Source organism: Oryzias latipes, chromosome 3 (genome assembly GCF_002234675.1).
Source record: "Oryzias latipes chromosome 3, ASM223467v1".
NCBI lineage: Eukaryota > Metazoa > Chordata > Actinopteri > Beloniformes > Adrianichthyidae > Oryzias > Oryzias latipes.
In genome coordinates, this window is record NC_019861.2 from 15,296,628 (window position 1) to 15,368,716 (window position 72,089).

A 72,089-nucleotide genomic window follows, 5' to 3' on the forward strand; every position below is an offset into this window, starting at 1 on the left:
GACCTCCTTCAGTTCCAAGTATTCAGAGGGTACTTTGGACCAATCTGGATAAACCTCCTCTACAGCCATGACAGAAGCTTCACGATGCTTCATGGGACCGAGACAGGATTCAGGGCAACCAGCTCCCCAGGTCAAAATACTGCCAGAAGACCAGTCGATATTAGGATTGTGTTTTCTCAACCAGGGGAGACCGAAAATGACAGAGGGAGCAGGAAGTGAAATAACATGGAAACACATGTCCTCGAAGTGATTTTCTATCTGGATAGTCACAGGTTCAGTGATACGGGAACTACGATTAATCAAATGGTTATCAATGGCATGCACACTCAGGGGTTCAGTTAAGGACTGAAAATTGATTTTCAGTGTAGAATCCAGACTGTGATCTATGAAGTTGCAGTCAGAACCAGAATCAATTAAAGCGGTTACTTCGACGGGTCCTGATTAAACATGAAAGACAGCAGCAGTACACTCACCTGACTCTGAGGAGGTTATTTTGTTACGGCTCAAACATATCCTCCCCACTGATGTTGAGCCCTCTCTTTTACCGGACAGTGCGCCACTGGATACTGTGGTGCTCCACAGTAGAAACACAAATTCATCCGGGATCTGCGCTCTCGCTCCTCCGGTGTGATCCTTGTATGGCCCAGCTGCATGGGTTCAGACGACCCCAGATCCTCTCTTCCTCTGACGGCTGAGTTCGTGTCTGTAGTGAAGACAGGCTGAGGAACGTGAGATGCAGGTGGCCGTCTCATACCTCTCTCTCTGCGTCTCTCCCTCATCCAGCGGTCGATGCGGGCAGCCAGCTCCATTAGGGCATTGAGGGACATAGGTAGGTCTCGAGCTGCCAGCTCATCCTTAATGGAGTCATTGAGTCCTTGATAAAACACATCGTACAGCGAACTCTCGTTCCACTCACAATCAGCAGAGAGCGTATGAAAGTCTATAGCATAATCATTGACTGATCTGTTGCCCTGAAGCAGACGAGGCAACTGACGACCAGCCTCATGGGATGGAGTGAGTGGATTAAACACCCGTCTGAGGGCAGCAGCAAATCAAGGGAAGGAGGAACAGACGTCAGACTGTCGTTCCCATTCAGCAGTACCCCATTGTCCAGCTCTCCCAGAGAGCAGCGACACAGCAAAAACCACCTTGGAAAGCTCAGAACTAAACATGGATGGTTGTAAAGCAAAAAAAATCTCACACTGGGCAATAAATGTCCGACAGTGTCCAGGATCACCTGAAAAACGTTGGGGAGGAGGCATGCGGGTTCTGGTGCGCCCTCCTGGGCTAGCCTGTTAGCTCCAGAAGGCCTGACAGCTTCTGATGAGATATCATTAAGACGTTGAAGTATGTCATTCATACCTGCAGATAGCCCCACAAACTGGTTCTCATAACCGGATAAGACCTCCTCTATGCCTGCTCTCCAATCCTGGGTGCCCTTGGGGTCCATTGTGGCCAGTTCAATCTGTTACAAGTTACTGAGGACCCAAGTTAAGGCATGCACAGAGTGTAAATAAAGTTTATTCCAAGAGTTTCATAAAGCCAAAAAAAGGTCCAAAATCCAAAGGAAGGATGCTGCTAGGTCCTGTAGAGCTTGAGAAGCAGCATGACGTCACAGCCGAAGGGGGAAATTCCGTGAGGGGCGAAGACAGCAAGGTCCGTGCAGACAGCAGGCTCCGAGAGAGGAGAGAAGCAGACTGCCTTTGAAGAGCGTCGGGAGTTGGGAGGGGCGGCTCCTTACATGGAAGTTGCGGTAGGCTCAGTGTGAGCGTCGAGGGGACCAGATTCACAGTACGCGGTGCCAAAGGGGAGCGAAACGTAATCCTTGAGCTGTAACCTGAGTTTCAACAGGGAGAAAAATCTTGAACTGGCAAGGAATGAGCAGACACACCCACCTCATATACCCCGCGCCACAGCTGGAGCCATTCAGTAATCAGGGAGCAGGTGAGCTTACTGTGTTCTGGTCAGGGAGGTTCCTACGAGCATTTCTGTTATGTGCTGCCTCTTTCTCCCATATACTTTCACTGTACTGTTCAGTTTCCAACCTTGGTGGGTTTTCTCTGCTGTAGTGACCCTGCCACTGAGTGCACACTTTTGCAGGTTCAGTTTTGAACAGCCTGATTATCCCCCTAGCTTCATTGTCTCTTGTTTATCTCATAAGGTGGCTGTTCAAGGCCAGCCTTTTTTTCAGTTTCAACTGTTTACGGCATTGACGTCTGTCTGTCCGTCTGTCCATCCGTCCATGTGTTCTGTTCAGGGAGGTTCCTATGAGCATTGCTGTCATGTGCTGTCCGTCCATCCGTCCCTCATCTATCTCGCTATCTAAAACACGTGTCAAACTCAGGCCCGCGGACTAAATTTGGCCCGCAGAGTAATTATAATTGGCCCGCGAGATCATATCAAATGTGCATTAGAGCTGGCCCACGGTATTTTCTGTATACTACCATAATACTACAAATCCCATAATGCTTTGCTAGTATGTTGGAGCACAGTTGAAAGCGGCAAACACTCCTTTTTTTCTGTTGACAGTCACTAACAGACATGCTCCAGTGACATCGGACAAATTAATTTCACCCTCCACAAAAATGGCCACACGAAAGATGGACAACAGGAGCTTTTAAGACAGGTGGGAGACAGATTATCTGTTCACGAATATGAAGGAGAGACTACTTTGTCTTATGTGCGGAGCTAACCTTGCTGTAATGAAAGAATATAACATAAGAAGACACTATATTGAGTTTGGCCTGTGACTTTACTTCACTTCTTAATTATAAATCTACTGTGAATCTTTAGGAAATGATTATGTGAGCTTTGTAAAAAAAGATAATGTTCATTTTTTTTCAAATACTGTTATTTAACATCAATTGATATTATTATTTACAAAACAAAATAAAAAGAAATTAGGACAAATTAGTAAACATAGTTTGACCTTTCTGGGTGTGGAGTGCTCCTGCCCTTGGTGGAGGACTTTTAATATCTTGGGGTCTTGCGGTTGCTACACTGGCCTGTTGTGAAGAGAGAGCTGAGTCAGAAAGCAAAGCTCTCAAAGCTCTGAAATGAACTTCCTCCATCGGGTTGCTTGTCCCTTCCTTGGAGATAGGATGAGAAGTTGGGTCACCCGCGGAGAGCTCGGAGTAGAACCGCTTGTCCTCCACATCGAAAGGAGCCAGTTGAGGTGGCTCGGGCATCTAGTCCGGATGCCTCCTAGATGCCTCCCTGGGGAGGTGTTCCGGGCATGTCCCTCTGGCCCTGGGGATGACTCAGGACACGCTGGAGAGACTACGTCTCTTGACTGGCCTGAGAACACCTCTGAGTCCCCCCAGAGGAGCTGGAGGAAGGGGCACAGGAGAGGGAATTCTGGGCATCTCTGCTTAGACTGCTGACCCCGCAACTTGGTCCCAGATGGATGGATGGATGGAATAAGTAAAACAATTTACGTAGAGGACCAAAAGAAGTGTGATATGGCCATGCACAGACAAGAAGATTAAAAAAGAAAGAAATTGTATACAATGATGGTAATCAAACCGAGTGTTCAATATTTAGGATAATTGTATAAAACTGCTTCAAGTGGTTCTTGGAGTCTTCATTGAGTCATACCTGCTCCAAAGTTACCTTTGGTTGCCAATTCTTTTCATTTTTGATAAGTTATATGTTAATGTCTTTCTAATTTTAGGATCTCATTATCTTTGCTGTTCTATCATTTTTTTAAACAAACCTTTCCTCTCTTTAACCAAAGTTTCCAAATGACGACACACCTCTTTGTCTAGTCTCTGTTCTGTTTAGGTCTGCCACATGAGTCTAGGTCTGCCACATGAGACTATAGTCAGTAAAGTGCAGTTTCAAATACAAGTGTGTCTTTTAGAAATGAAAATTTAAAAACAGAATTTTGGGGCTGAACATGCAATGAATAAAAAGAAGCATGAAATTGTCATTGACATACACACTTCTAAATTAATAGCAATATTCCTGATTGTTCTAATATTATTTAGGGTAATCCTGAATGAGCTATGGGCAAATGTTCACCTTTCTTTTGTAATTGTATTTATCTCAGCAAAAATTAAAACAATGAAACAAATGTCTGCAAAAACACAATAATTTAAATCAATAGCCAAGAAAATAATAGTCGTTTCAAAAAAGTATGCAACAAACAACAGTAAAACAATTGTAGGGCAACACTGAACTCTTATCTAGTTCAGTCCTTAACCTGGTATTTGTGGCTTTCTTCTTAAATTAAGTTGCAGATTTATGTCAACCAGTGACGTGTTGCAGCTGTACTCCTTAAGCATGAGCTTTACATCATAGCCAAAAATGGCTTGCCTCTTTCATGTGAAAACAGAGACATTGTGCTTCTTGTAATGGGGAACATGAAATAAAGTACATTAAAGTGTTATAGGAGAATTGTGTTAACGAAAGTATCATCATCAAGACCCACTTGTTTGTAGTCAATGTAGCAACATTAGTCCAATTTGTGGTGTGCAGTGTTCTGTAAAATTACGTAGCATTTGCATTTAAAAAGCATTTCAAGAAAGAAAAAAAAGAGCAACAGCAAGACTTATTTTTATTTATTTATTTTTTTGCAGGCATAACGACACGTACACTAAGCCAGAACTACATTCACTTCTTCACCCTGTTCCCACCTGCTGCGCTGAAATTCAGCAGTGTCTCACTGAATATTCATTAAGCACTTAATCTACTGCTTTATTACACAGTTAGTCTTCAGACACTCATGTTATTTGTCAAATCAAACTAGGTTTACTTATTTATTTTTTAAAGCAGTTCCCTCATGATGCAAGTCAATTGATTTAAAAATGGAAATCCTCAATAATTTGTAATGCTGTGTACCTTTGCTCACATTATGCATCTTTTTTTTTTAAAGAAAATAAAGGTGCTGACAGTACTAACTGTCTGATCTAGTAAAGACAACATAAATATGGGGATGTTGACTGATTGATGATACAAAGGCCCATTAGTAATTTTTTGACCCTGTTTTAAAACACATTTTAAAAGGATGGTATGAGAAAAAGATATATAAACAGTGGGTTTAAATGAAAAAAAAAATTAAAAAGAAAAATAGTTAATTTAACCACTGTTGATTTATTTCTAATTTATTTTTTAAGAAAACTAAAAATGACTGTGAACATAGAGAACACAGTTAAACTTACCTCTTAAAGTGTTTGCAAAAATAAAATGTTTACAATCTCTACTAAATTTGCAAGGGTATATTTTGTTTAAAAAACTGGACTTATTAATTGAGCATTTTTCAAATGAAAGTAAAATCACTGCAAAAAGATGTACTCTGTCATATTACACACACCTAATAAACTGAAAAGAAAGTCTATTCTCAAATAAAGTAAAACATTTGCACAACAGTAGCAGGGACAGGCTTCGGCAATACCGTGACCCTAAAAAGGATATAGCAGATGGACGAAATTAACAGCTTTCTAAAATGATAAATACAACTTTTAATCATACAGATGGTATGTGTGGTTTTGATACAAAACAGAAAAATATAAATATTTAACAGATATCAGATGATGTCAAAGCCATCCAGACTGAGCCTTTTTGACTGGTTTGAAAGAGTAAAATCAAAGTCCCACATCAACACCAGCCGGCCAAAATTTCAGACACACAGTAATGTGTTTATATAGGCATTCATAGACAAAGCCACTAAGTATTCTGTTACTTCAATTTTCCCATATTAATTTAAGTTACAGTACGTGACGAAATTTAATGGGTTTATAACTAGCTGTTCATGTTCTGAAAAAACAAAACATGTTCTTCATTTAAACTCTTAAAAACCCAGCAAAACAGGGACCGGCATTCTTCAAGGGTGAACCCAAATGCTCTGCACTGTAAGAAAAATGTCAGGCTGTCTAGAATGCCAAGTTCTATAGTGTTGGAAGGTTTATGTGCCACAAACTAGTGCGTCACTGGGAATTTACTTAACAGCTAGAGAGATGTCTGCAAGGTTCAATTCAGATTACTACTGTGTGAATTGGAAAATGTTTAATCCTAAATTGTTTGATAATACAAGGACAAAGATGCATTTTTTAATTGACAAAATAGCAACTTAATAACATTATTGATTTTAATTTTTTGATTATTATTACATTTCAATGTAATATTACTTTTTTTTATTTTTTACTTGTACTGTCCAACAGCTAAGCAAACAGATAAGAGCTAAAGGCCTCATGTGTTGGACATAATTTACTTTAAGTACAGGGGTTATGAGTCTTCTGACAAACCAGGTGTCTAATTGAATAAACCCCTTTTGTAATCTATACTAAACTTTATTCATGAAACATTTCATTCAGCCACACATACAGCCACACAGCCACACATGCTATATGTGCAAAGGTGAGATAGCACATATGGTCAAGTGAGTGTTTCTGTTCTTCTGAGGTGGATGATAGAATGTAAAAGGAAGAAGGGAGAGTGCTCAGTCATCCCCACACCAAGACCCCCGCCGTAGCAGCAGCGGCAGCCAGGACCCCCCAAAACGCGCAGATAAAAAAATTACTTTTGTCACTCTGAAGTTTTTTTACACTGATCATTGAATTATCCCTGCTCAATACTTCTTTTGTAAATAAAACAACAGCTAAAACAAACAAACAGAATTAAATCTACAAAAAGCTTCTCGCAAAGCAGTGACAAATATGGGAAGTGGGGAATCTTGGTGTGAAAACCATGAGTGTGAGGGCTGGGAACAGAAGTGAGCTCCACATAGCTGAGAATTAAAACACAAACAGAACATGGTGTACAATACCTGGTTTTTATGGGCAGGGGGACAGACTATGGGTATACTGCCCAGTGAGGAAACAAGGACTCGCTCCCAAGCACATGCGCCACATGCAAGGACCTAGAGAGATCTTGGAACAGATCTCCGAAGTTATGTATTGAGTGTGGCTGCCGGGTCAGGGTCGAAGGGTTGTGCCTCATGAGGATAGGCTGTCTTCTTACCACCCCTTAGCACCTACTGCACAGGCAGACGAGGACAGTTCTGCAACCACTGTGGGTGTGGAGCAGGACGATGGTGGACAATGTGTTGTTGACTCAACAGCAAGACCGACCCAGAAACGGAGGCAGCCAGTTTGGCTTAGGGACTATGTTCCAAGATCTCTCCAGGTCCTTGCCAGTGGCGCATTAGCTTGGGTTAGAGTTCTCGTTTCCTCACTGGGCAGTACATACATACTCTATCCCCTGCCTCATGGACTCAGGTATTATACAACCCCCTCTGCTTGTCTTTGTAGGTTCTCAGCTATGTGAAGGTCACTTCTGTTGCCAGCCCTCTAACTCATGGTTGTTTACACCAAGATTCCCAACTTCCAATGAGTCTTAGGGGCTGAAGGCGAGGCCAACCCCCAGGTTGCCGCAATATGTTCAATTTATGCCATAGTTGTTACTTTGGCATGCAATAAATTATAACATCCTAATAAAAAAATATATGTTCCATAAATGCTTGTATGTACAAAAGTCAAAGGAGATAGTTCTTTTTTTCTCTCTCCTTTATCCATCTTCACTTTATGCTCTTCATGTAAAGTATTCATACCAGCTTGAGTGTCAGCATTCCAACATGTGTCTCTTACTCTAAGGTAGCTAAATTGTATACAGTGAATCATTATTTACGTTTGTTTTTATTACCAACTTTGATATTAAATTTTATAACATAACTATTTCTGCTGATGTATACACATTTTTATGTAGGATTTTTGTTTACTTTGACAAAAGCATTAAACTGATTTTATCTTTTTAGTTTCAGTGAATATTTCAGAACAAGGTTAAAAAATGTGTTTTTGAGAACTCCAGGGAATGACAATGTGAACATCACTAATGAATTTCTCCAAGTTGAAAATCAACCTTTTCCAATCTTTTGGTTGGGAATAACATACCATCTGTCAAAACCTATTTGAATGACTGATGAATGAGAATGTGTAAGGAGAGGAAGAGAAAAGGAATAGCTTAAACGTCTTTCAGCTTTGACAGCAACATTTTCCCCTAGAGAGCGTCTTGTGTGTTAACACCGACATCTCACTGAAGCTTGAAATTCAATTCAAGTTAAAATCCAGCCAGGAAGTAGGTTGAACAAAATGGTTGTTTATCAATCAGCTTTGTCAGGAGCTTCCCTGTCCGTATGCGTGAATGACACATTAAAACCAAATGTTAAACACACAGGAACGTGTTTTTCCAAGTTGTGGGCAGTGTTTGTTTTGCGGCTATTGATTTCAATCCTGCCAGTGATTGTGAACTTGATGAGGGTGGTAAAGAAAATGGATGGAGGGATGGATACCCTGTTGGGACTTTATGGAGATGCAGTGGTTAGAAGAATTGATCCTAGTTCATGTAAAGTTTGAGTTGAGGTTTTTTCTTTTTTTTTTTTTTTGGAAAGTTTGTCTATGTATACATATGGATATATGAATAAACAAAAACACATAAAAAACCCAACACATACACATCCCACCAGTACAATTAAAATAAATCAAATTAATTGTTTAGATTTATAAAATCAAATAAAAACATGTGGACAAGTAAAAACTATGTAAAAGCTCTACTAAAAAGATGTGTTTTAAGTGTTTTATTAAAAACGTCCACAGTGGATGAAGCTCAGACGCCCTCAGGCAGGCTGTTCCACAGGCGAGGCCCACGGTGCTGAAATGAGGCCTCATCGTGGGTTTTATTTCTGACCTTTGGGACCAGCAGACCTGCACCTGTGGACCTGAGGGCTCTGGGAGGATCTCTAAAAGTAAGTCTGATAAAAAATGAGGGTCCAGTTCCATTTAAACTTTTGGAGACTAATAAAATACCCTTAAAATTGATCCTAAACCAGACTGGTGGCCAGTGCAAAGGTTTCAAAATCGGAGTAATGTGCTCCTACTATCTGGTTTGAGTTAAAAGGCATGCAGCCAAGGTTTGAAAAAGCTGTAGCTAATTGTTACTATTTTTTTCTTAATACCTGAAAGAAGAGCATTACAATAATCTATCCTAGATCTTATAAAAGCATGGATTGACATTTCTGCACTGGATTTGGAGAGAAAGGGTCTCACTCGTGCAATATTTCTAAGATGATAAAATGTAGTCTTTGTAACTTGGTTTGTGTATGCTTCAAAGGTAAGATCTGCATCTAAAATCACATTGAGGTTTCTGACTTTACTGCACACATTTGGATTAAAAGTTGATAAGTAGGATTGGGCCCTTTCTCTCTCAGCTTCGGACCAACAATTAAAATCTCTGTTTTGTCTTGATTGAGCTTTAGTAAGTTATCTCCCATCCATGTTTCAATATCTTAAATATGCATCTCAAATCACATTGAGGTTTCTGACTTTACTGCACACGTTTGGATAAAAATCTGAAAAGTAGGATTGGGCCCTTTCTCTCAGCTTCGGACCAACAATTAAAATCTCTGTTTTGTCTTGATTGAGCTTTAGTAAGTTCTCTCCCATCCATGTTTCAATATCTTAAACACAACTTAAAAGGTCATCAATGGGCCCATGTCATCAGGAGACACAGCCACATATAACTGGGTGTCATCAGCATAACTTTGAAAGTTTATCCCATGTTTCCTGATGACATCACCAAGCTGTAGCATGTAAAGGTTAAAACGTGTAATGCCAAGGACTTAACCTTTTGGCTCGCACATGTCAGTCTGTGCCTCCCAATCATTTACACTGACAATAAAATCGAGGTAGGATTCAAACCAGCTGAATAGCGTGCCAGTGATTCCAACCATGTCAAGCAATCTGTTTAAAAGAATGGAGTGGTCAATTGTATCGAAGGCTGCACTCAGTTCCCGCAATACTAAAACAGATGTTTTCTTTTTGTTGGACCTGAGATCATTTATATCCTTGACCAGCGACATCTCTGTGGAGTGATATGGTCTAAAACCAGACTGAAATTTTTTCTAAAACATTATTTTTATTAATAAAATCATTTAGTTAAATAAAAACTAGTTTTTCTATAATCTTACTTAATAATGGCAGGTTTGACACTGGTCGGTAATTGTCTAGATTTAAAGCATCTAAACCACTCTTCTTCAGAGTGGGTCTCACCATAGCAGTTTGGACATGGGAAGATCCCAGTCTGAAGAGAGCTGTTAACAATGTTCAGGAGCTCCTCCTTACAGAATGAACACATTGACTTAAAAAAGTGAGGTGGGGATGGGATCAGAGAACAGGTTTTAGTTTTAAGTTTTGCTTTGTAGCATAAATATAGGGAAAACTCTCTAGTGTGTTCTCAGAAGGCAAACGGAATGCAACAGACTAAACTGTTAGTGGTCATTGCGTGGTATTAAGTCTAATGTTATTTATTTATCTTATCAGTGAAGTGGACTGCAGACTCTTCACATTTTGAACAGCTAAGAATAGAACATGGGCTGGAAGAGATTGGGTTGATTAGTTGGTCAGTGGTGGAAAGAAAGAATCTTTGGTTTAGAATAATTGTCTGCTCTCAATTTTAAATAGTATTCCTGTTTTGCATGTTTAATAGAGTTTTGTATTGTGTTATTTTTTCCTTAAATATTTGTAGAGAAGATTTGTAAGAAATCACACCTTCTATATCTTAACATCTTCCATTGTCCATGTCCTATACACTAAAACACAAACTAAAATATACACTAAAATAGTCGGGTTGATCATCTCCTGCCTTGGGGTTTGCAACCTGGATCATTGGAAATGATTCTGTCATTGCTGATGTCTCTTCAGGTTCAGAGGGGAGAGGAGAAAGTCCCTCTCCCATCGTTTTTGACCACTGTAATTTCTGCCCTGTCTGTGATCTAGTCAACATTCCTTTTTGAGAGGATTCCCCATCATTAGGTGGGGGATCCTTTACTAACTGGGGGTAAAGAGAGTTGTTTACATCTGCTCCGTGTAGAGCAGGTGCTCCTCCTTCCTGCACGTTCTCGTCCTCCTTCCTGCAGGCTCGTGCACGCGCCCCCTCCCTCTGCTCTCTCCTGTTCTCTGAAGCCGCACTGCCCTTTTTTTCCTTTTTTCCGCCTCTCAACCAAAATTCCGTAGACTCAAATCCTGCTTTCTGCATTTTCTTCTGATCTTTTCCTGTCTTTTCTTTAATCGCATCCTGTAATGCAATAATTCTGAGTGTTTAACCTTCCATTAAATCCATAGTTTTTTACCCATTTATCCAAATGCTCGTTTTTTGCAGGATCCAGACTTCCCACATACTTCCAATCCTTACTCTGCAAACTTTCTTTTGGACTTTCATTACTCTGTGCCTTTCTCATTTAAAAAAACAAAAAGAACAAAGCAAAAACAAAACACTTGTTTAGCAGTTCAAAAAACACAATCTGCAAATTCAGCGATTTGCTAAACACAACAACAACAAAACACAGCAACAAGAAACAAACAGCAAATACGGCGATTTGCACGCAATATCACATTAACATTCACAAACTGTTTACTTTACTTATTTATAAATGCCGGCTTTTTAATTACCTTTAATTCCTACATCTGAAAGTTATGGTACTGGGATTTTGTACATCATACTATTCATACATATATGTATTCTTTTCATTATATTATTTAACACGGAATTTCACGGACTCCGCCGTCCAACCAAATGGTACGGGATTTCCAGGACCCCGGCGTCCTTGCCTGATAGTGTCTAGAATTCTCAGGGCTTTACTTCTTTTTAAACACGGAATTTCATGGACTCCGCCGTCCAACCCAATAGTACGTTGTCCGTACTTACGGAATTTCACAGGACTCCGTCGTCCTTTCCGTTGTCTTTCTCCTTCGGTATACCGTCAACCTTTTGGACTCCAGCCAACGGGATGGGCACCAGCTCCAACAAAGGTTTGACTCACCTAGGAGTCAGCTGTGGCCACAGTCTCCTAGGGCCCACCACGCTCGCTGAAATCCTCAGGTATGTTGGTATCCGGCTCGAAGGACCAAATTAATGTTGGGTTAAAACAACCTGCAACATCATAACAATTCAAAAAGGAAAGAAAGACAAAGGTACCTTTACGAGGAGAACAGACAGAGATCTACCCAGTAAACAATCTCTCTCCACACTGGCGCAAATTCTGCTGCCTCCTGTTTTAATAAGTTGATTTGGGTTGTCCCTAAGTTACACATGCGCTGAGCTCTAAGGAGGGGAAACAGATAAAAACACAGCTGCAGCGCTATCAGAAAGCATTTATTACAACATGTCCGTCCTTCCACAGTCTTCTCAAATCATCTCTGGACCTGCAAATCCGTTTCTCACAGATAAACTAACACAGAGCATCCTTCGATTCATTTTAGACACAGCTAACACAGGTTCTCAGGAGAATGCTTAAAATACGCAAAGATAAACATTTTCTCCCAAGGGTGTCACTTCCACCTTCCTGTGAAACAGATTCGGACACACACAGACACTTCTGCAAACATGATTAAATCACCTATAAAAAAAAACCGCCCCTCTCACCCTCCGCGGGTGGTTTCTCCTCCAAGCTCGGGTCCTCTACCAGAGGCCTGGGAGCTTGAGGGTCCTGCGCAGTATCTTACCTGTTCCTACCACTGCGCTTTTCTGGACTGAGAGGTCTGAGGTCTTTCCAGGTATCTGTTGTAGCCACTCCTCCAGCTTGGGGGTTACTGCCCCGAGTGCTCCAATTACCACAGGCACCACTGTCACCTTCACTTTCCAGGCTTTCTCCAGTTCTTCTCTGAGTCCCTGGTATTTCTCCAGTTTCTCATGTTTCTTTTTCCTGATGTTTCCATCGCTTGGCACTGCCACATCCACCACAACGGCTTTCCTCTGTTCTTTATCCACCACTACAATGTCTGGTTGGTTTGCCATTACCATTCTATCAGTCTGGATCTGGAAGTCCCACAGGATCTTTGCCCTCTCATTCTCTACCACCTTCGGAGGTGTTTCCCATTTTGACCTTGGGGTTTCCAGTTCATATTCTGCACACATGTTCCTGTATATTATTCCAGCCACTTGATTGTGGCGCTCCATGTATGCTTTACCTGCCAGCATCTTACATCCTGCAGTTATGTGCTGGATTGTTTCAGGGGCCTCTTTGCACAGCCTACACCTTTGGTCTTGTCTGGTGTGGTAGATCTGAGCCTCTATCGCTCTGGTGCTCAGGGCTTGTTCCTGAGCTGCCAGGATGAGCGCTTCAGTACTGTCCTATAGGCCAGCCCTTTCTAGCCATTGGTAGGACTTCTTGATATCAGCCACTTCAGTTATGGTCCGGTGGTACATCCCATGCAGGGGTTTGTCCTCCCATGAGGATCTGTCCTCCAGCACTGTGTCCTCTGCTCTCCATTGCCTGAGACATTCACTGAGCACACTGTCATTTGGGGCCTTGAGCTTGATGTACTCATGCATCTTGGATGTTTCATCCTGGATAGTGGCTTCTACACTCACTAGTCCTCGGCCTCCTTCCTTGCGGCTAGCATACAGTCTCAGTGTGCTGGATTTGGGATGGAACCCTCCATGCATGGTGAGGAGCTTTCGTGTTTTAACATCCGTGCTCTGTATCTCTTCCTTTGGCCATCTTATTATTCCTGCAGGGTATCTGATAACTGGCAGTGCGTAGCTGTTTATTGCCCGGGTCTTATTTTTGCCATTGAGCTGGCTTCTCAGGACTTGCCTTACTCGTTGGAGGTATTTAGCTGTTGCAGCTTTCCTTGTTGCCTGCTCCAGGTTGCCATTTGCCTGGGGAATTCCAAGGTACTTGTAACTGTCCTCGATGTCTGTTATTGTTCCTTCTGGGAGTGAGACCCCTCCTGTGTGGACTACCTTGCCTCTCTTTGTCACCATCCGGCTGCATTTCTCGAGCCCGAATGACATCCCAATGTCAGTACTGTAGATCCTGGTGGTGTGGATCAGGGAGTCAATGTCACGCTCGCTCTTAGCATATAGCTTGATGTCATCCATGTAGAGGAGGTGACTGATGTTGGCCCCATTTCTGAGTCGGTATCCATAGCCAGTCTTGTTGATTATTTGGCTGAGGGGGTTCAGACCTATGCAGAACAGCAGTGGGGACAGAACATCACCTTGGTATATCCCCGATTTGATGGACACTTGTGCAAGTTGCTTCCCATTGGCTTCAAGGGTGGTTTTCCACAGCTTCATCGAGTTTCCTATGAAGGCTCTTAGAGTCCTGTTGATGTTGTACAGCTCCAAGCATTCAGTGATGCATGTGTGTGGCATTGAGTCATAGGCCTTCTTGTAATCAATCCAGGCTGTGCACAGGTTGGTGTGTCGTGACTTGCAGTCTTGGGCGACTGTTCTGTCGACCAGGAGTTGGTGTTTGGCTCCTCTGGAGTCTCTACCAATGCCCTTCTGTGTGTTACTCATGAATTGATCCATGTGCCTGTTTATCTTGGTTGCAATGATGCCTGACATGAGCTTCCATGTTGTGGACAGACAGGTTATTGGCCGGTAGTTGGATGGGATTGCACCCTTTGAGGGATCCTTCTGGATCAGGATCGTTCGCCCTTCCGTTAGCCATTTGGGGTGAGTCCCATCTCTAAGCAGCTGGTTCATTTGTGCTGCCAGGCGCTCGTGGAGTGCGGTAAGCTTCTTTAGCCAGTAGGCATGTATCATGTCAGGGCCCGGTGCTGTCCAGTTCTTCATACCTGAGAGTCTTTCTTGGATGTGAGCCACTGTGATGGTTACTGGATTCTGTTCAGGGAGGTTGCTATGTTCTTTTCTCAGAGAGACCAGCCACTGGGCATTGCTGTTATGTGCTGTCTCTTTCTCCCATATACTTTTCCAGTACTGTTCAGTTTCCAGCCTTGGTGGGTCTGCTCGGCTGTTTTGACCCTGCCACTGAGCGTACACTTTTGCAGGTTGAGTTGCGAAGAGCCTGTTTATTCGTCTGGCTTCATTGTCTCTTGTGTACCTCTTTAGGCGGCTGCTCAAGGCTAGGAGCCTTTGTTTGGCAGTTTCCAGTGCTTCAGGTATGGACATCTGGCTGTATCTCTTAGGTACTTGCTTTCTCATTGTACCTCTTTAAGCCTCTGTCAGCTTACTCACATCCTTCCGAGTTGCCTTGATTTTGGCCTCTAACCGTTGGCCTCTAACCGTTGCTTCCATGGTGGGTACTGTTTTCTTCCATGGTTGCTCTTATAGCCAAGCATCTCAAGGATCACTGCTGCTGAAGTGTAAACCAGTTCATTGGTTTCTGTGATGGTTGTGGTAGGAATTGCCCTCAATGCTTCATTCACAGTTTCCAGTAGACTTTCAGGCGGTACATCACTTAACCGTTGTAGCTGGTGTCGAGGTTGCCTAGTGTTCATTGTAGACATGATCTTGTCTTTCAGGTCAGTTGCTGCCTCGCTCAGTGTCTTTGTGGTTGTTGGGGCTGTGTACCCAATCTCAGGGTGGGAGTGTGGTATAACCTCCTCTCTGACCTGTTGTTCTGGCTCACCCGTGGCATTGTATTGTATTGCTTCAATCTCAAGTTGTGATAGGAGTTGCCGTTTGTGGATGTTAGAGCACTGGGCTAGTTGTTTGGCAGTTAGCCCTGATTGTGGGTTTCGAAGCATCCATTCATTCCACATTCTCTGCATGTAACCCCTCTGGGTGGGATAACTTGAGTAGTAGCATTCTAACAGAACCTTGTTCTCACATCTAGTCCATTTCCGTCTTGTTCCAGTAGCCCACTTTCCATCAGGGTGCTCTGGTCCCTCAGCACCTGACGCAGACCTTGTTTGGCCGGGCGACGTCTGAGCCGGCATGACATGTGGTTCATTGTCTCTCATGTTGTGAGGTAGGCGGTAGCGTTAAGGGTCTTGCCCAAGGACCCTCACTGGGTGATGATGATTGCCCGTCATTGTTATGTTAATTGCCCCATTTCCATTGTCATGGTAATTGCCATGAGTAATTCCCATTTTTCATTGCCATTAATTGTTCATTCCGCCCTGGGAATCGAACCCGGGTTTCCTGCATGACAGTCCTGCACCTTACCAATCGAGCTACCCAGCCGCTATATATATATATATTTATATATATATATTTATATATATATTTATACATATATATATATAGCTTTATAATTTTTATATATATATATATATATATATATATATATATATATATATATATATATATATATATATATATATATATATATATATATATATATATAGCTAGGTGATGCATAAAATAAGCAAATATGAGATAACTTGTATACATTATTCCAACTAAATGAATTGTTAGTTTTGTTTTGTGCCAATTTTTTTCCGCACCCTGAGAGATTCTTTTAAGTCTCTTGGTTTCCTTTGTTCTCCAAGGAGGAGGTGCTATGGCTTTAACTGTTTTTATTTTTAAAGGAGCGACTGTCCATTATTGATATGAGTTTTTTATTGAAATTTTGGAGAGATAAATCAACAGACAAATTTAGAGTATTTGGTTGGTTGTGTTCCAATTCCCAAGTCTCAAAGTCTTTGGCACATTGTCAGTGAAGATTCCCAGTCATCCGTGTCTTACAACGGGTAATAATGATTAAGACGAGCAGAATTTTGTGATAACATGACTGATAATATTTAAAGCCATAGTATCAAAGACTTTGAGAGGAATATCCTTCAGATAATTTGAAAATCTGGAAAAAAGCATTTAAAAACTGGCAGATTACAGAAATCATCAATAGATTTTAGATACAGAGTTAAGAGTCACCTTGGCCAGTCTTCTAAAATTCCATTCAGTTCAATTCATTGTCATTTATATAGCCCAGTATTAAAACACAGTTGTCTCAACGAGAGCATCATAATGGGCTTTGTAAAATGAAAAAAATTATAAAGCTAAGACCATCATTGAGGTTGCCCAGAATCATCTTCTAAATGAAATGAGACTAATCAATTTTAAAAGTAATTGTGTCAATTAAACACTGAACTTTTTCTGGAATGTTACAAAGCTGCACTTGTTCATGGGAAATGTTGGACTTGGGAAGTGAAAAAAGTGTTTTCTGTTTTTTTTAAGAAATGATGTGAACACCAAACCCAAAACATTCAGAAATTTGTGAAAAAAGCACAACACATCAGTTGAGCTGAACATTTTAGAAGTTCCCACATCAGTGCTGTGGACAGATATGATTACTCAGGAAAATGCCAAAGTTTACCCTACTTGATCTGTTCTGTACATTTCAAGGAAGGAATCTGAATGTTGAGATGCACAGAATACCCACCCACACACAGTGACCACTACGTTGATGCTCTGTGGCCTTGTGGAAGAGTGCATGCTCAATGACTGGAAGATTGTGAGTTCAAACCTAGGTCAAATCATACCAAATTTGCAAAAAAATAAAAAATAAAATTAGACCCAATGCCTCCCTGCTTGATAGTCAGCCTAAAAGGGTTGTATTGAGGGTTAAACCACCAAATGGTTCTCGAGCACGGCTGTGTCTGTACCCCAGCGCATGGTTCAAATGTGGAGAACAAATTTCACACACGTAGGTGCATGACAGCTAATTTGATTTTAGCTTTATGACTGACTCCCTTCACCCACTTGAAGATAATCTAAGATTAATCAGAGTACTAGTGGGCTGCACAATAGTGTTGCAGCTAGCACATTTGCCTCACAGCCAGAAGGCAATGGTTCAAACCTCAGGTGGGACCTTTATGTGTGGAGTTTGCATATTCTCCTTTTGCATATATGTGTTTTCTCTGTTTTCTCAGCCCCGGAATGTACAGGTTACCTGTCCAGGGTATCCCGTATCTTTCGCCAAACAGTAGCTGGGATTGCTTGAGCATCTCCTTGATTCTAAATAGGACCAAGTGGGTTTAGAAAATGCATGAATCGATAATCAGAACATTACAGTACCAGAGAGAAACTATACTTAACAATTCAGAATGACCAAGAAGGAAAGGAGTCACATTAGGATTGTCCTAAAGGACTGTGGACTTTGGTAAAAAACCAAGAAAAAGGAAACTTGCAGGACTGAACCCAAGAAAGAAGGGGATCAACTAGAAATAAAAGTGCTGTCCTTCCTCAAGTGTCATCGTGTAAAATCAGAAGTATCTTAAATAGACAATATTTTATATATATATTATGGAATATATTATGGAATCAATATTTTGTACACTTCAAACAAAGAAAAACAATGCGGAAATCTGGTCCTCCCTAAGGATATGATATGGAGGGAGAAGCAAAACATTGTGGTCTATATGCAGTGCAGTCAGGAGTGTTTGATTTGTGCATGGGGTAACTAAACAACTGCTCCACAAAAGGATGGTAGAAGAGCTATCAGACCAGAACTCAGTATAGTTCACCTCCATCTGAAGGACAGATGAAAAAATAAGCCACACAGGTCAGGTGACAGATGGTTTTAAGAAGAAGTTAAGAACTCAGGTGACGTTCTGAAACATGGACAATCTTGTTTTGACATATTTGCAAACTACATTAGGATCCCATTCACACCTGCCACATAAACAAAACAAGCTAATGATTGCCACCACCTCTGAACCCCACCAAAACCTCAGGACATCAGTCAACCATTTCAATAAGCACTGGGTCTTTGACCATCTAAATATTCAACTTGTTTGCCACACTTCTGAAGTAGGCAGCACATAAACAACCAGAACTGAAAAACGCAGTGAAACATCATCAGACCAACCTTCAAAATTCTGTTTTTCAAAGAACACACCAGTTTGTACAATGTGTCACATAAGACCAAGAAACTTTCACATTAATAAATCCAGAGTTGTCCTGAATCTATTAGGCAGGGTCGTCACCTCACTCAGAGAAATTAATCTTCACAGGTTTATAGTTTACAGTAAACCTTTGCTGCAGAGCAAGGACAACACCTGCTTTGAAAGAAAGAATTTCAGAAACATAAATGACCTCTCTTGTAATGTTAAAAGTCATTTTACATACTGTTGTTAATCTTTCAACATAATGATCAGAGCTTCAGTAACAGTGCTAAATAATGTAGTACAGTGATATTATATCTGGGAATTTAAAACACTGATAATGTAGCCTTTGTCAAATACCAAAAGTCAAATATTCAAAACATTTTCCCACCTTGTGACTGTGATTCCAGCTTAATTTGACTTTCTGGTCATTTTGACCTCAAAAAAATGTTTGTAACTTTTTAGTACAGCTAATATAGAAATATGAATTAACACCACAATGCTGTTTTTCTAATGTTGGGGTCAAGAAAAAGTCATTGAATTTTAACTTGAAAAATATCGTTTAATTTATTTCAAGGTTTTTCAATACAGCGATCTGTCATTTTGACCTGAAGACAACCGGAGGGTTAAGAAGCTGATTTTATGTTTTTAGTGCTCTTAGTGTTATTTTGCTTTCCTATCCCTGTTCTTGTCTAGTTCTAGTCCTGGACTCTGGTCCTTGAGAGAATTGCTGCTACATCTTAAAATGACTGTAGACTGTAAGAATATTGTCAAAATATGAAAGCAAATTTTCAATACTTTGTTTAAATATTTTATATATTTTTTTTATACATGAAAGCAAAATTTAAAGATCAAGATCTTTAAATATCTATATGATTTAGATCAGAGCAAGCTTTGTGGAAATATGAAGGCCCTGCTATGGAGCAACAACAACAAAAACAACAATCTGATTGGGTTGCTGACACCCTGAAACTTTTTAAGGATCATTTTCCCTGACTGCTGTCATAGTGTTTAGAAGTGCTTTTGTTACATTACCAAGTGGGATCTGTAGACAAAGGACCAAGAGGTTAAATGCTTCTCTAAGCTTTTTATATTATCCTATGGGCACAAAAGGTCGAAAGCAAACATTTCAATGTTTGTTTTTTTAATGTTACTAAGCTGCTTTTTTTTCTGCAAGAAATAATGCCAATTTTTTTTTTTTTTTTTTTTTTCTTCTAACTTGTCCTGTCCAACAGCTAGGCAAACAGATGAGAGCTGAGGGCCTCTTGTGTTGGACATATTTTATTTTAACAAGAGGGGTTATTCATCTTCAGACAAACCAAAGGTATGTCTGAATAAACCCCTTTTGTAATTGAGGCCAAAATTTATTAATTTCAATCATGTTTGAGAATCTTTGGTGTTGGACCGGACGGAAAAGGAAAGAGGGGAAGAAGAGAGAGGGACGTTAGAGAGAGGGGGGGGGTAGGAGGGTGATAATAGGAGGGGAAGGGGGATAAGACCATGAAGCAGCATAGAGCAGACAGGTTTACTGGTTGTTTATCGTTACGGTACGGTTCAAATGTAGTACAAAAAGGGCGGGGCCTGTTCACACACACTCAAATATTATCAACACACCTGCTAGCCGCAAAAATGTCCACATGTCAACATGCACACAAAACAGATAGTGTTCACGAACGCATACCTATGCCTTTAAACCAACTAGTGTGAAATCTTTCATTCATTCAATCATGCAAACTATTAGTGCAAAGGTGAGCTAACACCTGTGCTCAGGTGAGTGTTTAATTAATAATGCCAATTTTTAGACTTGTGAAAAGAAAAATCATTTTAGTCTCTAAGAATTATGTCTTACTCCATTTGAGCCAATTAGGTTTTATAATTGTAGTAAATTGACTTAAATGATATTAATACAATAGATAGAGGGATTAGAAAATATGCTGTTAAGATTTACAGAGAGTGCAAAGGTAATAGACTTCAATATATATATATATATATATATATATATATATATATATATATATATATATATATATACACACATATTTATTTATTTATTTATACTTGTCCTGTAAAACAGCGGAGCAAGCAGATCAGAGCTGAAGGCCTCTTGTGTTGGATAGATTTTAATGTTACAGTAGGGGTTTATGTTTTGATTTATTTATCTATTCATTCCACAGACACTGCAGGTATGACTTAAAACAAAGACATGAATTTCATGAAGTGCTTTGGGTAAGAAAATGAAACACATATGGAAGACAAAGTGGAACTTTTGCATCTTCGTTACTGCTGCATTTTCTCTGACTTCAACAAAAATAATCATTTCGTTGTCACACCGTTTTGAGGCCTTTAACAAATACCTTCAAGGTCTACCACAAATAGCATTGTTCAGCATAAAGGTGTGAAATTATTGACTACTTAATCCTTACTTTAGGTGCACAATATGACAAAGGCTGTTTGGTATGTGTGACCTTCTCACACAGTGGAGGATAGTTGAAAATTTATGTCACAGTTGAGAGCTTCTGTTGAAAATCCTGACACACAGATAATCCTGTGGTTTAAACTTGGCAAATATTGATCCTGTGGCCCTCCGAGACAAGCCTCAAGACCTCAAAATGAGGAAAATGGATTTTCTGCAACATCAAAACAGAAGACAAATGAGGAAGAGCAAAAATATGCCATCCTGACCATCAGGCAAACAAATTCTTAACCATTCTTTGAAGTTTCCTAAATGGTCTTCTGACTATTTTAATATTGGAAGGTAAAACAAAGGTGTTTATCGTTCAAATAAAGGTGTTTATCGTTCATTAAATTGACTACCGCCATTGCATTACCACATCAATTACACACAAGAATGCAAAAGTGTTACAATGAAAATCATGGATCAGTGGCATGAACAGGCTTCCATCTTTTCATTTGTGCAATCACATTTCACTTTGTCACCATGAAAAAAAAGTTCTGCTTGGCTTCGTTTAGCAAAACGAACTTGAAAGACAAAGGTTTTATTTATTTTTCAATTGGGAAAAAAATGTCTGATATAAAGGTGACCCACCCCTTCCCCCGAAAAAAGAGAAAAAACACAATTTTTGAAAGTGGACAGGTATGTCTACAAAAGTTAGCTTAATCTTCACAAAACCGCCAGAAGCTCTAATAATACAATTATAAAGTAATGCAATAGTACAGTTTTAGTGGTTCAGTTGGAACAAAATTAAAATCCTCAAACACTTTGCTTTTCCTCACCTCAACAGGAAGCCAGTTCTTCACACAATATGTGTAACCGTGAAGTTTCCAAGAACAAGCTACAATAATAGAAACCCAAGGACGGATTAGAGCAGAGATCACCAACCTTTTCGAGGATGAGGACATTTTTTCCTATTTTCTTTTTTTTCCCAAAAAGCAAAACCACAGTCTAGTATAGTAATGGTAATTACAATAATAAATAGCAGTAGTTAATTTAACACTATGAATTGATTGCTCACACATAAATAGTAATTATATTCCACAATTTTAATCAATGATTTACACAACAGTAATAAGAATAACATGTTTTACTCTCCTATTATCCTTGGGGTCAATTTAACCCCAATTCGGTGTTTTTCATTCACAAAATAATAGTTAACCTTTTTCTTTTTACGTCATGTTTCATGACTTTTCCTAATTTGATGGGGACAACTGATTCAGCATAAAATTATCATGATGATATTTTTTTCAAAGTGCTAAACACAGATTGCATACATTGGTGTTCCTCGGGGGTTTATTTGACCCCAGGCTGTTTTAGCTGTGTAAAATTTGTCTGTCTGTGTGTGTGACCTAACATCACCACACCTGCAGGTGCAGAGTTGATACTTTTGAGTTGATACATAACAGGGGGGTGGGGAAAACAACTATTCCCACGAGAAGTTTGATGTTTCTCATAGTGTGGTGTGAAATCTTGCCAAAATGAGGAAGCCAATGTAAGCTTGTGAGTTGATCACATCCAAGTCTTTCCGACTACACATGCCTCCCCTCTAAAATTATCATCTCAAGTAAAATATTTTCAATTGATGGTAATATATTTTATGCTATATATATATATATATATATATATATATATATATATATATATATATACATAATGTTGAACTGTAACCCTTAAAGGTCACTTTACTTTGCTGAGCTTTGCTCCTGCCGCAGACAATGGAATTTTACCATCGGGGATAAATAAAGTTTCATCTCACCTCTCAAATGAAGAGCTTGGATAATGACTTTGTCTTCAACATTGCTGACTGTGTGTCTGGTGCGACACACTCTTTGCATGAAACATGTCTGCAAGGAGCATGCACTAACTCTGCACGTCTTGTGTACAGTAGTGCAGACTAAAAGCTTGACTCTGGGCATGAAGAACTGTTCCATGTTCTGACTATCTGACTTATGTTCTCATTATGATTTTCTGTTTCACACAAAAACATTAAGAAAAGAAAAGAAAAAAAAACATTCTCTAACGTTGTCACTGCCTGGCCCAAGCCCGGATAACATAAGGGGAGGGGTAAGTGAGACTTCAGAAAAAAGGAGATACAAAAAGGGAAATAAATATGTTCATAAAAGGAAAGGGGGTCACCTTTCCTTTTACCATTGGGGTCAAATTGACCCCAAGGGTCAAATGTGTGAGTAATAATTGAGGATAATATGAAGGTTAAACATGAAACATTGATTTATTAATGTTTATCTGCACAACCATTTGAAAGTTCGGAGGGACACTAGTTGCATTGGTGGTACAGAGTTGAACACTTAATGAATAAAAATGTAACATTTTGTGCAACATTTTCCGCCTATTACTGTTAGTTTTATCAATAGTTTGTGTGATTTTTCTGCTCATTTACTAAGTAGGTGGAAGGCACAATTGAGACCTAGTTGGCTTTCTTGTTCTTTATTAAATAAATGTGCAGCTCTAAACAAAGCTTCGGTTGTTTTCTAGAATTTTTTTCAGAAGCTTTGTGAAAAAAGTCTGCAATGCAATGAGACATTGCATCTTGGAAATTATTTTTTTAACAAAGTAAGAGAATCAGGGGATCTAAGAATCTACTATGTTAAATTATTTCACAGTGTCCCTTGCTGCTGTAAAGCCCATCGCACTGGATACTGGATAAAGAGGAGAAGCAGTTAAATAAGCCTGATCTCTCATTATCAACGTCCTCTGTGATGAGGTTGAGAAAAGCTTTTGACGGAAACTCCTCCTATACGCAGCGGGAGCTTCAGGTAAACACACTTTTGGACAACGTCAAGCAGCAACTTTGATGCATGTTAAAAACAAAGATAGTGCATATAAATTTGACTTACTAACTGCGTTTGGTGTGAAGATACAGTTCATTTAAATGATGCACGGGCGAAGTGTGTGCGAGGCACAGGGAGGACTGGGATCCATGGTAATTGTGTGTGCGGAACCGGATGCATCCCTAATTTGTTCCAAACATGAAGGAAACTTTTTAGAAAATAATATTGAATTCCATTGTGATCTGTGATATTTTTAGAACATGCCTTGCGAGCACTTAAAGTGATCCTCATGGGCGACCATGCGACCGCGGGGACTGTGTTGGTGACCCCTGGAGTAGAGTCATTTCAAAGAATAAGAGATAAATTACTGTATAAAATTGAGTCATGTTTCTACTCTGCTTGATTATGTAAGGGTTAATAGCCAATAAAGTGTGGATTATCAGAAACTATGGTCCAGGTGAATTCTCGATTCTGATCAGCTGCTGCGAATGCATTAAGTAAGGGTTAATGGCCGACGAAGTGGGCATTATCACTTTTTAACGCACACCGTGGATGCCTGAACCGCACATTTTTAACAATTTTTGCTTGCTTTACAAGGGCGTTAAAAAGGGATAATGCATACTTCGAAGGCCATTAACCTGCTAATACCATGGTAACTTACAAAAGAAATAAATATTAACCAGTTTTTAGCCCTTAACTCTTGTTTTTTTTCCAATTTGGATAACTTTTTCACGAAAAGCGGACTATTTGTAACGTGGTGCAGCACAATGTCACGATAACAAGGCGCCGCACCACCACTGCAGTCCAGATTCGGCGATATAAAGTGATATATTTATGCTGATCCTCCCGATGGGTTAAATAAAGCATCAGTTCAAAGAGAAAGTTTCCCTCTTACCGCTTGTTTTTGTCCAGAGGAGGAAGCTAATGGTTGTTTTAAAGAACCCGGAACTGTGATACAAAACATTTAAGCTAGGTGACCGGAACTTCTTTTTGGGGCGTGCGGTTATGACCGTGCGTTATCACTTTTAAGGCACACCCAGCAGCCAATCAGAATTGAGTATTTACCTGGACCATGGTATAAAAAATAATAACACAGAGTGTTGTTACAAATATTGATTAAATTATAATTATAATTAATTTGATCCTATGGGGAAAAAAATTATCCTTTTTTATCTGGTTTCTATCAGAGTAACTCACAAGAAAAACCCAAAACATGTACTTATTCACCTGAGTGACTAGTAGTAACCACATTATTTAGCTCACTTTAATACACATAGCAATGCAAGTTACCCTTAAAAATGGACTGCATTTCCTATAGAGACATTCAGCGAATTACGACTGTTTGTGGCTTTCTGAGATGAGATCTTAGATCTTAGGAGGCACCCCCTGGAAAATAAACCATATATTGAAGAGTTTGCTGAAGAAGCACTTGACTTTTATTGCAAATCACAGCAAGCCCCTCGAGCAGTCCCTGCACGACTTTTTTAGAGACTTTATAGACAGACTAACTTTCTTGTGTTTTGCTGTTGCTTTTATAGGCAGAAGTTTATTTATTTATTTATTTTATTATCATTATTATTGTTGTTATTTTTAATTAACTCAGACAGTAAATCAACATTTAAGGTCAATAATAATGTTTAAAATTTTAAACCTAAAATTGAAAATGAGAATTGAGAAGTGATATATAGAAAAAACACAGCATATACTAATACCGTGAATGGATATGAAGACAAAGTTTCCACAAACACCACAAGTGGAGATGGACACAATACTTTTTTTGTAAAAAAATATAAAATAAACAGAACAAAAGCCATCTTTAGGTGGTTGAAAAAAGTCTTGAAGCTTAATTACCAGGAAAACATCAAACCTTGTGTAAGCTCTTTTTCAGTGACACTTCTGCCTAAAAGTCAACTGCTCTACAAATGGACATTGCCAACTTTTATTTAGCAAATGTTTGATGGTGTGTGTTGTTTGAAAAGCTTGATCATTAATTGTTAATAAAATACATAATGTTAGTTTCAGCAATGAAACTATTCATCTTGTCATTGCAAGTTTTATTCTTTTTTTAAACGCTTTTATGACCCAGTGTTAGGGTCGAGCTGACTTGATTTAAAACTGCAAACTACTGGATTAAGCTTTTTATGGAACAATAAACCTGCAATAATTAGTCTAAAAACTTTAAAATCTGCAAAAAGCTGTGGAGGTTTAGAATTACCTAACTTCTACAAGTACTTTCTTGCAAATAGAATACAATAAATCTTAAAATGGTTAAAAAATAATCCAGAAACCCACTCATGGCTGGACTTAGAACAGGCGTTATGTGGAAAGATCCACCTGTCAGATCTACCATTTATCAGCCAAACATATGCACAGATGAAAGCTTCTGGTCAGAAATTTCGATAAAGAAGGAGGATTAGAATCTATCATTTTCACAACTTTTTTATTGCTGAAAAACAATTTTAATAAACTGGAAAACAAGAAAAATATTAATGTAAGTCAATACAGAAGTCAAACAGCAGATTCCTGTCTAAAAGCTTTAGACCAGGTTGTCGCTGCTCCTTGTCTGTCTGCCGTAGTTGGGGGTGGGGGTCGGGGCCTTCCGGTGCCCGGTGGGAGGCAGTTGGGTATCCGTTAGTCGGGTGTTTGGGTCCGGTGCCTGGGTGGGGCTGGTGTGCTGTGGGGTCCTCAGGTAGGGGGTACTGGGCCCTTGGCAATGGCGGCCGTGTTCCTTGGGTGGTGCCTCCCTGGGCCCGGCAGCCCTCTCTCCACGTAGGGAAAGGGATCCCTGATCGCTCTGGCAAGACCAAGAGCTGGGGATCACATCACATCTGAGCCACGGGCTGTTTGTATCCCTGTGGTGTGGGTTCTGGTCCCTGCCCCTTAGCGCTGGGCCTCGCCAAATTTCCAACTGTGGGCGAGCCTGGTTGGGCCATGTTTAGAACACTTCTTGTGAACCCCCTCTTCCCCTGGGTGTCCTCCTCCTGGGGGGGGGGATGGCTGACCCCTGCTTTCTCCTGGACCAACCGTGGGCCGGGTGGGTGGCTGCCTGGAGGGCGGGGTGGGCCTCCCTTGGGGGGCCCTGGCTCGTACCTGGGGTTGGGGTGGGGGGATGTCCAGAACTCCTGGGTGGTGGTGGAGTGCTCGTCTAGGGCTGTGGGCTCTCTTCTGGGGTAAGGCCCCGCGTTGGGCCCTCCCGGCACGGCGGGGAGGCTGCTCTCCTGGTTGGGCTGGGGCTTGCAATGTATGTCCCCCTACGCCTCCCTGCTCTCTGGCTTTGGGGGCCCCTGTGGCGGTCCTGTTGGCCCTGGCCTGGGTGAAGGATGTGAACACCCAGGGGACGGTTTTTCTGTATCTACAACCGTACCGGCGTTGCAGGGTACCGCTGCTGCTGTGGCGTGGGTCTTGGTGTGGGAATGACTGGGCACTGCCCCTCCTTCTTTTTACATTCCATCATCCATTTTACAAGAACACAAACACTCACTTGAGCACAGGTGTTAGCTCACCTTTGCACTAATATTTTGCGCGATTGAATGAAATTTTTCACACTAGTTGGTTTGAATGCATTAGTTGTATTATGTACATGTTGACATGTGAAAATTTTTGGAGCCAACAGGTATGTTTATAACATCTGAGTGTGTATGTAGACAGGCCCCGCCCTTGCTTGCATTACTTCTGAACCTCACCGTAATGAGTATAACCATCCAGAAACTTTTTGCTTAATGCTGCTTCATGGCTTTTACAGCCCCCCCCCCTTTTCTATATTCTCTTACCCCCCCCCCTCTCTACCATCCCTCTCTCCTCTTCCCTCCTTTCCTTTCCCTCTGATCCAACACGAAAGATTTTCAAATATGACTAAAATGAATAAAGTTGGCCTTGATTACAAAAGGGGCTTATTCAGACATACCTCTGGTTTGTCTGAAGAGTCATAACCCCTGTTGTTAAAGTAAAATATGTCCAACCCAAAAGGCCTTCGGCTCTCATCTGTTTACTCAGCCGATGGACAGGACAAGTTTAAAAAAATAAAAAATTAACTGCAGACTACAAGCCCACGCAATGTAAAAAGAAAACATTACAAAAAGGAACAAAAAAATGTGTATATATATTTATCCTGACGACGAGTGAGCCTTTAATTGATGAATTATGGGGACATTTTTTAACAGTTCTAAACAATATAGTAATCTAATTCAAAGATCCTTCATCCACAGAGCAAATTACAGTAGTGTTTTTTGGATCTCTCAGTTTGAAAATATTAACTTTTTTTGGAAAAGTTTTGCAGTTGTAGATTTCCTTTAAAATCTGCTACAAATAGAGGAATCGTTTAAAAACCACTAACATTTTATCCTGCAGACTGACTTTACTTTACCTAAATGTAGGGCTGGACAATGAAAAAGTATGTTTACCTCCATAGTCCATTGGACTGCTGATCTCAAATAACTCTTTTTTCTTCCTTTTTTTAAAATAATACATTTCTAAATAATAAATATTTTTTGAATTTTGATTTAAAAGATTGAATGGATTACTGTAGAGTTTAAATATTCCGCATGGTTTACTCCTTTTTAGAAACCTGTAAAGAAATACATTAAAATATGGTCAACAAAATGGTATAGGAGTCTTTTCCTTTTAATTAATGTGTTTTATATCATAGTCCTGGTGACTACTCGATTCTGATTTTCTGCTGGGTACGGATTAAAGTGAAGCAGAGCGGAGGACAGTTACTTTCGCAAAGTGCGTTCATTTCTGATAATGCACACTTCGAAGGCCAACGTACAAAACTTAAAAGAAATAAATATTCAACTTACAAAAGAAATAAATGTTCAATAAGTTTTTAGTTCTTTATTCTTGTTGTTTTTTCAGTTGAGATTGCTTTTTTCACAAAAAGCAGACTAGCACTGGTGCAGTGCGGTAATATGACAACGGGCCGCTTAGCTGAACCGGTACCGACCTCGACTGCAGCAGCAAAGAAAAGTGGTATAAATGCTGATTGTCACGATGGGTTGAATAAAGCATCAGTTCAGAGAGGAAGTTCACCTCTTTCTGCTTGTTTTTGTTCAGATGAATAAGAAAAAGTTTGTTTTAAAGAAGCCAGCACAGCGATTTAGAACAGTTAAGTTATGTGACTGGAACTTCTTTTTTAGGTGTGGATTATCACTTTTTAATCCACACCCAGCAACCAATCAGAATCAAGTATTCACCTGGACCATGGTATGATTTCTGATAATTCACACTTCGTTGGCCATTATCTCATAGTCATATTAAAACAGGTTTTGGTCCTCTTTTGAATACAAGAATTTAATGTAATATTCAGAAAGATAAGTGCAGCTGCAGTTAAGATGACTTCAAACAAAATCTCAGCCATTTACTTAACAGAATTTTCATCAAACCTTTGATGAATTTTTGATTAAACAAACCATGGTAAACTGTTATTTTGCACTGTTTTATTAATGTGAATAGTTTGAAGATAAATGTGTAACTTAAGTTAAAGGTAGGTATCATGAGGGAAGACCCAGACATAAAGCTGACATTGATCCAGTGCTCAGCTGAAATGAATCCAGCGGCTATATAGGGGTGGACTGGTCTTGGAAAGGATCTGGAATAAAGCTGGACTACATCTGGACAAAGTACAAGCTGATTTCAGCTGAGTCAGATGGTCAGATGTTGAATCAAAGCTGGTCCAGATGAGAAAAAAATTCTTCACTGGTGTGTGATGCAGAGATTTGCTTTAGTTGAGCCCACACAGTTGTTAGCAGGGAGACAAGACTTCAATAAAACAGCCCCAAAGCTGAAAAAGGGTTTGTGCCTGAGCCAGGTGATTTTCATATCAAGGATAGTGCATTTGTATTCTTTGTCTCTACCTTTAGGTGTCCATCAATAACAACAATAAAGGTCACGCAAGGTGATGGCATCTATTTAAGATCATTAGAGCAAAATAATGAAGATGGTTTTAATGAATAAAATGATTGTATTTTATAATGGTAAACATTTTGTTATAATGAGACTGTCATCTTTTTTATTAAATTCTCTTTTGAAAAAAGAGTTCCCACATTCATTTTTTGCTGGTACAGCTTACTTCTTTTTATTCCCTATCTTATTGGATAAACTAACATATATAAAGTATTACATTATTATAATAATTAAGATGACTGCAGAATTTCATAACGGCATCATAGAGCTCGAAGAAGCAATCCTGCCAACAATTTGAATCTCCTTGTTTATAAAAGGAACACAGTGGAATTAGACAGACAGGCAGTTGAACCTTTAGGTGCTGACATTGTCATCTATTATCCCTAAATCTTATTTTTTAGAAATGATTTTATTTCTTCACTGAAACATATCCATAGATTATGGATATTCTTTAAAAATAGTAAATAAACCCCAAAGTAACCATAAGTAACATATGCCAGCATGCTTTGCCTTCAGCTGGTGGGATCAGTGGTTGTTTGCAGCTTAATTTTCTTCTGGGAGATTATGTGTGCTTGCTTTGACACCCAAACAAATACTGCAAAACTCCAAAAGAGTATGCCACTAGGAGGGCAAGTAAATAAATTGGGGAAAATCTTGACAGCTTATTACACTATGTGGGTTAAGAAGGCGAACGTTCCAGTAATCCATTATTTACAGTTTGTTTTGGACTTCAAATTTGCTGTATTCAAAAGAAAGTCATTACTTGTTCCATAAAAAAAGCAATACATTTATATTTTTAAAGTACAGCAACTTTAACAAAACACGGATATTACCTGTCATCAGTTGTGTATGAAGCCATGGCGTGCTTAAGCGACTGGAACACTGCTAAGAAAAGTTTGATTATAAAATGTGATGTTGAGAGATCAAAAGCAAAGCAAGAATACGGATGAACAAAGGAAAGTGAAAAAAACGGGTAAACGCAGAGCAAAAACACCTCAACTGCAATCATCTAAAGTGGAAAAAAATGCTGTGAAAGAAAGAAAATGCTTTTTACAGCCTAAATGACAAAGAGCTTGCTATCTAATTAGAATAGTGGAGGAGCTCAGACATATTTAGATGCTGACAGCTCTGACAGTTCATTCCCTGAAATTATGTGCAGTTTCTTTGTAAGAAAACAACCAGGTCCTTACAAAATAATATTTTTCTGTGGTTAATTCAATGAAAAATGCTGAAATGGGTTTATTCTACTTTAATGTACAAACAACCAAGTGCATCACAGCAGAAAACGCATGTGATGGCAGCAAAAAAATGATCAAGCCATCATTACAGTCCAATGTGTAGACACACTTTAAATTTTGCTAAGGCATCTGACCATGCACTTCAACTGAAAGTCCCCTCCCCTGAGTCCTGAGACATTACTTTGTTTCTCACAAACGTTCACCCATTTCCACACAGACATACTCATCCACACACTATTGTTGGTTTGAGCTTTTCATCATTGTTTAATGTATATGTAAATTTTTTAATAATATTCATAAACCAGCCATTGTCGTTTTTGTTTTCACACGTGATGATCAGGACAACTACCTGCCTGCAGTGTTGAGATTGATAAATCGTATTACTCTTCTTAATCAATTTTCAGGTCAAGATTGATAAATTATCATAATGTGTAACAATTTCCTTCCAATTAAAAAAGATGGTGCCCCTTTGAGAAAAGTTATTAAGTTTAAACTTTTTTTAATTTAAGAGCATATATTATTAATATCATAGCTATATTTGAGTTTTTATTTGACACATGGTAAGGCCACAGAGATGGTCTCAATAAAACTATGTGTAGCCTCCACAGGTCGGACACTAAAGTGGTGGACAGTTAACGTATCTTTCACCTCAGCCACAAACTGGACTGGGCTTACAATACCAGTGTTATATATAAGAAGGGCCAACGTCACTTTTATTTTATGATGAAACTGCGATCCTTTAAAGTTTGTGGGCTCCGGCTTAGTACCTTCTATGACTTATGTAGTGGCCTCAGCTCGCCAGTTCTGAATGGTTTGGTGGGATTTAAAACAGATTTGAAACAGTTTAAAGAAGTTGGTGAGGATCTGTCCTGGGCTGCTGACTGGATGAGGACGTATCGTCCTTCATGGACGATACGTCTCCCCACATTCAATAGTGACGGATCTGTACAATTACTTTAATGGCAGATTACACCCAAAGTGTAATATTTTGCATGTCTTTTGTTTCCACAACATGTGAGCCTGATTTTGATTTGATTTCCTTTTATTTTCAAACAGAAAATACAATTGTTTAAAAAAAAAGAGTGGGTAGAAGAAAAAACATATACCAAGGTCCGGGTGAATACTCAATTCTGATTAACTGCAGGGTGTATATTAATAAGTGATAATGGATAGTGCTTATAAAGCTTGATGAAGAGTAAATATGCGTTGATATATAATTGTATTGTTGATAAATGAAAGAAATAGCTTGACAATCAGAGTAAATGGTGAATATTTCTTGCAATAGAAGTAATCTAGGAAAATACTTGTTTCTTTGAAAAACAAATTGCTTCATCATCTGGACAAAAAACAAGAAGTAAGAGGTGCACTTTCCCTCCGAGATTACGCTTTGTACCACTTAACATCATTTTAGCATATATATCATTGTTGTCCACTGTGGCAGAGCAGGTCAAAGCAGGCTCAGTAGCCTTTACCTTGACAAAGTGTCACATCATTAATGAAATAATCCGCTTCTTGTGAAAACAATTTAAACCTAAAACATAACAAGATTAAAGTACTAATAATTGATTTAATATGTATTTCTTTCACATGTGACCATGGTATAATCAAGATAATGCGCTTCAAGCAGAGACAACCGTCTGACGTTCACACATAAGTTTCTGATAATGAACACCTTGTTGGGCTTTATCCCTTACTTAAGTCCCACACCAATTTACTTCATGATGACTGATTTCAGTAAATTTTAAAAAACTATATATTTGTAGATTATGCATAACTTTTAAACCCTTTTTTAACACTTAACATTTCAATACACAGTACATACAGTAAATAGATTAACATTTGAATAAAAAAATGAAAAGTATGTTCACTTATTCTACTTTCATTTTAGGTCTTTGGCCATCATTTTCTGTATGTGTAACGGATGTCTGTGGTGGTTTCTGTAGGTTCCACATATTGATTCTGCTCAAGAAATTAAATTACAGTTTTTGTGTTTTCTTTTAGTATTTGGGAAAGAAAGGTCTATGACCTGTTGACAAATGGTATGCTTTGTTTGCCCAGGTGTGATAACCAGTCTTATCTCTGGTGCAGACTACACTGACAAGCAGGCACAAGTCTGCCTAAAAACTGAGGGATTCCATTAACCAAAAACATTGACATTCTATTTAGGAAACTAAAGAGCAGAATAAGTGAATGGTGTTCGTTTTAAGGGAAGAAAACTTACCTTGCAAACATGAGGAAGACAAAAATTGAAGAAAAAAAATGTCTCTTCGACAACTATGAAGAAGTGTGTTATGTCACTAATCCAAGAAAAAGGAAGAAAAATGGTAACATGAAGAATTTAGAAACCAGGAAGGTTAAAAATGGCACCACACCCCAGTGTTTCTGGTGGAGCGAGTCACAAAGCAAAAAACAGACTAATATACACCAAAGACTTACAGAAAGTGTTGCAATGTGTGAATGAATTCACATAAACACTCGGGCTTTTAGCATTAACATTTTAACAAAATACAACACGAAACTACAACAACTAATCAAATGGAAAATTATCAAACAGCAGTTAACAACAGAGGAAGCCAACCAGGAACTAAACCACAGAAGCACACATAAGAAGGGTGAAACCACAGGGCTAGAAAATTAACTAAACCAGAGAGAAACTTTGAAGCCTTGGCAGAATGCAGAGGCAAGCTAAGGATCAGATTCCACCCAATAATTCAACCACCACTGAAGCAGGAGTTTTAGGGAGATTTTAAACCTTCCTCCCAACCTGGTAATTGGTGGAGTAGAAAGCCTTAATCAGCTCTGCAAGGGGCGGAGTCAGCAGCAAAGGTGAAGCTAGACCAAAGTGAATACTGCAGATGCTTTTTAGACATCAAATGTTAAATCAAATCAGATTTTCCAGCTTTCCAAGGTGTGAAGGTACACTAAGAAACCAGATAAAGTAAAAACCCAAATCTTGAAAGCTAGTGGTCAGATTTAGGATGACAGCAAACTGCTCACTAACTGGTTTACAAATTTAAAACTTTCTTTGGGTCACCTGTGTGCCCCATACAGAATTGCCTATCTTTCACCCATAGACAGCCCATATTCACCTGTAAGAGCAGTTGTGACGTGAGGCATGCAGAGCTCGATGCTGTCAGGATCCTGGTCACCTCCCACACCTACCGGTTTACAATCTGCTCACCTGCACCCTTTATCTGGACTCCAACACCCTTCAGCCAACGTCAGTCCGTCTGCTTTCTGCGGTAAACTGACCCATACTACGCTCTCAGGCCAAGCTTTATGCCAAGTACTACGTTACCATCTGCACGCTGACCCATTTTGTGTTTCCACAGGAAACCAACCCAGGCTCCAACTCAAATCAGTCATTACAGCTTCCACCAGACCTGCAGCTCACCCGCTTCATCGCCCACCCAAGCTACGTGAATTGCAGTCCAGAACCCTCCACCACTACTAGCAATGAATAAACCGTTTTCAACTTACTACAGTCTGTGTCCTGCTTCAGGGTTCATCCCGTCAAACATATTAGGTGCTGCTTCATGTTGCACCCTACTCTGAAATTGAATAGGATTTTTGCAAAATTTGAAAAAAAAAGCACATTTGGGAATAAAAAAGGATAAGTGTCATACACACATGTAAATAGCTACATTTAAAAAAATATGTCAGAAGGGTAGAAAAAAAAAAGTGAATCATGTTTTTCTTCCAACACCATTCAAGTTAACTTTTATGTCTTATCTGATCTATTTACCAGACTTGTTTGTTATAATTATTCTTAGCAGAACTCAAAAATGTCTAAAAAGGTTTCAAATGTATGTGGAAAAAAACGCATAGAATAATATACTTTGTTTCTGTAATGACTGTGTTTTGATAGGTTAACAAAGCTGTGGATTTTTCCTGAGAATACATGATCAACAGAATCTGCACTGCAGCCAAACCTGCTAAAGGCTTAAAGCTCTTGAAAACAAAAATGTGAATATTTTCTGCATCCTTCTTTCCTATTCCACTGCCCTCTAGCATATAATGCAATTATATCTGTTCTTTCTTCCTCTTTTCCCACACCTTTCTGCAAATTTGTCTCAGATTAAGGCAGGGAAATTCTCTGAAGTGCAGAGGAGTCTGGCTGGAGATGTGACAAACCAAGGTTTGGACTGCCTCTCTCTCATATTTGTCCCATGATTCTGAAATTATTGGATTTATTCTTTCAAATTGTGTCTTTCTTGTGCTCACAATGGCTTCATGTGACAGACCTTTTCATTCTTTTTGACATATATTATACTCAAAATGCTTACAAATGTGCTGTAGCTTTAAAACAAATGTGAGAGAGATGACAACAAAAGCTGCTGTCAGACAGAATAAAGACAGACAACAGCCTAATAGCCTTTTATATTTATTTTAAGGAAAAATTGAATTTGGTAAATTTACGTTTACACACATGGATAAAACTGTTAAGTTATATTATATTTATCTTAATCTTCTTCTTTCTCTTTCGGCTTTTCCCATCAGGGGTCGCCACAGCGAACAAGTCGCATGGTAAACTTGGCAATGTTTTATGCCGGATGCCCTTCCTGACGCAACCTTCCCAAAGCAACCGGGCTTGGGACCGGCACAGAAGTAGAGAAGGGAACAGGGAGCAGCCCGAAGTCGAACCCTGGTTTCACGGATGGAAGGCGCCGCAAACCAGCACGAGCTAAACCGGCTCCCATATTATATTTATCTTAATAAAAAAATAAAAAAACACAAGACTACAATGGTCACTGTCTAAGAAAAAAAGCATTCAACACAACAGGGTTAGACAAAATTTATAGCATCCCTTATCCTTTTTTTATAACCTTTTAAAGCAATCATTGGAATGAGTTCATGTGACTTTTTATGTGACTTCTGCACCTGTAAACAGGTATTTTGGTTCAGCCCACCTGACCAAACTTCTCCCATTTTGAAGAGGTTTTTTTTTTTTGAGTTTTTTTTACACAAAACCACAGGATTTTGTTAGGCTGCTTCACAATACTCTGAGACCAACCTCTCTAGCACTAGGCAACACATTTCTGTCCAGAATGCTTCAATGCTCTTGAGATTTCATTGAACCGCCACAGTCTCAACACACTGTGTCAGATGCAGCAAAGCCGCCCCAGAACATAAGGACAATGCAAAAGAAATTCTGATTTCTTCAGACTTTGAACTATGTTTGGTCACTACTTCATCCGTATTAAAGCAGGCCACTTGCACATCTAAGTGAGACCATCTTGAGTGAAGAGGTGAGGTCTCATTAAAAGGGACGCTCACATGAAAAGACACATCAAAATAGCTGCAATTCTTCTGTTTCTTATTATTCTCTCAAATGTTCTAAAACATGCAAAGTTAGAATGCAAAATGTGACTTTATTATACTTTCAGCAATATGGTATAAGGCAATGTAACTACCGTACACAATAAAATAATCAATATAGACACTTTTTGTTCTGAAACCCAATACCATAACATTCTGTAACTGTTTTAGTATGTCACATTAAATGTTTGAAACATTCAAGAACATGACTAGATTAAATATTTATGAACTTTTACAACTTGTAATGGAGGGAGAGCGGTAAAATTGTCACAGTTGTTAAGTTTTAGTGAAATCCCAGCTGCTCCCCATGGCTGGACACAGCTTAATACGGATGGAAAGGACACAGCGATAGGGGCTAAGATTATGCAATTTTTTTTTTCCAAAACATCCAAATTTGGTAATTGCACCATGGCAGATCAATGTGTCCATATGTTCCCAGTGAGTGGTTTGAAGAATCTCGGTACCAAATTTCATTTACCCTCAAATCAGCAGTTGAAAAGCAAGGAAAAGAAAAAGCACAGAATAGAAGAAAAATGAGACTTCTATCAAACATTTTCTCATGGGATGGCTACTGGACCATGAAAAAGAGAATAAACGTTATTCACCTAGTTTAAAAAGAATTAAAATAATGTATTTAGGTTAATCAAAGAAAAAAATCACTGTGTAAGATTTATCTTATTAGATGAGACAATAAAAGCCTTACTCTTCATTGCGTGAACAGTTAAGTGGGTTCATGCTATATCACCAATACACTCTCAAAGCCTTTTCACTCAATAGATTTAAGCAGTAAACATTTCTAAACAGTTAGTCATAATGAAATGATCTCATGTCATCTTTTTTAAGATGTATAAAATTAAAAAGAATGTGAAAATAAGGAATGCCTTTTTTGCAGAGAAAACGGAGCTAGAGATTTTAAGACACAATGCAAAATGGTAAATCAACCTCAAGAGTGAGAAGAAAAAAAATGTATAAAGATGTTATACCTAATAAACAACATCTTAAAGCTTTAAAGTTCCACCCCAATCCTCTTGGAGTGGTCTTTTAATTATGATTATGCCATTTTTCGCCAAAACAAAAAAATAAAAAAACTGTGTCGTTTTCTAGGACTTAGTTTCTGCAGACTTGCAGTAGTCCGTTGTAAATTCACCTCTGAGTTGTTGGCGGGACTGGCCCCTTCTCGTTTTCTATTTGTTTTTGTGCTCACCTTCTAGCTTACAGCCCCTCACAACCCCAAACTAACATTAGGCCCTACCAGGCTACAAAAATGGTAAGCAAAATTGGAGCTATTCAGCTTTACAGGTTTTGAGCCAGATGTCAGCTCAGACAAGAAAAATAAAGACATTCGTGGATCTATTTGTCTGCCAGCAGATGCATCAGAATGGAGCGGAGCAGGGAGTTGTGGCTTGTCATAGTAGCTTGTGTGAAAACATGATTTCCATCATAGTGAGTCTCTAACACAATTTCATCGGGCTATATAAACCATTTTAGTATAGGTTTATTTCTCTGATCTTGAAGAAAAATGGAGACTACATGACTCTCACTATAACTTTTTAACAGTTTCTTGGTGAGAAGAAATGAACATGTTTTTCTTTCATGTTTCTAGTATGGAGTTTCATGGTGGAGTAAATATGTTACTTGTATGACCTTAAAAAGTTATTATCAAAGGAATAGTTTTTACCTGTAATAAAATATTGCTTTCTGACACTGTTGTAGTCCACAAACCTTTCTTTTAAATATTGCTGACTAATGTGAATAGGCATTTACTGAATTAGCGTTTATTAAAATGTAGCTTTAATAAAACTGGCCTTCTTTTGAATTTATTACAGCTGTTTCAGCTTTTTAGTGCTTGTTCATGAACTGCAGATGTAGTGCTTCACTGTACATGAATAAAGTCTACGGTTAAAAGGTCATTATCATCAATCGTGGTTAAGGGGCAGTACTGCATAGGAGGATGGTAAAACTCAGTTTAAAGAGGAAAGACGGTGGTGCAGGAGATTAGAATTTAGGTCATTTTTGATTTAGATGAATGGACATCATAGAGAACAACATTAGTTTCTTATTTCAACCAAATTCATTTTATTATAATCTAAGCATTCAAATATACACTCATTGTTAATGGTCTTTGTGTAGTTTTAAAAAAAATATATTTTTATTGCAAAGGTCACTGAAGTGTATTGACCATCTGAGCAAATGTAAGTTGTTGTCATGCCTAACTTAATCCTCAAATCTGAAGATCCTTAGAAACTTAAATTAGTCACATCCTAGTTGCAAAGGTTTTAGTTTATGTTCGTATACACGATGCTGCATAAGTTGCTTAGGTCAGGAGCAAATTTACTAATGTTCTGAAGGCTGTGTCATACATTTAGAGAACTGACCCTGTGAAAACCAAGACTGTCAACATGGCCCTCGGAGGCCCATTAAGAGCATGCAAACATGGATCAGTCTATATAGTATTTTTGTTGGAGCACGGAGGATGAAGGTCAGCAGATCAAAGCCTTTTGGCTGATGTTCCTTGGTCTCTGATGAGCCCTCTTGGGTTTCATTGATTACCCAATGAGAGACTGGAGCAACGACATTGAACAGATAAAAACAAAGTGACTCGCCTTGCTTCAGAAAGCCAAAAGTTATTTTCCTTTCAGCTGCCCCATGAGATCTTGGGTTCTTTTCAGCAGCATGCCACTTAATCTGACTTTGAGTGCTGTCAGTGATCCTAACATTTGGGAATGTTGTACCATTCCTCTGATAAATCTTAATAAACCACATTAGGAATGGAAAGCGTACTTATTGTGGGTGAAGGTTGAAAATACAGATTTATTACTAAAAGAACAAATTATTTTTGTCTTTCTCAGAATACATATAATTCCTTTTTATCACTTTATTTGAGTTTGTCCTAAAAGTCAAGGTCAAAAGAAGTTTCTTCTTTCAAGCTGATGGAGTCAAGTTGTTACATTGTGGAGTGCCACATGCTGCCATATCCTTTACAATGACGGTCCGTGGAAGCTAAAAGAGGAATGGTCAAGTGGAAATGTATTTTTATGACCTGCACCTCAGGAAAAAAACATAGAAAGATTGGGCTTTGTACAATAATAATCCATATGGTATGTGGACAGAAATTGGTTTGAAAACATGAATTATGCTTTGAATCATGTTGAATTGTGTTTATATTGAATACAGAGCAAAACAAAAGTAAATTGAAAGTTTACATAGATCAAGCTCACTCATAATTTATCATTTTTAGAATTCATAATATAAAAAAGTGGAAAAGTGTTTGGGCCACTAACCATTTTTCTCTCCATGATTTTATGTAGTCAATACCATTTTTTTTCATCTTGCTTTAGGACTGGGGTCATAGTCCAAAACAGCAACAAATTCCACAAAATGTGGCTCATTTAATACTTTTTTAATAAACAACATTTCCTAGACTGTTCATTCCTAGCAGGCAGTGTCTCAAAGGTTGAATAACCTGAGCAATAAGACATTTGTGTTAATTTAAAAAAAAAAAAAAATTTCCACTGCTCTACAGCTAAAAAAAAGATAGTGAAAAAGTAAAAACAAAAATTTGAAAATAAAAAAACAAGAATTTGTTGTTGTTTTTTGCATCAAATGTGTCTTTAGTCCTGCAGTATTTTTATTTTCACATAAACATTTTGTCCAACTGCACATTTTGTATATCATCATATGAGGTGCAATACTTAAATAAGATTTTACTGAAATTGCTAATTTAATTTGAGCTCAAGTGCTATAAGACTTAAGTGAAGGTATACCTAAAATGCAGTACTGCACAGCAGTGTCCTCTATTTACACAGACTGACTGGGGATTTAAAATTAATAGTGTGCTTTGATTATGTTTCTAGGTTGCCTCGTGATTCACTGCAGCTGGAGTCTTTTGTGTCGCTTTGTGTTTGCAGGCAGGGGAGGGTACTTTGTTACGATGTGCAGTCCGGACAAGGGTCCGGATTGCACAATTCGGCTGCTCTGCATGAGTGAGCTGCCGGACTCAGGAGAACCGTGTCTCCCAGGAGAACCGTGTCTCCCAGGAAAATCGTGTCTCTGAGCAGAGGAGCGGCTTTGGGACGGTGTGTGCCTAGCGGAGGCGGCTTTTGAATGAACAGTCCTGAGAAACCGTGCAAACAATCGTGTGATTTTGTGTTTCCGGTTGGGTCCAGACAAAGTAAAGGCTGATGTCATTCCAGTTTAAATTCATCCACGACTAAATGTTAAGGGCACGTACTAACCCTTCTTGCGGGTCCGTTCAGCCAAGAATAAAGCACTGGCTGCACGGATTTAAAAAACTATAAGCGAACACACTTAATAATAATCATAACAATAATAAAAGCCTGTTTAGAAGATCATCTCGCTCTATGTCGGAGCTTTTTTTGTTTACAACAGAACTAATAACTTCTTTTTCTACAATCATAGTAGTAGGTTTTAGGTTTTAGACATATTTCTTCTTTTACGGTTTTACTCTAATTTGTCCGGGCAAATCACTATCTGACACATCATCAGACCAACGTAAAGCCAATCAACTACTATGACATTATCGTTAGTCGCAGGCCCCTGAACACTTATTTCAGGCCGAACAGTTTTGGTACCTACACTCCGTCACACAGCCACTATCTACTTTTGGCACATATTGGACGGATATAAATTTGTCATACAAAGATATGTGGAAAAAGCGAGAAAAGATTTGGTCTTTATGAGAATTTTTCCCAGATTCATCACGAATGGACCATGTGAAAACCACAGAAGAAAAAAAGTAAACCACGCATAGAACATGTTAATCAACATAGAACATGAACTGAGAGTATTTATGGGCTGTTTATGTGTCGTATACATGATATAACATTTTTACATCGGTAGTACATGCATGACATACATGGAATGAAAGTGGAAAGCCATACATTTGCATATACATCTCGCAAAAATGCACAATTGCATGAGATTTATATATTAATTGCATATAAACCACGTAAAATGTGTAAACAGTTTAATTCTCAAACGACCCAAAATTTTGAATAGCTTAAAACCGAATTCACGTAAAGACCTATCAGCTGAAACCCTCGACGGACATCTGTGCACATCGATGAATGACGAACGCAAGAAACACTTACGATTCAAATCAAATAAAATCAAACTTTATTTATAAAAAAAGCGCTTCTCATGCATTTCGTGCAGCTCAAAGTGCTTTAACATTAAAAACAGAAAACACACAATATTACAGTAAAAACCCAACCCACCCTTCACCCTTCCCACTCCCCTCCGTTAAAACATATAACCCATGGCCCCCACGTACAAAGAATAATGACTATGTAACTTTAAATAAATAAATAATTAAGCAAACAAGCAAACAAGTAAGGCTTGGCTCTGCTGTGAGGAAACAGTATTTGGGAATTCTTTCATACCAGCAGCCAGCCCGGCCATGGGAGCATCGCCACAGCGCCCACCCAAACTGGGACAACACTGGGGTCCACTTCACAGCCGTGAAGCTGCAAAGTGCAGCAACAACCGCTGCCCTGGCAGAAAAGATCCCCACAAGAAACACTGGGGATAAAATCACGATAAGATACTAAAATTAAAGACATAATAAAATGAAAAACATAAAAATGAGAATAAGATGCATAAAATGAAAATAAATACATAAAATAGCCTATACTAAAACTAATAGAATAAATTACCACTTAAAATCAACTAAAAGCTAAATTAAAAAGGTGGGTATTGAGTCTCTTCTTAAAAACCTCTACAGTCTCTGCGGCCCTGAGGTTCTCCGGCAGGCCGTTCCACAGGCGAGGACCGTAATGGCAGAACAAAGCCTCACCATTAGTTTTGGTCCTCACCTTAGGAACAACTAAGAGGCCAGCAACGGAGGACCTCAGGGTCCGCGAGGGCTCATATTTTAAAATAATATCATTTAAATAAGAAGGCCCGAGACCATAAAAACATTTATAGACCATTAAAAGAATTTTAAAATCAACCCTGAAACGCACAGGGAGCCAATGCAGCATTTTTTTTTTTTACTAATAGCATAGATTGACTAATAGCATGCATGATAGAAGGGTGTATCATGCATGTATCACGAAAGACCGAAATTTCATTTGTGGAAAATGCGCAAAATGTAAGTAGTGGCTGTGTGGCATGGACATTATAGACTCAAGGAGTGGAGCCGGGAGTGACGCGTCTGCTGACTGTGGATCAAGTGACAAAATGGGTAAAAAAAAAAGTATCTTTGGAATACCACTAAAATTTCTAAAGTTAAGGATATATGCGCAATTTGACTAAAATTGCTGAAGTGTAAATATTTTGTGACATCAAATCTTAAACTTCTACACTGGACTTCTGCCACATGATATAAATTAATTGTTGATGGAATGAGAGTAATGAGTAGTAAAGACAAACTTGTGGAAGGATGCATGGAGACAAAGAGTGGAGACTGCATTTTCATACAGGGGCATGTTGATGACTGTGTGTTCCCCCACACTTTTTGCTCCTTTACTGAAACATGAAAATAAGATTTTGACACATCTGGGAGAAGCTGCACTCAGAATGCACAATCCTTTAAATGGGATTAGCATCAAGAACAAAGATGCAACACTTTATCACAGTCTTGGTATGTTTGTGCACGCAAAATGCATTTTTAGGCCACATATGTTCAAATCAACACTGGTTGAAATGAGGCCCTTGGGTGTTCTTTGATATACATAATGAGGATATAGCACTGCACATTTCTAGAGATTGGAGCCTATTCTCAGCATTTTTATCATGAGTATTTTAAATACTAAAGTGACAGTCTGAAATGTTTGAAGTCCAGTGATGTAAGAGATTGACATGCAACAGGACAAATAAAGGTCTAAATTACAAATTGAAATAACTGTTATTTTTGACAGCTATTTTTTTCACACAGAATTGATGTGCAATTATTTTGTATGTTTAACAAGGACTTTTAAGGATATTTAGTGGCTGTGTTCCAGTTTTTATTATGTCAAATAATAAAACAGCAATGTTCTTGCAAAATAATGCAAACTTATTGACTCCTAATTAACTCTTGACTGCTAATTTAATACAAAAGTTCCTCAAGTTAGTTCATACAGTTTTTTTTACCACAGCCACACATGCAGGGAGCCTAAAGCTTTACCTTGTCTGACTTCTGAGACAGCTTTATGTTTCAAGCAAAATGTCATGGAAAGGAAAAATAAAATGAATAGATTTTTAACACTGTATTATGAAAATAAAATACACAAGATTATACACCTCTGCATTTTAATTAGCTAGAATCAAACGCATTTTACTAAATTACATACACTTTTGAAAAACAAGACTCTAAAAATCTATTGTTTGCTTTGTTCTCCCAAACCAGTTACAAACAGTAAAACAACAGGGTTGCAAAGTTTTTCTTATTGCAAAGCATGTACCAAGTGAAGCTCATAGGTTATTTTCACCATGCATAATGAGATTGTTTGATGTATCCTGCTCTAATAGCAGATGCAATCTAATCAGCCTGACTCTATTGCAACTTGGAGCTTTTGATCTGTTTGCCCTTGCATGGCACAGACAGTGTGCCCTCTTTTGAAAAATATCACACAAACTCAAAGTCACACACTATTACTATATTAAATGCCATTCCAAACATTTCCCACAATCTAACAAGAAGAGGCTGCAGAATAATCAGCTTCTTTATTTATGCAGCTGAAATTCACACCTAGATATATTTATTGTCTTCTTTACAAGAAATTTGTATCATATTTAATCATATTTATTTTAAAAAGAAGGACTTCTCCTCAAATTAATAAATTCATAAAATGCTTGTCTTGGCATTCTATAGATTCCGATTCATCATTTACATTTAAAACTAAAACAGAGTTCTGCCTTTTATGCTGCGGGACAAAATAGCTTTACTGTTACCCGTTGAGATAAATCTTAAACATGACAAAAGTACTCTGAAAGGCTCAAGTCTATATTTTTCTTTTCTTTGTTGTAGTTCTTTCTTATTTCTGTTGTAAAACTCCATAAAGACGGGATATATAAAAAAAAAACCTCAATTGGTCTTTTTTTTATCATACCTTATTAAATGAAAAAAAAAGACATTGCTATTTTATTGGCTATTGTATTTTTTGACTATTTTAATGGAAAAAGTTGTATTTGAACATTTTAGTTAAAACAGCTTCATTGACAAAAAAAAAAATTAAAAAAAAAATTAAACTTTAGAAACATAAAAAACAATTTCAAAATCACCCAATGGATGACAGTGTCCTTCTGTCATCCTGTGATTGATGTAGTATATATGATCACAGATGTACTTTTGTAAATAATGGCAGAGAGAATATTTTGTTGCCAATTTTCCTTTCCTCATTTTATCCAACATGTTTTCGCTTGCTTTGAAAGGCTAATTTAACTTTCACGAATCCACAGTGTAACTGTAAACAAAATGTGTGCTTAAGTAAATTGTGACAATGACAGTGCTTCCTAATGTCAACATAAAACTGCAGATTTAAACACCTTCTCATTACATTTCTAAAAATATACAATTTAAACATGTATAAAAAGCTAACTCAATAATGCTGTCATTTAAAAAACTAGTCATTTCTGTTTTAATTTTATGGATGTACATTTCTATTCCATGATAAAACCATCTGCCTGATGAATTCTTATCTGTGTTACAGCATCTCACGTTGCTGAAGTTGTCAGTTGTTATTGTATGTAATCAAATAGCATTTATCATAAACAAGTGTGTTGATATGCAGAAGCCACTGCACACATTGTTGTCTAAAATGTTTTGCTTGTGCACATGTGCAACATGCTTCAATGTGTCAGAGGTGCATTGAAGTATTCGTGTACACATACACATAACAGCTGTGTTAAATTAGAATACACAAATACTCCACTCTAGAGCATAACCTTGGTAAGATAGTATGTGAAATCCCAGAGCAAGGGATGTCAGATAAAGTCTGAATGGAATATTAATTTAAAAAGCCATTAAATAAGACCTCTATCCTCTATCATCAAACCTTTTGATGACTTCCATAAACACATGACTTATAACACCGGACGCATTTTTAAAAGTATGTGTGTAGTGGTTATAAACATATAAGGGTTATCAACAAGGTTTTGGTGAGACTGCAGAAAAAAACACTAGTTTTGTTCATATCCAGTTACTGAAAGCTGACAAACTAGTCACAACTGCCTGTTGTCAACCATCATTCTGACATGCTCTGACATTCAAATTAAATTCAGGAAATGGCCAGAGTAACTTTAACAACAGCTCCATTTCAATTTACAACCAGTTCTTATTTGTGCATCATACGTATTTTACTCGTTACCATATTTTAAAAGGATGTAAATTAATTCCTTAAAGTGACCCTTCAGGTTTCCGTCTCCATCTTCAATTTCATTGTGGAGTGGCAGTTTCATTTATCTGTCATTGTCTCTGTTAAGTACTTTCCTCCCTTCCACTTAAATTTGTTCTGAGAAAGGCCCTAATTGAAATGTCTCATTGCTATGACCTTGGAATGGTAATTTCCCGCTAAGACATTTATCTCTGCCTTTGCCGTCAGTTTAACTTATGCCCTCTTCTGTTGGGAGGGCCATGCACACATCAAGCTGATTGCTGTCGGGCAAATTCTATTTATCTGTGATAACTAAGGAAAAACAAACCGAGGTTGATTTCTTTCAATAAATATACACTAGCACTCAAAAGAGTTGGAACACTGCATCAATAAGATTTTTTGTTCATAGTTCAAGCTGGGTTAAGTCCAATGGATAGATTGAAAGGGTACAAAAAGTATCCCATCACCTGCCATAATTTAAAAAAGGAGGTTACCAGAAACTGAAAAAATGTGTTAGGGCATCAAGTCTGGATGCCTCCTGAATGCCTCCCTGGGACTACCTCTCTCTGCTGGCCTGGGAAAGGTTCGGGGTCCCCTCAGAGGACCTAGAGGAAGTGGCCAAAGCCAGTTAAGTCTGGACATCTTTGCTTAGACTGCTGTCCCTGCGACTCAGTCCCAAATAAGCGAAAGAAGATGGATGGATGGAGTTTTACAATTACACAAATACAAAGTTTCCAAGAAGGATGAACTAGATGAACAATTTCAAAGCCATTCATGTCTAACAGATGTCTTAAAAGTCATTCCTACAAGTGTTCAAACTTCTTTTGATCAGAACCTACCCTGTGTAGAAAAGCAGTGCTGGAACACAATTTGGTACCAAACCTTCAGGACCTTTAGCTAATCAATACTGTTCAGCTGAAAAAAGTTGATTATTTCCAAAATAACTAAAACAGCAATTAACAAAAGAAAAAGGGTTGGTCTATGATGCAACTGGAAAAAACATTGCTAAAGAGCAGGTTTTTGTGGTGTGAATAATAAAGCAGTGAGATTTCCCCAAATAAGTTTGCCATTATTTTTATTACTGGTTCTAAGTATCCTCAATTCCATCATATTTGCTGTCCTTAGCAAGTTATTTGAATTTGATTATTTGGATTTTTTAGGTTCTCAGGGTCAAAAACTCTGAACTGACTTACATACACAAAAACGTCCAGATGATAGCTTTGGTGTTTGTTCAAATCAATTAAGGAGTAATTATTGAACTTTAATATTACACAATTTTAGTAAATTTATATAATAACATCTATTTAAGAATATCATAATACAGGCTGGGGTTTCAAAGATAGTTTGAAAATGGTTATAAACTGTTATTTCAGGTTTTTTTTTTACTCAAATTTTGCAAATTGATAGTATGACGGAGTTTTAAGGCCAGTTTACAAAACAATTTTTTTTTAAATTACGACTTTTAAGTCGTAGATTTATGAGAAAGAAAGTAATAACTGTTAAATTACAGTAAATTTACGAGAGAAAATATTGTAAATTTATGAGAAAAAATCTTTAAATGTACAAGATTTTTTCTCATTAATTTACGAGATAAAAAGTCATAGATTAACGAGGAAAAGCACGAAAGTTTTCCATTTATCGGAACCTAGCTTGAAGATGAAATATGTGGAACCTTTTGTGAAGCTTTTTTTCCGGATAGGTGTAAAAAACAAAGAGATTAGGAACCTTTTGGCAACTCGTTCGGGTGTAGAGGACCACTGCAGCCTCAACTTTCCTTTTCATGCACATATCCTGAAGTTAATTTGTCAACTTACGTCATGAACCTGTCATTAAAACACCGATGCGAAAGAAAGCAGTTGCATAGGCCCCCTCCTCCAGATGAAACATCCCGTTTCAACATAAAACAATAAAGAGGAATGAAAATAGTCTGTTTTATTAGCATTAAAATGTTGAAAATGCCAAAAAGTACTCCTCAGACGGAAGCATCACACAAACGTAGAGATCTTGTCTTTGGAGGAGAAAGAAAGGATTCAAGCAGACAGCTGCAGGGATAAAGCTTTCTTCATCAAGGGGCTGCAGAGTTTCTTCAAACCACCCATCAATAAATAAAACATTAATAAATCGTAAATCAAACAAATGAGCTTCCAAACATTTGGAACATTATCAATAATTATTCAGCTTACCTGTTCAATTAAGTTTAGAAGGGCTGCTCTGCTGCGTGCTGCACGGCATTCACTTGTTGCTTCACTGTATGCTCACTTCAACTGTCTATCACTTACTTTAAATTCTGCATTTCGTGCTTTACACACGCAGTATGTAACAATGTTTGAATGTTTTACTCATAGTTCTGATGCGTTTTAAAAGCATTATTGTCACAATTGCCAACATCCGACAGAGTTTTAGGGCCACCAAAAAACAAACAAACAGTGAAATTACGAAATTTTAAGTTGTAAATTTACGAGAAAAAATCTTGTAAATTCACTAGTTTTTTTTTGTCTCGTAAATTTACAAGCATTTACAAGCAACTGAGACTGACCAGAAAAGTAAAACTAAAATTCCCAGCATCCTTACAATCAAGGTCACACAGCACACGAACAAACACTTTCTTGCTAAGAAACCTAAACAAGACTAAAAATAAAGGAACTTCCATCCACATTATTTTTAGCATTGTTTAAAAAAGAATGAGAAGCTGTATCTACTTAACCTGTTTCAAACCTGGGAGTATTTCATGCAGGTTTGAAATGTCAGTACTGTGCTGCACTTAGGTGATTTCCCACAAGACTGGGAAGCAGGTCTCTGCATTTTGTCTTATTTGTCCTAGATCCTTTGCCTCACGTGGAGTAAAGATGGTCTCTGTCTTTGGTTCTGTAGATTGTTTGATGATGCCACTGTTATGGAGCAGTAGCCCGAGGCAATCAAGTTAGAACTACTGCATAAGAGGCAGGAGCGTGTCAAGGAATGCAGGCAAAGGCCTGCAAAAAGAAAGATTAGAAATACCTGAAAACACTGAGTGTAAACCCTTTTATTGCTGCTATAAAAAGAAAAGGTCGCAGCTCACTGCAGCCAGCCCGGATGAGTTATTTTTTTTAGATTTTAAAACTTCTCAAGAAGAGCCTGTCTTTTTCCTCTTCACAACTTTAGAAATCTATACACAAAGCCTATATCATTTTCTCTCAGTTAAACGGCCATATAAGATGTTTAAGCACAAAAAATGTGCCTAAGTGTAGAAATATAGGTGTTTATTTGATGAAAAACATAAAGGTGCATGCTAATACTATTTTTCATGGAGAAGGGATCCCCAACCCTGAGATCTACCTGTTCCTCTTCCAAGTGTCCCTGCACTTATGACAAACTGGATCAAGTAAAAAGACAGGGAGGTGCACTCAATGGCCGCTTTATTAGGCACACCTGTCCAGCTACCCTTTGACGCAAGTCTCTAATCAGCCAATCCCATGGCAGCAACTCAATGTATTTAGGCATGTAGTCATGTTCAAGTCAATCTGCTGCAGTTCAAGCCAGCATCAGAATGGAGAAGAAAGTTGATAGAAGTAACTTTGAATGTGGCATGGTTGTTGGTGTCAGACGGGCTGCTCTGAGGACTTCAAAACTGCTGATCTACTGGGATTTTCACTCACAACCATCTCTAGGGGTTTACAGAGAATTGGACGAAAAAAAAAAGAAAATATCCAGTATGCGGGAATTCTGTGGGCTAAAATGCCTTGTTGCTGCCTGAGTACAGCAGCAGAAGACCACACCAGGTGCCACTCCTGTCAGCTAAGAAAAGGAAACTGAGGCTTCAATTTGGACAAGCTCACTAAAATTGGACAATAAAAGATTGGAAAGATGTTGCCTTGTCTGAGGAGTCTATTACTGTTGTGAAACCATGGATCCATCATGCTGGTAGTGGTGGTGTAATGGTGTGGGGAATATTTTCTTGGCACACTTTGGGCCCCTTAGTGCCAACTGAGCATCATTACAAGCCTACCCAAGTTTTTCTGCTGACCATGTCCATCCCTTTATAACCACAGTGTACCATTTTCTGATTGCGACTTCCAGCAGGATAAAGTGCCATGTCATAAAGCTCAAATAATCTCAGACTGGTTTCTTAATAATAATAATAATAATGGATTGTATTTATCTGTGCTTTTCCAGATGCTCAAAGTGCTTACATTGTGTCCATTATTCATTCACTCCTCATTCATACTTGGTGATGGTAGCTACTGTTGTAGCCACAGCTGCCCTGGGGCAGACTGACAGAGGCGTGGCTGCCAGTTCGCGCCTACGGTCCCTCTGACCATCACTGGGATCATTCACGCACACTCTCACATACCAGTGGAGCCACACTGGAGGCAAGGAGGGTGAAGTGTCTTGCCCAATGACACAACAACATTTTGGCTGATGGGAGCGGGGATCGAACCGCCGACCCTTCGATCATTGGATGACCCGCTCAACCACCTGAGCCACTATCGCCCCAAATATTCTTGAAAGTTACTTGCGAGATTCCATCCAAGCGGCGAAACAGGTCCTGTTGGGCGGAAGCCATCTGATGGAGGGATTCAGCTTGACGTCCCAAAACTATGCCTTGCTGAGTGACAGCTAGGCGGAGTCCTTCCGGGTCAGCTGGGTCTGGGAGAAGGCCAGTCCGTTCTGTCATGGTCGCGATGACGAAACAGACCCAGTTGCTGAAACCCAGAAGGAGACTAGGACTCAGGGACTTGGTTGTAAGCTTAATTAATATTAAACTTCGAAGGAATAAACGTAGAGCACGAGAGTCTGGTAGGAAGTTCCAGTGGGGTTTCCAGAAGAGCGTCTGTGGTACAGCGGCGAGAATCCTGTGAGCGCGAGGACGCGCAGTGGCGGATGATCCTGAGCGCAGCGAGGAGGACTGCGTGGCTTGAACGGCCTGAGGCGTGGAGGGACCAGCGGCACCCGTGGAGAGTAGAACCTGAAGGCGTAGGACAAGACAAGGTAAGAGCGTGACTTGACTTGGGAAACACGAGACTTAGCTTGAAACCAGGCATAAGCACCGGAGAGAGTGTAACGGACTGGCGTAGAATGCTGGGATGGATCTCCTTATGAAGGTCTTCTGGTGATGAGGTGATGAGGTGCAGCTGGTTCCAATGAGCAGAGTAGGGAGGAGGGAGGCAGCTGACGGAGGACCCGTGACACTTAATCTGGTTCTCGTTTTACCTTTCATTTTAAAGTGCATTAAGATAATTGAATTTTGTTTCTATTATTCAAATTGTATTGCTTCATGCTTGATGACTATTGTGTAAAAGAAAACTGTAGAAATGTGAATGTTTATCCTGTAGTAGACTACCACAGCGACATCTGCAAAGGTCTCAGATCCAACTCAGGGCTATAAACAGGCTAATTAACATGGCATATAGATTATGTGTAAAAATTATTTACTGCAATGTCTGATTTTCAAATCAGCTTTAAAGTGACAAATCAATTCAGACTTAGATCACAGAATTCAATTCTGTTAATAAAAACTTGAAAACAGACAGTATGACTCATAAACAGGGGTGTGTGATGAAAAATTGACAACCAAGAAAAGACAAAATCTACAGAAACAAATCCTTTACCTTCGCCATGCCTAAACGTTGTTCTGCAGCCGAGTATGGCACTTGTGTTGTTGGTTTGTTGGTTTTTTAGGACAAAAAGAAACATGAAAGAGATGCTAAGAAAATTGCATGTAAAAAGCTATAAAACCACTTAGAATTGATGGTGTTTTATCGTGGTATAGTTTTTAAGCTGCTAGAAACTCATGACAGTATTTTTTCAATTGGTATATCAAGACCTGAAACCCATCAGCCAAGATAAGTCAAGTTGCTCAGCGGATTGAAGTGTTATGGTTTTAATTTAAATTACACCTCCTGTTTTTTGTTTTTTTTTCTCCATAACCACTTCAACAGAAATGTTCTCAAATTGTGGCAGAAAGTATCCTGCATTCCTTTTTAGAGCATTTGTCTCCAACTCTAGAGAGCCTCATGTCTGCATCTTTAGAGCTATGTTATGCATTACGGTGTAGGTTTATGTAAACACTGCTAAGCAGAGATTGGGATCTTTGTATGGCTTTCCCCAGAGCACTAAACTCGTGGATCTTGACTTCCATACTTTGTTCTTAGATTGTGGCATACCTTCATCTTTCATTAAAGTTTCAGACAATATTCTAGAGAAGCTGTATGTAAGACATTCAATTGAAACACAAGTTCCCTTTTATCTATTATTAATATTTGATTTTTTTTTTTTTTCTGTTGTGACTCTGCCGTGAATCAGTCTAATCTTGTAATGTCTGTGGACTTGTAGTCTTGTAGCGTTAAACAAATCTATTATGAGGGTTTCAATAAAGTGACATGACCTACCATGACATAGCATTCATAAAATATATTGCAGGAGTAGGAGCCCTTCTCAAATATAAAAATATTTTTGAAAGCAGTTGATGATTTATTTATTTTTTTGCTTTGAGCTGTATGTGGAATGCTAGCTAATGTAGAACTGAAATATCTTAAAAATGCAGTCAATATGCAGAGATTCTAAGTAACATTTCAGATATTGATGAATTGGATGTTTTTCCCAGTCTGTTAACCCTTGTGCTATCCTAGGCTCTTTGACATTGGAAGTGAGGTCATCTAGACCCACTAGACAGTGTGCTAAACTTTTTTCTTCAATTATTTGTGATCTTTACTGGTGTCCATGGATTACATGAAATCCGATCCACCTTTATCCTGGTAGGGATAACATGTCATGACCCCATAGAATAGCACAAGGGATAAAGAAAGTAAGATGGAAAGACATGTTATCTTCTACACTTGTCAGTTCTCTAGAGGACTTTTAGTAAAAACAAATATTTGGAGAGAAAAAACGTAAATGGAGATTTTTTGGACAAAAACAATGGTACAATGGAAAAAAAATATTTTTACTATAGAAACATTGTTAAACTAAGGTGGGTCTTCTCTTAAGCATCTCAGGTTTTTTCAAAATGTAATCTGTTCCTTTTTTTAAATATATTTAAAAAATAAAGGAAACCAGGCCACACTTTTAGCAAACCATGTCTGCTGTAAGTACAAGCACAAATTCCCTTCTGTTAACTCAGAAGTACTGGATTGAATAACCTGTTCACAGGTAAAGAACTCCAATTGGCAGTCACTGTTTAATTGCAGCCACTGCCTAAAAATGTTGTGCAATAAAACCCCATCTCAGTGGGACTGAAGTTTTCCTCTGCTAGCAGTGTGGAGCTCCTTAAATTTAGATCAACACCGCGGTAACAGAGACACTATAGTTAACTAGTTAGAGGGATGTTACTTTACACCAACCACAAGAATTTGGTTTTGCTCCGTTCGATTTGTGTTTAACAAGATTTATTTTCAGTCACTTTTATTTTTTTTCATCAGTTATCTCTCTGTTTCCATCAATATGAGGCGAGATCCCATTCCTTCTGATTTCTTCAAATGTCTCAATGCCAGTTCTTGACCCAATTCTTTTTCTGTCACATATTGTAGCTACCCCCTCGTGAACTTCCGGTACTGAATAATTGATCAAGGAAGAACTTCTTAAGTAACATTTTGTTCCCTGTTCGGTTGGTTCAGACCAAGCAGTTCAAGTAGTTTTAGCAATGCCCAAATGTCTGACGTCTCAGTGTCAGAAACCAAACAAAAACTTCATTTTGATGGGCTTCTTATAGGAAGGATGTACAAAAATGGGTTATTTACTTTATCCTGTCTTTTTCTAATGAACTGACCTTTCTTCTGTGACCTCTATCTGCAGTATCCCTTATCCAGTATTATTTACTTTGTTGCTGGCCTTTCTTTGAGAACTTCCAATGAATACCCACTACCACTAGACTGCACAAATAAAAAAAGAAAAAGAAAAATGAAAATGCTTTCCGCAGTTCATTTAAAACAGCTTGAACAGTTACTATTTTTAGTACAATGACGATTCCTGTACTCCAGGAGGGAATGTTTTGAGAGAAATATAAGGGTAAGGCCAACTTTATTAAGTAAAGAGAATTTGGAATCAAAGTAAGTGCCTGGTGCTACATTGCAACCCCTGGTTGAATACATATCCTTTATTCTCTATTCAAATAAGTCAAAATTGCTTGTTAAAATAAAAGAAAAAAGAAAAATGATAAAAATAATGGAAATGAGATTTAACACAAATATTCAACTGTATAGCATAATTGATACAATATGTAGGCATATATATTTAACGTTACATTTTCATCCTTTACCTTAAATAAGAATGTTGCACATTTTATTTGAAGCTTTGACACCAACTATTTGATTATATGCTCCCACTGTGCAGTTTTTCATATTTTTTTTTCTTTACCGCATGTGTCATGCACTGTAATATAATTGCTTGGACACAGCATGCAGTCCATTAACTTGTGGTAAGCTTCCCATTAAACTTGCATATTAGTAGATGGGTGGCATGACAAGCACTGTAATGTAATGGCTTTTCTTCACTGCCAAATGTGAATTGACATAGTGACATCCATCACTGTAAAAGCACAAATTCCAGACTTTGAGAGAAGTGGACAACATATATGCCAACATCTCTACGAATGAGTGGGTGTAAGGCCCACTACACTTATAGTTGGTGATTTCATGCAGCTATTAAATGTAACTTATGGTTTTCAATTTCTGTTTTTGAAGGATAAAATTGAGAATAAATTTCCTTTTGGCCTAATTATCCTTATCGTGCCTGTGGTCGCTAGTGCATCATTTTCTTTTATTGTTATTAGTGTTACCACTAAGCGCTTCATATGTATATAGGGAGGTACTCCACAACAGAAATGATTCTGATGTTGTGGCAGAGACGTAACAAAAAACTTTCTGAAGCACACTCAACACATTTTCCAGTCACAAGAAAACTGCCTCCAGAAACAACAGTCACTTATATTAAGTCATATCGACAGAAAAAGGTCCTAACACTGTTGCTAAACGGAAAATTACAGTGAAATGTCAAACCTGAAAGGCAAAGAGATTTAAAACAATAGTGAAGCAAAGGAGACGAATGTATACAAAGATATAGCTAATTTTACCATAATAATCTAATATACTCCAAACAGAACTCTGTAAAAAAATACAATTAATGTGGTCATATTATATAAAAGGATACTTACACCATAGTATCAATGAATATTTTCCACATTTTGGATTGTCCAATAGTCACATCAGTGCAGAGGACCTCAGGCTTATATCTTTTATACTATGACAACATAGATGACAGAGTTTAATTTACTTTAGAGATATGCTTGACATGGTGCTTCAATATAAATTATTATTTTTTGCAATAATAATTATTTTTAACAGCCTGGCATCCTTCACTGGTGGATAAATCCATCAGAAATACAACATCCTTGTCTGTTTAAAAAATGTATTGTTGCTTTTCTATCTACAGCAGACTTTAGTGAGGTGCTTGAAATTGTGAGTCCATTCATTCCCTTAGATGATGATGGGCAGCGACAGAACCCGCTGAGAAACTCACCATCTGCCCATGGCTAGTTGCAAGTGTGTCAATAGTTATTTGTTTTTCTTTCACAAAAACCAATGCACAGAAAGAAGAAAACTGCCATAAGCCCAAAAAAGAAATGTTTTTATTTCTCATAAATGGTCTGCAAGATTGCTTAAAAACTAAAAGTGACCAGGGAAAAATATTTGTGCGTATATATGTGCAGAATGTAATGGGGATGCATAACTAAAAAATTAAAGGCAAAGGAAAGAGGTGGTTAGATATGAAAGCAACTGCAATGTGACCCCAATGGATCCATCTCTTTGTATGTTTTTTTTGTCTTGATAGACAAATGAATCGGTTAGTTTAAAAGGGGCCCCAAGTCCAAGAGGTTTGTTTATCCAGAAATTATTTTAATTGCATAGTTTAAAGGGAGGCTACCGAATGATTAATACTTTACCCAGATTTAGCACCAGTTCATATCTTACAAATGCTATAACATGAAGCACCTCACTTTTATAATTTCAGAGGACTAGCAAACTAAAGTCTCTGGACTTGGGCCCTTCTTGAATTAAATAGGGGTGCTGCCGTATTGGATAACTAGTGCTGCCATCTATGGGATAAAGCTAAACCCATGCAAGAGAGGCCCAAGTCCAGGAATTTTGCACTTAATGCATTTAAAATGTCAAGCATAGTCAATACATTTCAACGGACTTGAGACTTTTTTGCACATAATCAGATAGCTTTTCCCTTGAAGACCATAGAACATATAATATCTCTATTTTGAAAAATTGCGGACTTGGGCCCCTTTTGAACTAACCGATTCAAATAGTTTTCTCTTATTAAAAACCAAATGTCATGGCTAGCGAGGCAAAACAGACCCAGACGCTGGAACCCGGAAGGAGACACAGGTGAGTTCTGAGATGAGTAAGAAAAGGTTTTAATGTCAGTTCTTGATGCTGTAAGCGGCAGGCGGAGCAGGAGTATCCAAGGAGGACCCACCACGAGGATAGATGGTAAGCTGCGGCTCGTGGCGTCACTGGTGGATATGACCGTGGCTCGTGGCGTGACTGAAGAATCGGCAGAGGCTCGTGGCGTGACTGGAGGAAATGCAGAGGGTTGGATCCTGGAATGTAGATCACTCAGGCAACCACTCTTGATAATGAAATCCTGAGGACAAGGTGGAGAGCAAGACTTAGGCAAAGGCTTAGTAACTATGGCTATGAAAGTGACGACCATTCTAAGCACCATCAGGGGCAACGAACTAACGAACTGCCGATGAATACTGGTCCTGGAGCTCCTTATGAAGGCAGGCAGGTGATGAGGTGAGTGGTCGCAGCTGTGTCGCATCAGGAGCCAAGCAGAGGGGGGAGGGGGAGGAGACTGACAGAGGCACCATGACACCAAAATTCAGAACTGTGGTTATCTAAAGGTGGCACATGAAAAGGAAGAATCAAATCCAAACATTTTTCTTCAGTAAAACCAAAAATCTGTTCTTATAAAGTCATTGAAAGTCTTTTGAAATAAGTTAAATGGACATAAATTTTAATAATTATAACGTAGTAAGAATTGTGTTTTTAACTTTGTTCACAACAAAATAGCATTTAGTGCATTTGTGGCAATGATGAGAAGACAAGTCTTGACTTCGATACGTGAAGCTTTATTCACTCATATGCCAAACTGAAATAAAGCGGGCAAATCATCTTATATATGAACACTGAATCAGACCACGCCCATAGCAACTGCAAAGCCTGTTGGGTGTGAAGCCCAGAGGCAAGGATAACCCCACACAGCCCCCCCCCCCGAACACCCAGAAAGGAACTCAACTGTCAAAACCCATTCTGCAAGGGCGTTTAATGAGTCTGCCAAAACGGCTATGTCGACCCGCAGCCTGTGGAGTCAACTGTGGGACGCTGTTTGTAGAGCGTGGCAGATCTGGGGGTCTGGAAGGAGGACGCCCCCGGCGAGGAACTCGAGCTGGCTGCACAGCGTCGCCTGTCAACACAAACGCAGGTTTCAGCCGGTCCACTGTCACAAAGTCTCTGCGCCCGCCCATGTCCAGGACAAAACATTTGTCCCCCTTCTCCAGGACACGAAACGGACCATCGTAGGGGGGATGAAGGGGCGAGCGGTGGGCGTCATGTCGGACAAAAACAAACTGGGCTGACTGGAGCGATGCAGGCATAAATGACCGTGGGACGCAGTGGTGCACGGGGCCAGAAGCCGACGGTAAACGGGGGCCCGGGGCAGACGACTCTAATAAAAACTCCCCAGGAATTCGGAGCGGCTGTCCAAACACTAACTCAGCGGAGGACGCGTCTAGGTCGGTCTTAGGAGCTGAGCGTAGCCCAAGTAGGACCCACGGCAAACGATCCAACCAACAGTCATCTGTGAGCGCTGCACGGAGGGCAGCCTTAAGAGAACGGTGGAAACGCTCGCACAACCCGTTCGCTTGAGGATGATAAGCCGCAGTACGGTGCACCTGCACCCCTAAAGATCGCGCCATTCCCGACCAAAGCTCCGAAGTGAACTGGGGGCCCCTGTCTGAAGTAATGTCTGACGGTAGACCAAAACGGGCAACCCAGGCAGAGAGAAAAGCACTGACCACATCAGCAGATGTAGTGGAGGACAGAGGAACTACCTCAGGCCACCTGGTGGTCCGATCCACCATTGTTAATAAATGTGTGAAACCCTTCGAGGGAGGCAGTGGGCCAACCAAGTCCACGTGAACGTGGTCAAAACGCTTGGCTGGGATCGGGAAAGGTTCTAGGGGGGCTTTTGTGTGCCGGTGAACTTTGGCGCGCTGACATGCAACGCAAGCCGCGGCCCAGCCCTTCACATCCTTACGCAACCCAGGCCACACAAAACGGGAACTAACCAGCTTTACAGACGCACGTACACCTGGGTGGGAGAGGGAGTGAACAGATTCAAAAATGCGCTGCCGCCACCCGGCAGGAACCACCGGCCGTGGCCGTCCTGTGGAAACGTCACACAGGAGAGTTAGACCACCATCTTGCCACACAATATCCTCAAGCTTGAGGCCCGAACTACCAGAGCGGAGGGCAAGAATATCTGCATCACCAGGCTGCTCGGCGGCCATAGCAGAAAAATCCGTCCCAACAAGCACCGGGGAGACGAGTACGCGTGAGAGGCAGTCAGCGACGGTGTTGGACTTTCTGGCTACGTGACGTATGTCAGTCGTAAACTCAGAAATGGCTGCCAGATGGCGCTGTTGGCGCGCAGACCAAGGTTCACTCACCTTAGCCATGGCAAACGTAAGTGGTTTATGATCCACATAGGCAACGAAAGAACGTCCTTCCAACAAAAAACGGAAATGTCGAGTTGCCAAATACAGAGAAAGCAACTCGCGGTCAAAAACACTATACTTGCGTTCCCGAGTCTGCAACTTGCGGCTAAAAAATGCAAGAGGCTGCCAAGCGCCCGCCACTCGCTGCTCTACCACAGCACCCACTGCTATGTCTGAAGCGTCAGTAGTCAGCGCGATCTCAGCATCTGGGTCTGGGTGCGCGAGGAGTGCAGCCTTTGCTAAGGCTGACTTAGCTCCGTCAAATGCAGCAACACGGTCTGGGGTCCAATCAACAGGGTCTGTGGCTTTCTTTGAACGCAAACTGTCATAAAGCGGTTGTAACAGGTGGGCAGCCCGGGGAATGAACCGGTTGTAAAAGTTCACCATCCCCAAGAACTCCTGTAGGGACTTAACCACTTCAGGACGGGGAAATTTTGCCACGGCCTGAACTTTGATGGGAAGAGGAACCGCACCCTGCGCTGACATTCGATGGCCCAAAAAATCAATGGCTGACAAACCAAACTGGCATTTAGCCGTGTTAACGATCAAGCCGTGGGTTTCCAACCGCTGGAAAACTTCCTTTAGGTGCATGAGATGCTCTTCAGGGGAGGGGCTGGCCACCAAAATGTCGTCTAGATAGACGAACACGAACTTGAGACCGCGTAGCACGGAGTCCATTAACCTTTGAAAGGTTTGGGCTGCACCTTTTAGACCGAAGGGCATGCGCAGGAACTCAAAAAGACCAAAAGGAGTGATCACTGCAGTCTTAGGCACGTCTTCTGCCCGCACAGGAGCCTGATGGTAACCGCGCACCAGGTCCACTTTGGAAAAAATTGAGGCGCCGCACAAACGAACCGAGAAATCCTGAATGTGGGGAATGGGATAACGGTCAGGTGTTGTAGCGTCGTTCAGACGGCGAAAATCCCCGCACGGGCGCCAGGAACCATCTGCCTTGGGCACCATGTGGAGGGGCGACGCCCACGGGCTGTTAGAGCGCCTCACGATACCCAGACTTTCCATGGTGGCGAACTCCTCCTTAGCGATGGAGAGTTTTGCCTCATCGAGGCGCCGTGCACGAGCAAAAACTGGCGGGCCCTTAGTGGGGATGAAATGCTCCACGCCGTGCTTAGCCACAGTGGAGGAAAAGGCGGGGGTGGTCAAGGATGGAAACTCAGCCAACAAACTCTGAAAAACGTCATCGCATGACAAAAAATGCACGCGCATGACAGGCCCAGACCCCCCAGCTGCACATGGGACAGTGGCAAAAGTGATCGCGTCTATTAGTCTGCGGTTAGCCATGTCCACCAACAAACTATGTGCACACAAAAAATCTGCACCGATAATGGGAACAGAAACGGAGGCAACGACAAATTCCCAATTGAACTTACGTCCATGAAAACATACAGTTGTCCTTTTGGTCCCAAAAGTCCCGATAGCAGATCCGTTACCCGCACACAGCGGCGGTCCACCGGTGGACATCTCTGAGCCGGAGGGGGGAATCAAACTCTTCTGGGCGCCAGAGTCCACCAAGAAACGACGTCCGGAGCAAGAGTCCGTAACAAACAGCAGCTCTCCACGTTCGCCAGCACTCACAGCTGCTACCGAGTGCCGGCTGCTGCGTTTCCCGAACTCAAAAATGCACATGGCGGGACACAGCGCTTTGCTTTCCTTCCGAACCTCTGATGGAAACGGCACAGGGAGGTCCCACGGCGCGCGCCCTCGCCGACTGCAGACACCGATACCGGATCGTCCTCCGTCTCCTGCAGGTGGGCATCAGACGTCACGTGCTGCACGGCGAAACGCCTGGTAGCCAGCAGAACTCGGTCCGCGTCCTCAGCCAGTCCTCTGTAATCTCCCACCACCAGGCGAGGAGAGTTGGCCAAAGCCGCGCGCACGGGCGGCGGGAGCTGCTGCAAAAAAATGTGCGGGAAAAGAAAACCGGCCTCATCCGAGCCGAGCAGCGAGAGCATGCTGTCCATCAAGTCCACAGCCGAACTGTCTCCCAGGCCCGACATGTTGAGGATCTTCCTTGCTCTCTCTGAAGCAGACAGGCTGTCTCTCCGCAGCAGAAGCTCCTTCAGAGCCGCGTACTTCTCCTGCGGGGGCGGGCTGCGCAGCAGCGGCATTGCCCTGCGTGTGGACTGCTGATCCAGAGCAGCCACCACCAAGTAGTACCTGGTGTCATCCGTGTATACCCCGCGCAGATGAAAAAGGGCTTCGACATGTTGGAACCAGGAGGCGGGATCGCTCTGCCAGAACTCGGGCAGCTTCACGGCGGCGGCAGCTAGCATGGCCGGGTCCCCGCGCGCGGGAGATGGCGAGGTCACTGAAGATGACGTTGAAACTCGCGCGTCTGCTGGTTCTGACATTATTCACGATTGGGGTCACCAATGTGGCAATGATGAGAAGACAAGTCTTGACTTCGATACGTGAAGCTTTATTCACTCATATGCCAAACTGAAATAAAGCGGGCAAATCATCTTATATATGAACACTGAATCAGACCACGCCCATAGCAACTGCAAAGCCTGTTGGGTGTGAAGCCCAGAGGCAAGGATAACCCCACACATTACCCTTTTACTGACAAAATAACAGCATTACTTAATGATGTAACTTCAGACAGCAATATTACAAAGATTGGCCAGGAGACTGAACTTATTAGCATTTTAGTAACATTAGCAAAAAGGACAAAAACAAAATACAGAGAATCAGTGGAATATATTTTTTATGAGAACCATCTAACAATCCACACACAATGAGTCGCTTAATAAGAATGAATCTGTGCAAGGGAGAAATGAAACATCTTTGTTTTCAGCATTTTCTATATGGTATGTGTATTTATGTCAGTTTGTACAGTACAGACCAATTGTTTGGATACATCTTCTCATTCAAATGAAGGGGAAGGTGTGTCCAAACGTTTGGTCTGTACTGTATATGGGGACGTTAAAAAAATTTGGTTTTATTTTTGAAAAATGCTAAAATAATAAAGATACATTGAAAAATATTAATAATTAAATTATACATTAGAAAAGTACCTGAATGCAACAATCTGCTGAAGGTCACTTTTTCTGTTTTGAGTTCATGCTGTGTGGTTCCTTCAGAGAGAGGTCATCACAGCACATTGTTTTCGCAAAGGCATCCATCAAAGCCATCTCCTTTGGCATTGATTACCTTGGCTCATTAAGGAGCCCTCTGAAAAACAACATTGTCCCTGTAAATCTCCGCCCCTTTTCACACATGCGCATACAATTAACTCCTGAAATTCTTTCCGTTAACAACATATAGACAAAGGCAAATAAGATACTTCCATGGGTGCAATGAAAAAAAAATTTGTGTTTGTTTAAAAAAATAGAAAATACCGCAAATCACCAAACACTGTCATCTATCCCACTATAAGCACCAATCACTGAACTCATTTGTATCCCCATACAGAATAAAGTCAACCTTGTCTAAGGAGGACGTCTGAGACACTAAACAAATAATTGATTAGTAGTGAATCTGAGGGACACAGTGACTTTCATGTTAACCTTATTATTTCCTTTTTTTCCCCTCAGATTGTTAAAGTCACTATCACTGTCAAACAAATGATAAAAATAATGAGGAGAATTCTGAGTCTAGTTTTATTTTGTTCATTCTTAATTATTAAATGTCGTCCAAACCAAGACGTTTTTAAATCAATATATTCAGTGATACTTCGTTGCCTTCTGTAAGGGGTGAAATTGAAAAGTGTACCTCAAATCAATGCTATTATTCAATCCAGGAAATTACTTGTGCTTGAAACCCAAAACCGTATCAAGACAAAAACACCCTGCCAATGACACTAAACACAAATATGTATCCAAATATATATATATATATATATATATATATATATATATACATTTTTTATTTTATTTTATACTTGAAATTTTTTTAGTGCTTTACAACACCTTTGAAATACCACGGTTTCTTGCTTCAAAACGTCCAAAAATGTCAAAATAAAATAAGACCCAAAAAAAGAGCAATTTGACTCACCCCAGTAAACACTGCTGATTCCATTGGCTGTGACTCCATCCATGACTTTGAATTTGGGGCTATTGAATCCCAAAGTGACATATTTTTACACTGCCTGGTTACTTTGACATAGCGCAAGGTGAAAGGAATAGGTTCTGACAAAAGATAAGGCATTAGGAAATTTGGTTCAAATATTTTAGAAAACTGGCACAGGTGTGTCAGAGAGCACTGGTGGAAGTATTTTTCTCCTACCCATCACACTTGACTGCAACTTCAGTAAAAACAGATCTAATGAACACAAATGGAGAAGGAAAGCAGTACAGCTAGACAGTTTTAAGATTTAATAATAAAATAAGATCCCATTAAACACATCCTTAATCTCCTAAAATATCAAGGAACAAATACCAGCCTATACACCTTGTAAATTAATAATTGGTTGCAAAAGTCCTGTAAAGATTGTTTTCCAACAAATAATATGTTTGCAATGTTTGCTATCTTTTTATCTACAAAATACCCAACAGCAAAATATATTTTGTAAAAATTATGATGAAACCCCTTTATGATATTCTTTGAAATTATGATTTTCTTTGTCCCCAAAATGTTAGCAATTAGAACTTTAAATTGGGCATTTTTCAAAGGTGCCAATGTGGACAGACAGACAAACAAACAAACAAAAAACAATACAAAAGAAAAAAACGTATTGTGAAAAAAAAGGCAAAAAAATCACAACAATGATGCCACGGAGCCACTAATCCCTAATGAGAGGTAAATAGGTTCCTTTCATCTGTTTGACAGTATGGAAATTTGTAAGTGTCGGGGTTATTAATTTCTTCCCCTTATCCGTTGCCCTTGTTTGTTTGAGAAAGACAACGATCGCCTGCATGCACGGTGTCTCCAGCCTTTCTCATCCTTCTCTCGGTCCCCTTCCTATTTCATTTTGCTCTTTGCAATACTGCCAGCTTACTCCTCAGGCTCCCATCGAATCCTCATTCCTAAGATGTTGTGGTGTCTGTGACACCATCAGCCATGTGCGAAGGGGTCATTAGCACAACCATCATTAAATAAATGAAATCAATCCCAAAAACAGCTGGCTCCAGGGGAAGGAAGGGGATTTGGGAATGTAGTGGGAGGGTCAGGCAGATAATATTGATGGTAGCAATGCCATGATATGACTTTGTGTGTTACGTTTGAATATGCATGTGCGTGCACGTTTGCTGAAGAGCCTCACATATCATGAGCTCTAGATTGTTCTTGATCTTAGCCACAGTAATTATGATGTAAGTGGAACAACAGAATGAGGTGTGTGTGTGGCAATTAACCTCAGGCAGCTGAAAAATGAGTCTAATGAGGAGAGCAGGACATTGAATCTGTTCAATCAATCCTTCCTCTCTCCTCTGGAGCATTTAAATGTATCAGTGACCTTGCAATAGTTAACTGCGACATACATTTGAACCCATTTAGCACATCACCGTCTCTCCATTTGTTTTTCTGTTCTATTTTAATCATGTCGAGGGTATGTGTTTTGTAGTATTTTTTATTCTATTATGTATAGGCAATTAATCAATACGGACAGTCATCGGAGCACATTAATATATCAAATCTGGGCAGCAAACTGTTTTCTTCCAAATACTGTTTAAATATCATTGGATTAAACTGGAGAAAATGCAAAAAAATGCCTTGCGACAGACTGGCGACCTGTCCAGGGTGCCCCCTGCCTTCGATAACAAGTGGCCGGGATGGCTCCAGCAGCCCCGTGACCCCAAAAGGGAATAAACAGAAGAAGATGAATGAATGAAAATGCACAAAATTCAACTTTTGTAGCACAGGATAATTGACAACTTTCAAATTCTTCTTCCTCTTTCGGCTTTTTCCCATCAGGGGTCGCCACAGCGAACAAGTTGCATGGTAAACTTGGCAATATTTTATGCCGGATGCCCTTCCTGACGCAACCTTCTCAAGGCAACCGGGCTCGGGACCGGCACAGAAGTAGAGAAGGGAACAGGGAGCAGCCCGGAGTCGAACCCTGGTTTCATGGACGGAAGGCGCCGCAAACCAGCAGGAGCCAAACCGGCTCCCCAATTGACAACTTTCAAATACAACAAATAAATGGTATGTCTGTTTTTCTGTCTAAATCTTTATGTCAATGCACTCTGAGAAATACCTGCATTAATTCAGTACAGACAAAAACAACAACAACAAAAATATATACAAATTGAACGTATACTCTCTGACAGCACCCAACAAATAGGGAACAGGCACATTACGAAGGGGTTCTGTCCACCTCAACAAGGTACCCAAAATGGATAATCAATCAATTCCATTTCAAAAGACCCCCCTTCCAATAATGCAAATATTTGCGCTCAGAACAAAACATAAAGTCTGATTTAAAGAACCCGTACCCCCACCACCACCTGAGAGTTGTTATGAAAAGAAATTGAATAAATATACATTAAACGCGTTTTTGACACCAGTTTGTAAACACTTTTCTTTTACAAACTCTGACTTTTTAACATGGGGATCATTGGGAACTCACTCCCTCTGTGGCATCAATATCCAGTGGTATTTTGTTAGTGCTGGGTTTACATCAAAGTAGGAATAAAAGGTGTGGGCTTGGTTTTAACTAGGGATTGGTACCCAGCGCCGGTATTGATCAAGTCCCGGGGCAACATTCTTCAAGATCGCAGTATCGTTAAGATCTGACCTCAACGGTTCTTCTATCAGTACTGGAGAAGTCGCATTTTTTGTGTCCCACAAGATATAAACGTTATCTGCCATATTTAACTCACCAAGTCAGTCAATTTTCCTTTAATTAATGATGATATTACTATTCTCGCTGAAGAGGAGAGGTCTGTCTGTCTATTTGTGTGCACGGGGGGGGCTGTTGTTCAGAAAGTACGTGGCATGCGCACACACGAACGCTACCGAAGATATACGATGGTGGAAAAAGCTAAACGGTCCAAAATGCAGCTCTTTCCTACCTGTGCTGCGGCTCTCTGTGGTTTTGTAAAATAACTATCATGTTCTCAGATTGTCGTGGTGCCTTTAACACCGTCAGGTGGAGCGAGAGAGCAGCGTAGAGAGGCGGGGGCGGAGCTTAGACTAACTGCTTATGATTCCAGACAAATTAACAGCTGCTTCATAATAAATAAACAGTTGGCATCCATAAAATGAATATAATTCATTGGGTTTACTGAAATTAAAGAAAAAAAATAAATAGACAGGAGCCTTCATCAAAGTGAATCTGTTTCCATCATCTCATTCATCTTAACTCTGGTGTTTGACAGACAGAAACGTCTATTTAAGGTTGTGGAAAATGGTCAAAAGATCAAAGGAAACATCAGCCTCATAAAGAATAAAAATAATTAAATTAAGCACAAAAATATCCTGACAGCATTTTGAATCAATACAAGTATTGCCAAATAAACTGTCGTGATATATCGGCAAAACATTTTTTCTAACACATCTAGTGTTGCGGCTGCCTGTGCTTTCATCTCAGTTGGAAACTGATCCAAATGGCTCTTTGAGAGGACAGGTTGACGACCCCTGGTCTAGCACATCCACATGCATTCCAGATTTGTATTGTAGCATTATCATCTTATACAGTAAAATGTTTTGTTAGAAAAACAATGTTGTTGCATAATGAGGAAATTAAACACTTTATGTTCTTGATTTGTTATTTATTTATTTATTTATTTTTCGTCCTCAAAAGTATTGATAAGAGTATTGTTAAAATACCGGATCGATAAGCAGTATAAATAAGAGTAGTAGTACCATTAAAACCTTAATGATACCCATCCCTAGTTTTAACACCAATCAATTTCAAATTTAATAGTACTGGAAGGGGTATAAGATGAAATTAATAAAGCCTGGTAGGTCAATGTACAAAGAGTCACATAAAATGGAAAAAATGGCTGATTTGGCCCAGACATTGAAGAGCTGCAAGCTAAAGAAAATAGTTACACTGCTTGAACACAAAGCAATGTAAATGACCCACTTGCTAATAGATGAGACCAGCAAAGAGTAGTTATTTTGAGGCCATACAGCCTTGATCATAAAGGCTTCCCAGAAGCATGCAATTACCATACAATTACCATACTATAAAGTGTCAGTGCTCAGCACAGAAGCTCATTTTAGCAGTCAGATTAGTGGGCAAATGAAACTGTATATTAACAAGAACTAAAGCCAGATGAACTAAGCATCGTCTACTGATGGACAAAGCACCTCCATGTTTGATCAGGCAGATGAATCATCACGCCACCAAGACTTCTTATAAGTGCCTATGACAATGCCTCTCACGTGGATTCTAAGCTGCCTGGAATTCTGCAACATCCACAGGGGACTAAAAGCCTTCATTAAGGACGTCAATATGGTTACAGAATACAACTCTAAAAGTCAATTCAAAGCCATCTGAACAAATCACTGCAGAGTGCCACAAACCATGGAGATTCTCTGATCCCATGTCCAACAGCCTGATACTGCTCGATAAGTAGAAGTAGTGATAATGATAAGAGAAGATAGAGAAACCCTCTTTTAGAGAAAAAAACAAAAGTGATATACAAAAACATCAGGTAGATGGCCTCCAGCGAATAACTACTAAGTGAACGCCTCAGGCAGCAGAAGTCTGAGAAGAAAGAAGAGGAACCTTCATGGAGGCATAAGCCTCTGCACAGCATTTATTACTCAGAGACATAAGGAGTGACAGGTGTCAATTGTTTTGAGACTCAAAAGGTTTACTGAAGAACTACAAAACAAGATTCAGAGTTTGAAAGAAAATAGCAAATGTTTTGTATCTGCAATGAGGCCGCTAAGCCTAGTTGGTTAAATAAATTATTACAGTAAATAAAGTGCAGAAGGAATTAGTTTTGCCTAAATCATGCAAGTTTAAAAGAGGTCTAAAACAAAAAATAGGTGGGTGCTGGCAACAAACCAGTGCCTGAGAATGAAAAAAAGTAAAATAAGCAATGAAGAACAACAGTACAACTAAGTGGTCCCACCACTAAAGATATGACAGAAAGGAAGATATAAGTCATAGAAGTTATAAAATCAAGGGAAATAAAAAAAGTGTATTCTTCCTGAATGAAATAACCAATTCAACACAATACACGTTTGAACACATTACTAATTTATCATGGAACAAATAAACAAAAAAACTCAAAGTCAAAAACCGTTTAAATCCCTTGTGGAGTGCACATGCAGTCAAAAGACAGCTGCAGCCACAAACCTATCCATGCAATCAGCTGTCCAGCACAGGCAGTCAACCTGCCAGCTTTGCACCCATCCTGGACAAAGACAGAGAACCACCAGTCCTTTGTTTTTCCTCTGCTTCTTTGTCAGCCATCTGCGTTTGCTTTTTCTGGTCTGTTCCCTCTTTTAGGCATCTTCTCTTCAAGTCGTTCCTCAGTTCATGAAGAAGTATCCCGGGGCCGGACAATCGCCATCTGCCACAGATTTTAGTAATATCGTTCAAGTACATTCCAAATTCAGATGTAATCCCAATAGAAGTGAATTGTGTGGCACAAAATATTAAATCATAAAGTAAACAATTAAAAAAAAAAGAAAAACTATTCTGAAGCCAGACCAGTAGAACTGACATTTCAGAAGTTGAACTCAGAGAAATTTGCCAAGGCAGTTGTGGATCCTGTGCGTCTGACGTAAGCCAGAGAGCAGTTAGGTCAGACTGGGGCCTGGCTGTTTCTCTGAGGTCATGGGGCTGTGCCACACACCAGCCCCGTGGAGAGTATGGCACATTAGTCAGTTCAGTGGCATAATCTGTCACAAATCCACCCGTTTTCTGCAGCCAGACATCTGACTAAAAGCACCATCGGCCATGCCAGTCAGGGAAGCGCTCTGTTATATCACCAGGCTAATCTGCCAAATTGAAAAGCTCAACCACATGGTGAAAATCCATCATCGCAATCAGGAATTTTAACTGAAAACCTGGTTTTTGAAGGATGAGTCATACTGTGATTTATTATATCAAGTTGACAAATGTAGAAAATGACAAGGCAACACTACATTTATTAGAATTTCTGTATTTAAATGTCATATATGTCATCTTTTTAATAATTCCCCTGTTCTCCTAAAAGTGCTGAATAAAGTGGCTTGACTGAAGGAGAATAGGATATTCCATCTTGACTACTGCCCTGTGACCCCCTTCCCCCGAAAAGGCATAGTGAAAACAATGATTTGATGAATTTTGTCAAGTCAGAGATAACAGTTCTAGGAGAATATGCAGTCATATTGATGCAATTACAATCCTGTAAAGTATGTGTTAACATATCCAGCAAATCAGTGAAACAATGCGTATAAACAGTAATTTAGATAGTTGAGAAATATATTCTAACACAAAGGAAAGGACAAAACAAATGTTTGTGTTAATTACTACATGAACAACTGTGTAATATAAAGATTCTGAAGTTTTGATAATTTATCTATTTATTCAAGCAATGACCAATCTGTCACACACAGCTTAACAGTGACCACATGAATCCAAATCTGCTGTAAAGACTTTTGCAACGTTGAAAGTGAAGGTTACAAAGAGTATCAAGGGGACCAATCAGGAATTACAGTGACACATTCAGTTTCAGAAAGTATTACATTTCTGAAAGGGCAGATAAAGACCAAACACAAGTTTAAATGGCAGTGGTATTTTACAATGGCAGTGGCTCCCCACAAAAGGACAATGTGTCCTGTCACATCACAAAAACTCCACAGTAATGGCTGTAGGAATACAACAAAGGGCCCAAGGCATCATCCAAATCCACAGAGGGCCCAAATACCAAGCTGTAGCATGTGCAGGAAGAGCCAGAACAAGTCAGAGTCCCAGAGGCTCCACCCTAAACCTGCGGGACGCAAACAATTAGATGGTGAGGCGCAGTGCCAAATGACACCCCCGAGGTCTCATGTCAATGTCTCAACAGACTGGAGATGCTTGGGAGGTGTAAAGAAGTATTTAGGTATTTTTGGCTCTGACTGAAGGGTGTATATTTATATCCTACTTTCCAATATTGTTGATTTGCTGCTCCCTAATACTGACTAATCATAATTACATTTATTTAGGGATAGACATGCATTAATGCCAGCTTTATTTTTTTCTGTCATACTAAATGAACTAACAATTTATTTGTTTGCTTTGACATTTTTTCAGTGTCATTTTGTGTATTTATTTATTTTTGTGGTCGCTGAAGGCTTTGTTTTAGCTCTTGTCAGTTACTAACTATTCTAACCTACTGCTTCAATCTGCTTCTTTCAAAAAATGGCCCATTATAGTTAATGTCCACTAGGTTATATATATTCATGCATGGAATATTATCCTCAAGCAACTATCCAATCATATCTAAAAGTCTTGCTCTCTGCCTGCCCCTTGATTTTGAGTGGGCTGTGTTTTTGGTAATAACCAGAATCGTGAATACAACTGTCATGACTTTCTGAGGCCTTCATTTTTTAGAAGAGTCATGAGCTGCCTTCCAGAGTTGCCAATACAACACTTCTATTTCCCATTCAGTTTTGACCTGACTCTTCTTAGCATCCATGCAGTCCTTTCAGCAGTCCAACTTGTTACCCAGATCCAGTGATCATTCTCCTGACACCTGACAGCGGACCAGCGATGTTGAGCCAAGTTTGTGTCTGTGAGTATTTGTTGTCAGTTACTGAACTTACAGTATATAAGATTTAGAAAAGTTCTTGTTGCCAGTACATGCACATTTTCAGTTTTCAATTCCTGTGACAAATTCATAAAATCTCCATTAATATGAAACTTTAACTTGTTATATCTTCACGAATTAAAAAGATGAAGATCTGGTTGAAATGTTTCATAAACAATGTTTCATAAAACAGATATGTTTTGAGAAAGGCTAAGAAAAAACTGACACTAACAGGGTAATCATTTTAAGAACATGTAAACATTAACAATAAATTGGTCTTTTTATTTTTATGTAATAGCCGAAAAACACAGAGTGGAATTTGACCAAAGAGACAGCAGTTGATGTAATGCTGCTAAGAGCTCAAACAGTCTGGGGTTGAGACTTTGGTGAAATGCCACTGGGATCTGTGGCTTGTCTGCATTGAAAATGTGATAAATAGGCATCCCATATATTAGCTGTACATTCGTCATACTGATGTGTTCAATTGTGTGTTATTTTGATTACCTGAAAAGAAAACATTGTCATGGTATTCGAGACTTTGAAGCAGACCCAGATGCTGGAACCCGGAAGGGTAACAGGAGAGATTTATGGTAAGTATTTTGATTTATTTTTCTTGCAGGTGATTTTCCAAGAGCGGGATCTTTGGTTCCAGATTGCAGGTGAGTAACAGGAAGTTGTGACTGGAGGACTTCTGTGAAGGCTGTGAGGGCATGAACAGCTGGCGAGGCGAGCGTGGAATGATCTGACCTTTCTGGAGGGAATCCCAGGTAGCACTTGTGGTGATAACGTCCTGGAAGCAAGACGAAAAGGCACAATTACTAAAACAAGAATTTTTCTTAGGAATGAACATGAGTGACCTGACAAGCACCATGGAGGAGCAACGAATTGGTGACGAATACTGGCTATGGATCTCCCTAAGAAGACAGCAGGCTGATGAGGTGAGTGGCAACAGCTGGGAATCCTCCGGAGCAGAACAGAGAGGGGCGGGGCTGACAGAGGCACCATGACAAACATGATGATTTCAAGGCTAGTTCGAATAACTAGAAGAATTACGAAATTGTATTTTCTTTCTATATTCAGAATTTAAGACAAAAAAGTCACAGATTTTTTTTTTCAGAATAATATCATGCTAAAAAATGTATGCTTATATAGCGCTTTACTACCTTCTTGAAAGGCCCAAAGCACCTCACAGTACCATTCACCCATGCACACGCATTCACACACTGCTGCCAAGCATTGATGCCAACCAACAGTTTAACTACCAATGTTGGGTTCAATGTCTTGCCTAAGGACACTTCGACACATGGACGGGCAAGGCGGCTACCAAGCCTACGAACTTTAGATCACTTCAGCACTACATCTGCCTCTGTGGTGAGAATTACGTTTTATTACCAGTCAGTAACTGTGAGATCAAACTAAAAGTCTACAGATGTGTATCCAAATGTTTAATACTTTTAACTAAACCTGTCTGAGTTAAATTCATGATAGTATTAGTGTATGTTTTTATATTCATAGATGTTTTTAAAGTCATATGTTCAGCTGGTGTTGGCAGAATAAAAAACAAAACACTGATTTTTGACAGTTTAATGTTAGTAAAATTTGTGGGGAGGTGCTTTTCAGTTGTAAAGTCAGAAAACAGAGAAAGTAGAGCAGTAAATGTCTTCAAGGATGCGTTAAATGCAAATTGTTCTTTTTCCAAATGAAAACATGAACAGACATTTTAACAGCACAAGTGTTTACAACAGGTCTTCCAAACATTAATTACTCAAAGAGGTGGGCTTTGGATCGGTAAATGACACTGCTCGTTTCCCCCTAAGGGTGGAGCTGACAGATGAAGGAGTGATTAAGATGGAAAAACCTCTGTGTTGCTACCCAGTGCTGCTGAGGATCATTGCTGATGACAGGCAGGGCTGCTTCGTGCGTGCACAACTTGAAACAGTTGCCACAGGCTATACACACCTCATCAGTCTTAACCTGTCCGAATCAGTTTCTGCATCAAACTAGTTAAGATCAGGCATCATGCCAAATGCTTCACAGCAAAGATGAAAAACAAAATACATTGGAAGAATTGGAGGAACACATCACACACACATGTTGAA

General features: G+C 39.5%; 1 long non-coding RNA gene across 5 annotated transcripts; it reads left to right on the top strand.

Moving 5' to 3' along the window:
* Positions 1–1,647: 1,647 nt before the first annotated feature.
* Positions 1,648–35,494, top strand: LOC110017367. Of its 5 annotated transcripts, XR_002292736.2 has the most exons (8): positions 1,648–1,944; positions 2,530–2,626; positions 23,649–23,801; positions 34,030–34,197; positions 34,288–34,481; positions 34,824–34,921; positions 35,033–35,093; positions 35,456–35,494. It is a non-coding gene; the product is annotated as an uncharacterized LOC110017367 (long non-coding RNA). The 5 variants fall into 5 exon arrangements; XR_002292738.2 differs by lacking the exon at positions 2,530–2,626 and having other exon boundaries at positions 1,650–1,944; XR_002292737.2 differs by lacking the exon at positions 23,649–23,801 and having other exon boundaries at positions 1,651–1,944.
* The last annotated feature ends 36,595 nt before the right edge of the window (positions 35,495–72,089 follow it).